At 42.1% G+C, this 72,089-nt stretch overlaps 4 protein-coding genes and 1 pseudogene across 7 annotated transcripts in view; 4 read left to right on the top strand and 1 right to left on the bottom strand.

Moving 5' to 3' along the window:
- aldh1l1 (aldehyde dehydrogenase 1 family, member L1) overlaps positions 1-203 on the top strand; it is a 19,868-nt gene extending 19,665 nt beyond the window's left edge. Inside the window, exon 23 of the mRNA XM_079266226.1 lies at positions 1-203. This exon is cut by the window's left edge and continues 200 nt beyond it. The gene's annotated coding sequence lies outside the window, so the exon portion shown is untranslated.
- Positions 204-9,614: 9,411 nt separating this feature from the next.
- On the top strand, positions 9,615-10,179 carry LOC306775077 (protein C19orf12 homolog; annotated as a pseudogene). Its single transcript has 2 exons — positions 9,615-9,816; positions 9,914-10,179. The product of its transcript is annotated as a protein C19orf12 homolog (transcript).
- A 1,281-nt stretch (positions 10,180-11,460) lies between these two features.
- Positions 11,461-14,947, top strand: LOC306797441 (uncharacterized protein; the record flags this gene model as incomplete). Its single annotated transcript, XM_079296807.1, has 4 exons — positions 11,461-11,627; positions 11,895-11,979; positions 13,139-13,206; positions 13,289-14,947. The coding sequence occupies 4 exons, from the start codon at positions 11,461-11,463 to the stop codon at positions 14,622-14,624; spliced, it is 1,656 nt and encodes a 551-aa protein (XP_079152933.1). The 3' UTR covers positions 14,625-14,947.
- An 822-nt stretch (positions 14,948-15,769) lies between these two features.
- Positions 15,770-17,745, top strand: pdrg1 (p53 and DNA-damage regulated 1). The gene is made up of 5 exons (XM_079265233.1): positions 15,770-15,899; positions 16,695-16,770; positions 16,931-17,005; positions 17,121-17,201; positions 17,447-17,745. Exons 1-5 carry the CDS (start codon positions 15,816-15,818, stop codon positions 17,527-17,529), a joined length of 399 nt encoding a protein of 132 aa, XP_079121359.1. The 5' UTR covers positions 15,770-15,815; the 3' UTR covers positions 17,530-17,745.
- A 17,735-nt stretch (positions 17,746-35,480) lies between these two features.
- Positions 35,481-70,832, bottom strand: LOC306797815 (endothelin-3). 3 transcript variants are annotated; one of them, XM_079297250.1, is made up of 4 exons: positions 70,650-70,832; positions 64,692-64,902; positions 43,000-43,152; positions 35,481-39,268 (listed from the first exon to the last, which is right to left on the bottom strand). In XM_079297250.1, exons 1-4 carry the CDS (start codon positions 70,717-70,719, stop codon positions 39,187-39,189), a joined length of 516 nt encoding a protein of 171 aa, XP_079153376.1. In that variant the 5' UTR covers positions 70,720-70,832; the 3' UTR covers positions 35,481-39,186. The 3 variants fall into 3 exon arrangements, with proteins under 3 accessions (XP_079153376.1, XP_079153377.1, XP_079153375.1); XM_079297251.1 differs by having other exon boundaries at positions 35,481-39,271; positions 64,692-64,899; XM_079297249.1 differs by having other exon boundaries at positions 35,482-39,271.
- Between the last annotated feature and the right edge of the window lie 1,257 nt (positions 70,833-72,089).

Below are 72,089 nucleotides of genomic sequence, written 5' to 3'. Positions count from 1 at the left end.
TTCTCATTAGTCACTACTGACCAATAATACTGTATGTGCCTGAACATGTTAAATGAGTCTAACACCGAGCCATGTTGTAGAAAGTGTTGTCCGGAACTATGCAAATGAGGACGTGACCTCTGAGACTGTTTTGTAATCAATGAGATTGAGTTACATGTTTCACAGATTGCATTCATTTCTAATATGGCTTACATTAGGTCAGAAAAGTCTAAAGAAATGTAACATTTCTAATAAGAATGTTTTTGGTTGTCAATAAAAACTGCTGAGCACCATCACTGCTGTGTCCCTCTTTATTCATCTCTGCTTAACTTCATGATGCAGTTGAATTTAGATAAAACCCCACCAGTGTTGCCCAGTAACATAAGCAGCATGTACGCATGTTCATACAAACCCAGGGTTCCCATGCATCCTGGAAAACCTGGAAAAGAGTTGACCAGTTTCCCAGTCATTGAAAACACGTACATGAAAACGGCCGATTCAGTGTCGGCCCTTACAAGCTTTAATACAGGAACAGACAGAAGTTATGAGGAGCTGCTGAGGAATCTTGTTCATTAACTCCAGAACGGTTCGACAACAAAACATCTGGTTCATGTGGATTGACATGAGAGACGGTAATAGAAAGAGGTTGGCTGACAGTGGCTTCTCTCTCAACTTAGGGTCCAGAAATCACCACCCGAGACTGAAGTGACCGGTCAAATCACAAATAGTCCGGTAGATCCAGATGGAAAACTTTATTGCTGAGCTTGTCTTGACAGGGTGTACAGAAATACCTTTGTAGTTTGTATTTGTAAGAAAGTGTGTACGTGGTTTAGGTCAATGGACGCATGCAATGGTCAAACAAAGGCAGCAACACCCGTTTTAGCTTCATTTGCCGAACTACTGGAATGACAAGCAAAAGAAAACAGGAAGATCATAATATTCATTAAGTCATAATATTCATTATGACAAATAAGCAAAGATAAAAACAATTAAAAAATGATGAATATGACGGTTGATGGGCAGATGGGAGTTTGTCAGTGTTGGGGAAGTTGTGGATGGTTGTTTACAAGTTTTTACTGTTAGTATTGGTAGTAATCATAACCGAGAAAACATGCAAAAGAAGAATATGAGTCCTGTGTTACACAGCGCATTATAACGACCTTAACTTTATTCAGTTATTCAGAGAGAGAGAGAACTGCTCCAACTGTCACAACAGATTATTATTTCTACGCTTCTGAAATGGAATAATGTGTTATAAACATCAATTGTACGTTATAGCATAACTTTATGAGTTTTAAGTAAAGTATAACATCCGTGCTGCATATGATCAAGTTTAAGAAATACGGCACAAAATGAGCAGGTCAGTTTTGCCCAGTGCCCGTCTTGAATCCTTTGACAACGCGAGCCAAACGCAGTAAACACAGTGCCATCTGACCACGATGACTCGCCAGAATGGAGAGCAAAGGGCCATTTATTACCAGCTGTCTTTTTTTTCCTTTGTCAGTTTAAACTGTGTGATTATGTAATATTCATTAATGGTCCACGTACCGACCTCTGATTGGTCAGTGTGTATTTGAAGAAAAGGAATTCAATCACACGTTGCTGAGGGAGCAGAGGGGCAGAAAACGGTCAGAAGGCAATTCATTGGTGATATTTTGTCTTCAACAAATAAATGTTGGAAAACAATCACTTGAGTCGTCTTGTTCCATGACCCACAACTGTTACATATGTACCAGATGGAAGTTAACTGAAGATAGGAGTAATGATATTCTATTTTATTAGTTTAAGGGCTTTTACCCACCAAGTCGCAGCGTAACCGGATGTTCCTCGTAGAACCTGTCTGAATGGACTTTTATCGGTTCACCTTTTTTCTGGATGTTTTTCCTCTGACTCATCTCCCGACTCAAAACCACACCCATGATGCATTGCTGGTGGAATCCAGGGAACTGCCATTACATGTGAGGAGAACTGAGTCAGCACTATCACACTGGATTAGTATTCAGGGTGGACTTAAGGGAAATACAGCATCGACTGTCCTGTACAATGTTGGGAGTACTCAACATTCTCTGGGAAAAGCTTTGGATGGGACGTTAACAGGAAAGTGAAACAGTTCAAATTAGATACCATACAACATAGTCCAGCATATTAGTAGCAACATTGCTATTCTAATTCTATAAATATTATTACAGATGGATCTAAACACTCAGACAATAATCATGTAGGAGTGGGCATATACATTCCAGAATTCAACAAAGGAATTGTTAAAAGCACTGAAAACAGGTTATCAGTGTACACAGCCGAACTGACAGCAGTCATCATCAGTCTTCAGTGGGTGGAGGAGGTCAAACCAATGAAAGTAGTTTTGTGTTCACATTCTGCAGCTGCAATACAAAGTATACAATCCGGTCAAACAGTACGAGTGGATCTTTTAACTGAAGTTTATACATCATTATTGAACTCACAACATTTAGGAATAGATGTACATCTCTGTTGGGCATCGGCTCACGTTGGAATAGAGGGAAATGAGGTTGCAGATAAACTTGAGAAAAGAGCGTCAAACAAAAATGATATTTTAGAAATTTGTTTTGGGAGGTCAGAAGCAAAATCAGTAATACAGCACGGAAGTATTACATATTGGCAGGAAATTTTGAATAATGACAATAAGGGTAGAAATTACAACAAAATGCAGACGTCAGTCAGAGTGAGAAGTGATGGAAGTAAAAGTAGAAAAGAAGATGTTACTTTCAGATTAAGGTTTGGACATACAGGACTCAATGACACGTTATACACATCATGAAAAAGACAGAGTGGGATAAATGTGAGATATGCAACAGTAAGGAAACTGCTGAACATGTGCTGATAGAGTGGAGGAAGTTCAGGGTGGAAAGAGAAAGACTGAAGAACAGAGTGGTTGATACAGGAAGGGAGTGGAGCATCAAAGGACCGTTAGAAATAGAGGATAAACAAGTTCAGCTTAAAAGGGCTTTATTTAATATTTTGAATGGAACGGGTTCAATATACAGAATATAACTTCTATATGAAGTTTATTATTTTATTTTATTTATAAATAACATTATTATTGTGTTTAAATGATAACTGTCATTAAGTCATGATGTTACACACTCCGGTCCAGTAGGTGGCGCCTTAAACGTTGGTTTGTAGTCCGCCATTAAAGTGAAAGAAGAAGAAGAAGAAGGAGAAGAAGAAGAAAGAGGAGAGGAAGACGAAGAGGACTCATCTCATGGTAGCCTATAAAGCTATTGAAGTTAGCTTATCATGCTACCTGGAAACAGACGGACTGGACCGGAAGTGACCAACACAACGCGAGTCAGAGCTTAATGAGAGTAAACGGTGTTTTTAACGGAGTTCGTCTGGAGGGAAACTTTCTGTGGTTTTGTGAAAATGTCTAAAGTAGAGATGCTGAGATCTCTCGTTAACCGGCGACTAACTGCGGCTGATGAAGAGATATTTGGTCTGTTTGAAAGAACGATAGCAGAGTACGAGGAGGAACTCTCGTTCAAAAGAGGAGAATAAGCGACAGCGGGAACTTCTGGACGCTGTTTTCAACCCGGAATTCCGGATACAAAGAGCACGTGGGTTCACTTTTTATTTATTCTCTCAGTTCTCAAACACTGTTCATGCTCCGGCTGATACATTTTAATGTAGTTTGGAGTCAGACTGTTGCAATAAATGTTTCTTCTCCTGATTTCATATTTGCAAATGTGTCGCTTTTTGGCGAAATAGGCCGTTTTGAATCAAAATATAGTGTGTATCCGTCGTTTTTCTTTTTTTGGGGGGGGGGGGGGGGTTAACTGGCCAACCAGCGTTTCTCAGATTGGAGTGAGACAAGGAGAACAGGTGATGTTGTGATCTTCGCAATAAAACATATTTGATGCTGCGTGTCGAGTCTTGGCCAATCGGCGTTAAGATGTCTACACAGTCTTCATTTCCCTCCGTTAAAGTTTAAGTTCAGACTTGCTGGGTTAAGTTAACGTCCACTGCATGCGGAAATTTGTCGCGATTTAGGAGGAAAAAGCGTAACTTGATGAAACATGAAGCCCCCTCCGTGTTCCGGTTCAGTCCACGCGGTCACGCATTAACGTTAAAACGAAACACCGGCGGTTCTGGTTGCAGTTTTTTTTTATTACTCAAAGTACAATGAGGCGATTTCGTGGTGATAATAACTTGAAACATGAGGCCCAGATACTGATGAGATGATGTGGTCAAAGAGCTTCACGAAGAGGATGTTGTGTGTGACGCAGGGCTGGGATGTGAGTGGAGCTGGGCTGGATAAAGGTGGAGGTCCAAACAGACGTGAAGAGAGAGAGCAGTACACCTTCCCGCTGTCGCAGTATTCTAAATACATTGATAAGGCAGGGTATGCTAACTGCGGCCTCTGCTCCAATGAGATGAAGTACAGCAACAAGGGCTCACGTGCCCTCTCATCACACTGCCAGACACTGTTTACTGCAGGGGTGTCCAAACTTTTTTCAAAGAGGGCCAAATTTGATAATGTGAAAATGCCGAAGGGCCAACAGTCCCTGCTGACATTATTTTAAACAATACAAGTAGCCTACACATACATTGTTCTTTTATCATTTTATTTTCAATGACAGCAAATAGCAATGTAACCAAATGTAAGCATTCATGTGTGAACACATCTCAACAACTATTCTGCCTTTCTTTCACATCTTGAAAGTCAGATAACAAAGAACAAGCCATCTAAAAGCTAATTACATAGGAACCGATCAATATTCTCACCTCAAGACAATCTTAAATATGACTTAGTGAGGGTGATGAAAAGTTGTCTAACATTTAAATTCAACACACATGAAACAGGCTCACGAAAAAAATCAAGTTGTGTCTTCGTATCTGATGATAGCTCTTCAGTGTTACGAGCCAGGCAAACATTAGCAAACTCTGTCTTCTTCTCGGGGCAAATGTTTTCTGCTATTTTCATAACACAGTCTTTGTAAACTCACATTCCGTAAAAGGTTTGTCATGTTTAGCAATTACCACGGCCACTCCGCAGCTTACTTTGATGATGTTTTCATGTGAAAGGGACCGCTGCTGTGTGGCCAAGTTATCGTGGAGTTGCTTCACTTTTCTACCACGGATGCTCTCTGATAGCTTGTTGTAGCATTAGCACGTTTGGTCTCGTAGTGTCTTTACATTATATTCCTTAAACAAGGCAACAGTCTCATGACAAATTAGGGAGACACAGTTGTTCCGGTTTGAAGTGAAAAAGATATTGCGATCTCCACCTCTCCTGGAAGCGGCGGCCCTCATTATCGACTTTCCTTTTTTTACTTGCCGTAGCCATGACAGTTCAAGGGTCAGAGCCAATTTCAAACAGCCAGACAGTTACAGAGTGGTGCTGCCACCATGAGGTAAAAATAGGAATTGCATGTTGAATTTGTATGATTTATTCATTCCGTTTTGACTGTGCTAGCGGACCATAAATAATGCATTCACATGAACCGTGATTGGCCCGCGGGCCGGACTTTGGACATGCCTGGTTTACTGTAATGACCACAGCAAGTGTACTTCCGGTCCCAATAGTCTCATGCAGTTGCTCCCAAAGGCCCTGAAGTAATGCGAGAGTGTGTTAAGGAGCCTGTACCGGCATAATTTAAAAAACATTAACTGAATTGAATGCATATTAATTGTAAATAGAAGATGGGCCACAATACTAACAGCTTTACAGTAGCAGTGGAAGTTAATAGTTAGCCATACAGTAACAGGGTACTATGGAAACTAATCACTTTATTTTGTATCGGCGATGGTTCTCGCTACTCTTGCTATCTTTGTTTTTATGACTAAAACTCAATGGATTTTGTCGAAATAAAGGTTAATAATATTGATGAAAAAATATAGCTAACTAGCCAGCTGTTCAACTAGAGCTGAAATACTGATTAATAACTGAATCATAAATTCATTTATTTTTTGCTCAAAGTAAATGTCTTATTTAATTTTCTTCTCAGAGTACACCAGAATGATACATTTTAAAGACCGTATTTAAAATAAAATTCTCCCGGGGAACACCCCCCCCCCCCTTTTTTTTGGGCTCTTATGAGTTTGCAGGTATGCTGATTTGTTCTCTCAGCCTCTAGATGACGGGAAATATTTCAACTTAAAGTACAAGTTTGTTCTCTTTGATAACACCACATGGATTTGGCAGCTTAAAATGGTTCATATGGTCATGGTCACTGTTGTGAATGAAACTCATGTTGAGGAGAAAACTCAGGTGAACAGACTTAGGTCGAGGCGTTTAGCTCAATTCAAGCAATAAGGTTTATTTGTGACAGAAGTATTATGTCCAGCAGTTAAACGTGCACGGACCTAAAAAGTTCACTCTGTAGGAGTGAATGAAAAGCTAAAAAGGCGCTTAGACAGAGTGCGCATGCGTTCATATATTAGGTCCTCCTTTTTGAGCCTATTGGTCAAAGCAAAGTAGGAGGTGGATCTGTTTTTAGCATTCAGATGACCTGATGGAGCTCTGGGCATCTCCGCCCACACTGGCTCACGTCCGGGATCCGCCTTCTCTGGAACGTCAGTGTGTGTGAAATGTTGATGTAACAGCATATTGTTATGTTCGGCCAACTAGATAAGCTAGGCGCTAGATATGCAAGGGCGCCTCTTTCTATCTCTAAGATGGAGCAGGCAGTTGAGACTGGTTCTCTGTAAGACTATGTGACATTTAACTGGGGCAAAAGCTATCCTTCAGAGTTCTAGTATTTTCCACTTTGTTCAGGCGAGTGCGAGAGTGCCCCACCTGGCGTTTTTGACCTTCGTGTACTAGAACTCACATATCCGCGTATAAGCTGTGTTTAACATTGAATGAATGTATATTTTATTTACATCACATAAGTTGATAACATTATTGTATTATCTGGTTCTATTGATACTCTGGAAGTGTATGTACATGATACTATTTGCTCAGTTCTAAAATGTCTTTGTAACACCTGTGTTTACTGGTTTCCTGCAGATGTCCAGCAGCTGTTGTTTGTTAAAGAAGAGGTTCCCTCTGAGCAGCAGGAGTGGAGCTCCAGTCTGGACCAGGAGGACCCAGAGCCCCTACACATTAAAGAAGAACAGGAGGAACTCTGCACCAGTCAGGAAGGAGAGCAGCTTCAAGGTCTGGAGGAGGCTGATGTCAAGTTCTCATTCACTCCTGTGAAGATGAAGAAGAGGAAGCTCAGTCCTCACAGCTTCATCAAAGACTAACTGAACAGATGGGAACAGAAGCTGATGGAGAAGACTGTGGAGGACCAGAACCAGACCGGAACTTGGATCCAGATAGACATCCAGAACCAGATACTGATGAGAAGACTGGAGACTCTTTGAACACTGATGGCAGTGGTGATTGGAAGAAGACCAGAGAACCTCAGTCAGGTTTAAACTATTTGAAACCTGATGAAGTCCGTGTCAGTGATTCAGGATGTAGCGCTGGTGAAAAACATTTTAGATGTTCTGAGTGTGAGAAAACATTTGGCAAGAGTCAAAATCTGAAGAGACACATGAGAACCCACACAGGAGAAACACCTTTCAGCTGCTCGGTCTGTAAGAAATCTTTTAACCGGAGTTCAGCTTTACAGAGACACATGAGAATCCACACAGGAGAAACACGTTTCAGCTGATCAGTTTGCGGTAATAGATTTGTGCGCAACGGAGAACTAAAGGCACACATGAGAACCCACACAGGAAACAATCCCCTTCAGCTGTTCTGGTTGCAGTAAAGTTTCGTTCGTGATTAAAGCTTTCAGCACGAGTCACCTCTGAAGTTACACATGATTAACCGCGGTTCAACTACACTGATTTCAATACAAAAAGTTATGCACTGAATGAGTGCCAACTGTACAGTTTGAAATCGTGTTGATGATTATATTGATTGATTTGATAATGTAAGTTTAAGATGATGGTTTTACCGGCATCTGTGCACAGTATATTGTATTTAAATGATTTCATCAATAAAAATATAAAGGTTTGTATTTCACTGGTTCATACCGTTTTACATCGCACACTTTGTTCCTCAGTGACTCTACACAGTCTTTGACCAACAACATCCTTATCTCTGCTCTAGTTGCTTCCAGTTGATTAACAGGCTGACACATTCCTGACTGTTCACAAGTTGTCGATACTTTTTTAGATTGCCGGTGGCTTTTCTTGATCATACCATCATCTTATCCTAATCATTGTGCTCCCCAGGCCTCTTGTTCATGTGTATGAGCACTTTTAACAGCTCCACTATAGGTAACCATGAAACAGGCCCCACCTTTGACTTTATCACACAGCTCCAACACAATATATCAGGATTGGTGCGGCAGCAAAGGGGTTGGACCTGATCACACCCGGCCCTCATTCCTTTGCTTCCATTTTCTGTGAAGCACTCTTTAACTTTTTGTCTGACATAATGCTGTTTGGAAAATGCTACAAATAGTGCGGAATGAAAGAAATCTATAGAGATTAAAACAATAAATAAAATGTCAGTGAATCAAGACATCAAGCTAAGTGATGCAGATCAATGAAAGAAAAACAACTCACTTTCCTTACGAGGGAAAGGACAATAGCTCAATCATAGAGTTGCAAATATGTCTTCAATAGTAAATACACACATTTTATGTCACTCTCACACGGAGCCATCTAAAAAATACATATTACAGGGAGGAACGGAGACTGCTCCACTATGACTACGTCCTCCTCTGTGAACTCATAGAAGGGAACCTCCAGCTTTAGAGGAGCAGGTCCCTTTCTTATCCTTCCTGAAGCATCGTAGTGGGAGCCATGGCACGGACAGTAGCCTCTGAAGTCTCCGGCGTTGGCGATGGGCACACAATCCAGATGGGTGCACACACCGAGGACGATGATCCAGCGGGGGTTAATCACTCTATCCTTGTCATGCTGGGGGTCACGGAGCTCCACCAGATTCACACCCTCCTCTGCTGCGATTTCCTTCTCTGTGTGGTGACGGACAAACAAGGGCTTTCCTCTCCACTTGAAGGTCATGTTATGATTGCATAAGAAAAACCACTGTGTCACACTATTCAATATATGCAGGACAACGTGTGTCAGTGTCTGATGTGATGTTATAGAATCAAAAAACACAGGACATGTCTGTCCTTTGTGCCAAGGTGGTGAGCACTTCCAGGAAATGAACCTTGTTTTGAGTGGTTGACGATCGACAAGTGGGGGTTTTCCAGCTTGTGTGGGGTGTATCTTGGTTTGGTTTAGGTTGTAGAATTTTGGAAGAGTTGGGCCCAGAACACATCATCAGTACTGTTCCCTTGTGTCATTGAGTGTTTCGGCCTTTCAACACTACACACCCTCCCCAAGGGCGGCCAGCTGCAGGATGACCAGCCCTCAGCTTGTGTGCCGTGCCCAACTGTCTCAAACTTGACAACATTGAGAATGGTAGACGTTGAAAGGTTAACAGGTGGGGATTCTCAAGTGGGTATAGTATAGTTATAGTATATTGTACATTGTTGATTTGTGAATTGCTGAGTTAATATTGTATTTGAACAAACTGACAGTATTTTCATATTCTATGCTTATTGATTGCTGAGTGTCTTTCAGTTATAATTTCTGTCATGTCTCCTTAAATGTATTTAAGGAGATCCTCAGATTTGATCCACAGTATGTGCCATCGACTTGATGATGTCATGAAGCTGTGTTGTGAGTTATCTGCCAATCAGCAAATCCAGACCACAGTGAAAGGCTCAGGGAAGGGAGCGGCGGCGGCGGCGGCGGCGGCGGCGGCGGCGGCGGCAGCGGCGGCTGCAGCGGGTGGTCTGGCCTTCGCTGGAGGGTTAGTCGGGGGACGTCTTGGTATCACAGTCGGTAAGTGGGAATAAATGCATGCAACAGTTTCTCCCACTCGTGTGTCTTTGTGTGTGCAATCATAACTCCACAAGTTTGAAACCCTCTTACCCTGTAGGCGGTGCTGTCTGAGGCTTTCTGGGCTGCTGGCTGACCAGTGGACAGTTCAAACTGCTGCCTCAGATCATAATGGAGCTCAGTCCTCAGCAGCAGCAGAAGCTTTATGGTGGTCTTCTGGCCGTGCTGGGAGACATTCAGTGGACAGATTTGGCTCAGCTAACTGCTCTAGTGATGGGCAACGCCACCCTGAAGCAGCAGCTGACGGCGACCCTTCTCGGGTACATCTCCAAGGAGCTCCAGGCGCAGGTGCACTACGCGGATTAGTGTCTGGCAGCACTGTATGAGGTTATTAACTGTTGTATGAAAGCTAGAACACACTTGTGATGACTTATGAACAGTATTTGATGGAAGTTTGAGACCAAAAATCCCCGCAAGTTCGGGGAAATCAAGACGGCACATTGGTGTTCAGCCTGGCATATTACATTTTGTGCCACAAACCTTCTCCTCACGCCTCTTGTCAGTGTCCTGCTTTTTGGGTTCTCACTCACTGATCATAACACCAATTCAAACATTCAAAAACAACATACCCTGACAGTTTTCAGAAGGCTTATTATTCAATCATAGTATTTCTGTTAAATACTGCACTATTTCTTATATTTATTAGCACTAGCATTTTTCTATAATTGTACTCATTTGCTTTTGTAATAAATTTGTTATAATGGCCGGTATGTGTCATGTGATTTACCTTTAAAGGTGCAACGTGTAGGAACTTTAGTTCCAAAACATTAACTGACATTATCCAGATTGTGAAGAAGTAAAATATTACTGGAAATAATGTATTGTGTTGCAGAGATACTGCCAACCAGCAAGGTCCGGTAAAACAACGTGTACATCCGGAGGCAATAGTGAGTCTCTGCAGCGTCCAGTCTGTCCTCAGTCCAACATGAGAGGACGAAGACGTAGAGCTGGCCGGAGGGATTGTCAATAATACATCCATGGTCCTCAGAGGTTTTTTATTGGATTAATTCCAAAGGTGAAAAAACAAGAAAACGCCAGGCACTCTTCCAAGTTTCAGCAGTTTGATTATTAGGTAGTTCAGAGTTTTTGCTTTTTTAACTGATTGCTTTACTTTTTAATTGTATGGAAGCAGTAGTGGAGGGGAAATGCAGAGCCTTATTTCGATAGACCAGGTGGCTCGGTATTTTGTGTTGCACCTTTAAGTTTACTGACCTCTTTTTATCTTTCTTTAAATTACCATTATTTTGGCAAAATTACATTTATGTGATGATCATCACTGGTATTGTTAGCTGATCGTTCAAAATGTTACCAAATATATCGGTAACATCGCAAATTAAAAAAGTTAGGTACCTTTAAACGTGTTTTAGTTGTAGAAAACACAGGTTGCAGTATGAAAAGTATATTACGATAAACGTTCTTCGAACTTAAACTACTTATTTAACTCGTCCCATCCATAGGACTGTATGGTCCCACCATCACACAGGATGGAGCTGTGCTGCCCTCTGCTGGACGGCAGCTGAATTGTCCATCATGCCGACATGTTTTTCATAAAAAAACACGGTGGGTGCTTTTGGCTCTTAGAGCACCATGAACAGCCCCCACTCGCCCTTTTCATTGGTGCCTTCTGAGAGCTTTGGGATGGGCACAATTCTGCTGGAGAGGGTGCCACAACAATGCCTGGAGAGGCTCTCCGTCAGGGACAGGGAGTGGAAGAAGAAGGTGCCGTGGAGCAGCAACAGGCCGAATGTGGCCAGGTAGCGCGAGCCTCAGATGTTATTTGTTATTATGCAGCGACAGCTGACGGTGACAGAGATGCTCTCGTGCCTCTCTCGAGCTGTCGCCTCCACGGCGACACGGGGATGCTCGCGTGTCCGCGCTTTGATCTCCAAACGCGGTGCATTAGTCCGTCGTCTGTGTGTACTGCAAATAGCTATATGCGTTTCTATATTTCATGTATGCCGCGTTATTCGGTTAATTGGTTGTGTTTAATGTTAAATGTTTTTTTCTTTTCTTTTTTCAAGCACCAACATGGGCAGGCGGCAGTCACAAAGGAAGTCACTGCAGTCAGAGTACACGCCGCCAAGTCAAGAAAATAACAACGAGAAGGTAAGCGTGAGGGAGAGCCGAAAGCACGGATCGGTTAGACAGTCACAGAAATTAATCGGCAACCATTTTGATTATCGATTATTCATTTTTCAAGCAGAAATGCCCAACATTTGCAGATAATAGCTTCTCGGATGTGTGTTTTTCTCTGCTTTAGCTGCTATCACTATACATTGAATATGTTTTGAACTTTTGGTCGAACAAAGCAAGTCGTTTGAAGACATCACCTCGAGCTCTGGGAAATTGCTGTGTTTAAAAAAAATACAATTTCCAAGTATTTAACCGATCTAAATTTTTTTTAAAGTTTCTGACTAATCAATAGTGAAAATGTTTCAGCATAACTGGGAAGTAATGATGTGTTTAAAGGTGCAATGTGTAACTTCTAGCATAGCCTCTTCACGTTCTGTTGGCAATGCTACTTCATTTTTTGAATGTGTTAAACATAGACATGTGCATAAGAAGTGGACGTAGTCATCGTGACGTCACCCATTGGTATGTGGATTGCTGTTTTGAAGCTTTAAGTTATGCGCTTTGGCCGTCGCCATCTTGGCTTTTTGCAACCAGTGAACGCAAGTGAATTTATTTCGACTGCAGAGGGAGTGACAGTAAGCATACTCTGCTTTATGGTCCATTTACCAAATGAACATCATGCTGTATTGAAGAAGACTTGAAACTAGAGACTGAGACCATAAACTCATGTTTACAATGTTTACTGAGGTAATAAATCAAGAGCGAAGTGGAGTCATTTTCTCATAGACTTCTATAGGCTACGACTGGCTAAATGGAGGATCGGCGGTTCCATCCCCGGCTCCGGCTCCGCTAGTCACATGTCGATGTGTCCTTGAGAAAGACACTTAACCCCAAAATTGCTTCCGTAGCTGTGCCTACGGTGTGATAGGATGTAAGTCGCTTTGGATAAAAGCGTCTGCTAAATTACTGTAATGTAATATACAATCTGACTTCTTTTTGCAATCAAAGGAGTCTCCCCCTGCTGGTCAGTAGAGAGAATGCAGGTTTTTAAGACACTTGATCATTGGCTTCACTCTTCAGAACCCGTGGTTGCCGCCTGGTTTTAAACTGAAATGATGGCCACATGTTATACATGTATTAGTGATAAGATGAAAATGTGTGCAGGCTTAACGGTGCATCTCTGTCATCACAGAAGCTGCAGCAGAGAAGAAAGCAGAAACCTAACACCCCCTCAACCAAACGCATTACTTCTCAACACAGGTGAGATTGCTGTTTTTTGCAAATTTCGTGCCATTCTGTGCTGCTTCGGAGCTAATATTTAACAATTTAATTTTCCCTTTAGTGCTCAGGGAACCTCAGAGCCAAATTCTCGCCCGCTGTGCCTCGCAGAGGACAGGATGGAACCGAAGGTGCGGCCGGCTGCTCAGCACTGCGGCCACAAGGAACACAAGCACACGGGTTTGAGAGGGAGCAGACACACACCGGCCTTTCCCTGCCACCGCCGACCTCCCATGAGACCTGATCCGCATGAGGAACCGTCCCCAAACCCAAAGGTAGGGAGCCCGAGCAGCCATGGAGAGGGGGACAGTGACACCGACTTGTCTGAGTCGGAGAGACTTCCTACGTCGCCCTGTGGTCGCGTTCCTCCACAGCTCCAGCTGAGGCCGGAGGTCATCGAGGCTGAGGACTGCTCCTCTTGCAGGCCCAGAGGACACAACCATGGTGGTTTGGATTTCCCAGACTTCCTCCCTCCGCCTTTCAACTCCTGGAGCCTCGGTCAGCTGGCCATCTTCTACAACACGGAGGGCCGGGGGGCCCCTCGGCCCAGGCCCGTGGGCCCTTTGGAAAGGTACATGGAGAGGATGCTGCAGCTGGAGTGGCGCCAGATTCAGACTGTCCAGGAGGAGGGCGGGACGCCGGCGGTGTCAGATGTCGTATCCAGCTGCCCCAGGTCGTCCGCCGCCGCCTCGTCGCGCCTCAGCTCTCCGAAGTGCATCCTCCAGTGTCAACGTTCCTTCCCCCTCAACTTCCTGTCCTCTCTGGCCAGTCACTGTGCCCTGCTCTCCGGCTGCGCCTGCACCCTCTGCCGCCTCCGCTACTCCGCCTGCAGCACGCCGTCGTCGTGCTGCCGCTCCGGCCGCCAGTCCAGACTGAGTCCCACGCCAGAGCGCAGCAGGGGCCCCGCATCGCTCCCCAAAAGGAGCTACAGCGAGTGCCGGGTGTACTCCGCGGTCAGGAGCTCTGCGTCCCGAGCTCAGAGGTTCGGCAGCCCCGCGAGGACCAACAGCTACCTGAGGAGAATGCAGGCCTCGGGCAACATCCGCAACCCCGTTCACGGTGCTAACGCCAACCCTCAGTCCACTGCCAGAGACTCAAGTGTCGGGGACCGTTTGGGAGCGCGGGGGGGCGTGTCGGACTACAGGCCCGGGGGGTTTCGGAGGAGGAGTGGCTCTGAGCAGAGAAGTGGTGGAGTCGAGAGACAACAAGGTGCATCGGAGAAAAGACGAAGCGGCTCCGAATGTAGAAGAGGAGGAGCCGAGTGGAGGAGAGAGGCTGAGCTCAGGGAACAGGAAATAAAACCAGATGCCCTCACTGCAATAATAGACAATTTACCTGGGTCCAAGAATTGTCCAATAAACCGACCAAACAGACCGAAACAGGTTGAATTTGTTACATAACAGCAAGTTGAGGGCTGTAAGTGTAATCACAGCTGCAGTCGGCACCTTTATTGTTTGATTATGAATGTATATTTTCAATATGTCTTCCTTATTTTAACAGACTGACAGAAAGTGCAGCAAGACTGTAAATGTATGGATGTTTTGCCAGTTTTTTAATGATTTATTGTTGCATTATTACGTTTAATCCAATGCTGTGATTGCAGTCAAATAAGCTAATGCGACTGTGTATGTTTACATGCATTATCGATGCATACAATAAATCCTTTGAGCATGTGGATATTTATTTCAATTTTTGATTGAAATCAACCCAGGGAGCCTTCGTCAGCACAATAACGATGTATATATTTGTATGCAGGAGTTTTCAACACACCACTCGTGATTCTGTTTTGGTCTGTCAAAAAAGTAACTGCATAATTAAAGTTTACCAAACAATTGTAATTGAAGTGTGTGATTCTTCAAAGTCATGGGTACACATGTGGAAAAAGCTCCGTGAAGGTAAAGGAGGAAGTACTGGGGGAAACCCTGCTGCATCCGGTAACACAACTTTTGTGTTACCGGATGTGTTACCGGATTTTCTGAGGTCAACTCAGTGTCTGGACCTCATTCCAATATACCTTCAATGGCTGGACCTGTATATTGCTGTTCACTTACGGTCTGTGGCTCTGAACAGAGGCTGAGCAGTTTGGAGAGAAGAATGGGGGAGATTGTGCAAAGCGGGACAAATAATCCCATTGAATCAATCACAGCCTATTTGTCAGGTGATAACGTCCCAGAGGAGATCTGAGGGGTGGAGGTGAGTCATTGTAGTAGGCTAATGTAGTTTAAGTGTTGAAAGATAAATGCCCATTGGGATACATACACTTAGAATGAACGTTTGTTTTCTTAATGCAGCCTTGAAAGTATCAAAGTACTTTGTGTATACCTTTGTATATTACAGATCGTGTAAGCATCTAAGAAAGAAATAGATGTTCACATCACAAAATGTTTGTGGCAGAGAAACTAAGCTGCTAAAATACAGGGCAAGCAAATATTGTCCTGGTGCTAAATGCTGGTGTATCTTAGATTAATGTTCATATCTATCATCTATATTCTATCTGTAAGGACTGTTTGAGGGGAATTGTCACCAAGCGGACCGATCTGTTTCCAGTCGTTGTTTCAGGCCGGACGTATTTTTGAGGCAGCACAGCCACCATGGACGCTGTACCTGTGCGTGTTTTGGAGTACTTGACAGAAGTTGAGGAGGCAGCTGAGGATGTTCTCACCACTAAGCAACAGGTCATTAAATACTTACTGGGTTGTTCATGATATGCAGCGCAGGGTCACCTGGGAGGACCGACACGTCAGCTGCCACTGACAATGTTAGCAGCTAGGCTAGCTAGCTCGCGCTTCACAGTCATCTTAAACTACATTTCCATTTCATAAACGTCAAAATGAAGAAACCCAACATGGCAACATGGCTCGGTATCTCTATGCCGATATTGGTAGGACAGAAAATAACGAAATACACTGAAAAAAACACAGTACAATACAAAGCAACACTGCACTGTAACAGTAGATATAAGTTAACAAGTAATACCAACTTGAATTAAAACCATTAACAGACGCTGATGAGTATTAGCCCTGCAGTCCAGTGATTATTAAATCTAGTATTCTTTGATCAAATGAACCAGTACAGTAGTAGATGCAGAATATGTGTGCTCTCTTCATGAAAGAAGACACCAATGACAAATGATATTACTTTGATAAATACAGAAGCTAGTCTGGAAATGTGACTTGGAAATGTATTGTACTGCATTATTTTGACAGTGTTTCATGAAGTCATTTAACATGGGGATGTATATTGCCCTGATATATAACGATAACACATTTAAATGAATGCCACTTTGCAAACTCCGTGTGCCAATATTATAACAATTTCCCCCTTTAAACACTGACATTACATATTTATACTGAAATAGTCAATGACTGTTGATATTCATGTATTTTTCCATTTTCTCACGTACCATAATGACAAAGCATCACCTGCTGTGTATACGTGTGGAGAACTCATGCTCTCTGTGCGTGTTTCAGATCGTGGACCTGGACACAAAGAGAAACGGGAACAGAGAGGCCTTGAACGCACTGAAAAATGAAATGTCAGATTCAGGTGAGCGACTGGTGACAGGAGGTTGTCAGAGAAGAGACAGTGATGTCAGGACACATTGGCTTCGTTTGAGAAAACAGTCATTCACATTACATTACAGTCATTCCCAGTGGAGAGGAGTCGGCTGTACGGTTGTAGTAACGCTCACTGCTGTCATCTGCAGAGAAAGTGAAGGTGTGCTTCGGAAACATGTTCATCAAATTTCCCAAATCGAAGACGAGAGAGATGATCCAGAAAGGTAAAACAAAAATACAATTTTAATTCATTTGAATATAAATAGATTTGTGTTTCGATGTTGGAGCCACATGTGAGATCACCCTGAACTCTTTTGATCTTTCCTTCTCACCCGTTAGACCAACAGCAGCTGGACAAGGAGATAAACGACCTCCGCTCAGCACTGAAAGCAAAAGTCAACCGTCTAAATGTGATGCAAGGTACTGAGGAGCGTCTCCGCTGTCCGGTTGGCCCACAGCGCCTGGCTGGTTAGAAGGAGCGGGTCGACATTTAGGGAAATGATAGTCTCATGTCTCATGTTAAAGGGATAGTTCAGATGTTTTATGAGGTACTTCTCCATGGTCAGTGTATGCAAGTGATGAGCAATTCATTAGCGGCCGCAATCTCATTGTGAATGTCCTGCCAGCAGTGTGAGCATGACGTGTGTCTTTGTCTTTGTTTGCAGGAAAACCTGAGCTGAGAGGCTACAATCTTTCTCCTCTGTCCACCGATGAAGTCCGAACAATTAACAGCCTTCTGAAGACATGACATCGCATCTGCTGACTGCGGAGAAGAGAACATGTTGACAAGATGCCGAAGAGCCTCTGATCAGTTCACGCTAGCCATGTTAGCCTATGGATGATTGACATCTCCATCACCTGCCTTTAGGACTTTTCTTTTTTAATTGTTGTCAAAACATTGTATTCTTCGTCTCAAATCTACAAAAAAAGAATCTAAATGAATACAGAAAGTGTATTTCAGCCACTCCCTCGTTCCTCTCACTTGTTGAAGTTCAACTCCGACATTGTTCAGCCGTCTTGATGAGTGCTTTAAAACCGCCTCGGCAGATAACCTGTATTTTGTAAAAAGAGATGTTCCGATACCATTTTTTCCTTCTTGATACTGATGCCTGAACTTGCGTTAAACCGGTCATAAAATCATACAAGATGAAAACATCTTCACACAACTGAATTTATTCAAGTTTCATTACAAAAAAACTACATTTTACAAGATTACATTTGAACGCATCATGATAATAATTTATCTTTGCCCGATACTCCTTTTACTGAATAGAGCCTGAACGCACCACGACATAACTTAATGCAACCTCCGTTAGCATTAGCTGTTAGCACACACAGGTGCTTAGACGACCACACAGGTCGTAACCAAACTAGCACTTTATTTGCTGGTAAAAATGGAAAGTCGGTTGACTGCTCCTGTTTCTTGTACCATTGGACCCGTTTTTAGGTCCAATGTAACTCAACTTCGGTGAGTACAGCATCCCCACCAATGTAACCTAGGAAGATAAGATCTAATAAACAATAGTTTTCCCCCCCTTACTTTACTGGATTAGTCCCGCTGTAGTCCTGGAGGTCGACAGCATCAGGATCTCACAGACACTCAGCAATTCAACCCAACATTGCTGTTTGACATAACTTGACTATGACCACGTGGTGGCGGTGTACAGCAGGAAGACAGAGCTTCTAACACGTGTTGTTGATGAAGCGCTGCTTTATGTAAGCTGCACCAAAATCTGTTCTTGGGGTTTACTTGTGTTTTCCTGTGCAAATGTTTTCTCATTGTTCAACTCTTTTTTGCAGGTTTCTGTCCTTTAATAAATAAATTAAATATGTTCATAATTTGGTGTTTTTTAGCCTGTGAGATTTGCTCTCACTCAGTATGTGGTTTTCTGACTCAGACATACTTACAATGTGACAACCGGCTCGGGAATAAACTGTAAGTAGGTGTATTGTGTGTAATTCCGTTGTGCATAGACACGGTCGATACAGGAGTGAGTGTGTGTTGCGGGGGTGGTGGAGGTGGTTTTGTTTTCACTCTCCTCAGACTTTGGTTGCGTGCCTCCGCTCTCAGACCTGCAAACCGGCTCTGAGTGATGACTTTATGAGTCAAAGGTTAGGAACCCGTTCATCTCGAAACGTTGCGCAATCGCGCCCGGAGAGGCACGCAAAGGCGCTATGTTAAGAAAAATGACGCGCTGCGTTCTACCTCCACCTGCGGGACTGCAAACCGATAATTGACTGTTCAATGTTCCTCTCCCCCACTGAACTACTAGAGCTAATTATTCACACCAACAGCAATACAAAACAAAGCTGTACATTGTGTAATTATAGTGGGTGGAGACTTGGCTGTATACAGTGATCGTGCTGCAACAGCTGGACTAACATCACTAGGTGTGTGATGAACACGTCCAACAGCTGTCACTCAATGGGTCACTTGAATTCTATCGGAGTTTATCGGCCTCCATTGAGAAGCAGTCTGATTGTATAGAAGTCTATGAGGAAATGACTCAGTAAACATGAGTTTACAATCTCTAGTTTCAAGTCTTCTTCCATACAGCATGATGTTCAATTCCATTATGGTCCATTTAGAGTCACATAGAGCTTTTTTATTTTGTGTGTGTGGCTTCTTCCTGCCAGACTGAGTTGCTTTCTGTAGGGGGAAATATCTCATTCTGCTGTCATCATCGCATTCTGCAGGAGCCGCGTACTGATTTACGGTGGGTTGTTTGGCTGCCCGGTGGGCGCGGGGACCTCTCACACTGTGTGCGGTCAGATGCTAATGCAAAAGCGAACCGTGACGAAATAAGTAAGGGAGATCGGTTTCACGTGCGGGTGCAGAGGTGCTTTATTTGAACAGACTCGGCCGAGGGTCGTGTCGGTGAACTTGAATGGAGGAGACTTTATCATGAATCAGTGAGAGGGTTATAGTCCGGGAGCCGTGGGGTCGAACCTTGTTTTGTCGGATAAAGTTTTTTTCTTTGCTGTTTCTTGTAGCTTAGGGATACGTATTCAAAATACAAGAGGGTGCTCGGTGATATCCCTTGAGCATTTTCAGATATTAACCCCTTCTTGCCCAAAATCATGCAAAAACTAGATTTATGATATTTCATGCAATATACTTGATTTAAATGCATATAATTTGTTGCCTACAGTGATTATTACAAGCTAAAAACACTCAGTTAATTCATATAGTGAGTGCATTGTGTCTGTGTATGCCTGTATTGTCACATTTTTGTTTTTTTCCAATTACAAGACAGCCATGTGCTTCGTTTAAGACCATTTTTTGTTTACAACTGGTCACTGCTTACAACAGCTGCCATCAAAAAACAAGGTAAAAACACTGTAAAAGCTGGCAGTGAGATTGGTTATGGATTCAGAAGTGTTCTGTTGGAGGTTCACCTGCGAAGAGAATAACAAGCTGTTCAATTGAGTAAGTCTGCTGATCGAGACAACATTTTAGTGAAAATCACACAGGGAAATGTATAAACCCTTTTTTATATATTAACAAATTTTAACATTTTATTTACAGAGTTGGTTATGGATCCAGTGCCTGAGGAGTGTTACTTCACTTGGAAGTTCAACTGCCAAGCGAAGACGGAACCATTGATATCTTCAGGACCAGTCAGAATAACAAACATTATCCAGTGTAGTAAGATATATGGGGATGAAAAACACTTTGAGCTTCAAGAAGCATTAGATAACAACAATGAAACCACATTGAAATGCCATAAAAGTTGTGTTTCAAGTTACACCTCAAAGACTTACATTGAACGGCACAAACGTCAGAGGCCCGGAGAAACTGAATCAAATGTTCCTTGCAAGGTGACCAGGCGCTCACGGTCAGGAGGGTCAGCTGAATGTTTTGATTTTCAAAAGCACTGTGTTTTCTGTGGTGAGTTTTGCAATCTTAATGTCGACAAGAAGAACCCCTCCAGATGGAGGGCTGCATACCTATTCAGAGAAGTGGAAACCAAAAAGTCTCTCTTAGAAGTTTGTGGAAAACGAAATGATGATGTTGCGGAAAGTGTCCAACACCGTCTTCAGGGGGCAATTAGTGACCTACATGCTGCAGATGCCCGGTACCATGCTGACTGTCGACAAAGATTTCTCTCTTTTCGGTCACTCAAAAGGCAAAAGGCAAGTCCACATTGAAGAAGTCACTCCAGGTGGAAGTCTCAAAGAGGAAAGCCGGTGATGCAGACATCACTGTCATTGATGGGTCAGCGCTTCTTTGGACCATTCACTGGCCAGCTGATGGCACTGTAGCTGATTTCATCAAGAATGTCAAGGCACGGCTAACTTCATACCTGCTAGAGAGTGATGTCTACCTTATCTTTGACAGATACTACGACTACAGCATCAAGTCCGTCACTAGAGATGTCAGGGAGACATTGGTCATCAAGAAACATCATCTTCTCCTAACAACCAAGCTACCGGCTCAGAAGGTTGTCCTGTCCTCCATTGAAAACAAGAAACAGCTGAACAGATTACTATGTGATGAACTGAGCAAAGACAGGCTATTCCATCTACAGAGCACAAAAAAACACAAGTTGGTGGTGACAGGTGAGGACCCATGTCCCATCGAGATCAGCATGGAAGAAAAGTTGACCCGATATGATCTAGAAAATCAACAAGAAGAAGCTGACACCATCATTGTCCAACAGGTCCTGAGGTGTGCTGGAGAAGCCCATCAAATCACTGTGGTTTCAGATGATACAGATGTGTTTGTCCTACTCCTTCACCATTACCATGAGGCAAGGCTGGATGTACCCCTCATCATGGAATCCCCACGAAAGGAAAGAGTAATAGTGGACATCAAGTCAACACTGGCCAAGCAGACACAAATTGTTGAACATCTTTTACCAGCCCATGCCATTTCGGGATGTGACACTGTAGCGTCTTACTACGGGGTGGGGAAAGGCTCTGTCATCAAAGCCCTGAAAGCTGGTTACGACCTATCGGCCATTGGCAATTTGGATGCACCATTCCAGCAAGTCCTTAATCAAGCCACTGCCTTTATCTCAGCCTGTTATGGCGTAACAGAGAGCACAGACATGTCGCACACAAGGCTACTTGTCTGGGGAAAAAAGAATGGGAAAGGCCACATGTCTGCACCTAATCTAGCTGCTCTACCTCCAACAAAGGAAGCATTCGTTGAAAATGTTAAGAGGGCCCACTTCCAAGCATACCTGTGGCGAAACCTCAATATGAATCAGTCAATAGTACAGAACCCGGAGGAATTTGGATGGAAGAAAGACAAATGCAACAGGTCACTAATTCCAACCCACCTACCAGAGGACACCAAACTTGTGCCAGACTATATTCTAAAGATGATCCGATGTGGCTGCAAGAGTAACACCCCTTGCAACTCCAAGAAATGCAGCTGTAAAGAGCATGGTTTGCCATGCACAATGTTCTGTGCATGTTTCATGGTAGGATGCTCAAGATCCTAATACCAGACTGCAAGATGTGTCCTAACCAGGAAGTTACTGCTGTTGTTTTTGAGTGTTATTCTGTTTGGTATTGGTATTGTATTTTGTCCTTATTGTCTTGTTATGTCTTAAATTTCTAAAATCAAAATAAACATTGTAAAAAAAAAAGGAAGTCACTAAAGTTTCATTCAAGTTGTGTAATGTTGAAAATAACTCCTGCTACCAAAACGGTTTTGCTGGCATGGCCTGAAAGGGTTAATATTCATAGATTTGTAGTGCAAGACATTTTTACATCACCCTTTGTATGAATAAACACTAGAAAAAGCTAATTTGATTTGTTACTTCAATATATTGCATGAAATGTCATGAATCTTGGTTTTTGTGTGATTTTAGTGATTTGGCCATGAAAGGGTTAATATCTCAAAATGCTCAAGGGATATCACCGAGCACCCTCCTGGATTTTGAAGAGGTACCCCTAAGCTACAAGAAACAGAAAAAAAAAAAACTTTATCCGACAAAACAAGGTTCATCAAAAAATCAGGCTTTGGCTCCCGGACTATTAAGCCTGACAGCGCATAAGGGCCAGTGTAGGCACACAGACAAATACATGCACGGAGGCAGGGAAGGTAATATAACGAGAAAAAACACACAAGGTTCCAAGATTAAAGTGTGGATTTTGTTTCTACTAAGGTGTTATTATAGAGTGCTGCAGGAATGCGTCCTAAAACCTGGAAATGACTCAGCATTTTTGAACTTCCCCTTCCCTCATCTTGAAGTCAACATGTTTTATAAATGTTTTTTTTTTTCTTTGGTTAGATGCAGGCGGCAACCACAGGTTTTGAAAATTGAAGCCAATGCGGAAGTGTTCTAAACCTGCATTCTCTCTAATGTCCATCAGGGGGCGACTCCTCCAGTTCTATAGAAGTCTATGAGAAAATGACTCTACTTCTCTCTTGATTTATTCCCTCAGTAAACATTGTAAACATGAGTTTATGGTCTCAATCTCTAGTTTCAAGTCTTCTTCAATACAGCATGATGTTCATTTAGAGTCAAACAGACCATAAAACAGGGTATGCTTTAGGGCGGGGCTACCCTGTGATTGACAGGTCGCTACCATTACTAGAACCATATATGGCGTCTTTACGTCACTCCCCGCAGACCAAATATGGTCACTTCTGTTTACTGGTTGACAGCTAAAATACCAAACTCAAGGCTTCAAAGGTCCACAAACTAATGGCTGATGTCATGATGACTACGTCCACTTCTTATATTTCATGTTATATCTATGTTTAGATGCCTAAAATAAGGTCAGTGGTTAATGCAAATTTAGGGGATTTTTACGTTTTGTTGTACAATAAATGAAATGCGTAGGGTGTTTGGAAGCTATTACAAGTCTTCATAACGAAGGCAGTTGATAACAAGTGGCTAAATAAGGCTGGGAAACGTCTTCACGCTGTTCTTTTGTGATGATTATCTTGTTGGACTAAACATGTAAGTGTCATGAATTTGTGTTTGCCACGGAGCGTAGTTTCTGCAATGATCCCAAATCCAACGGAACAATCCTGTTGGCTTTTTGTTGAGGAAACCAGTGTGATGCTAACTTCCTGGTTGGCCTGCAAATATACACCGTACGGTAAGGATGGCCTCTGAATAAGGCGAAGCTCCTGAAAAAAATTCTTTCATGTTCTTTCTGTGTTCTTTTATGAACAAAATGTGGACATCAGTATGCATTGTACCTTATTCTCATGTTGGACCAATGCGTTATCAGATTAGTCCTAAAGATTGCTGTTTCCAAATCAATATCCTCTCTGGTGAACGGCGTCTGAAGGAGGCGAAAGGTCCTTAAAGAGTTATTTCATGTTTGTTATTTTGTGAACATGAATTAATACTAATATTGTAGAAGTTACAGGAAAGTAGAGACAAACAACATGTATCTTTGACAACACAAGGGCATGTCTTTTATTTGCAACCGTTGAGAAGATGTTACTCCAAACACACTGCGTTACTGTGTGAAGGGAAGAGAACACGACAAGGCACATCATAACTGCTCATAATGTGTTGTTTTCCTTTCACGCTAACACAGTGACAATAAGAGATGAGAATGGATGGCGGTTCAGCTACAAGATAATGTATTTTGCAGTGTTAAACCATGGCATCCGTGGTCTGATGAGGTTGAGCCAACCTTACAAAATGAGGCGATGTGTTTCCTTAACAATAAACCCTCAATATCTTTCACACAGCACTCCAGTTATTCCGATTTTTTTGGTGTTCTTTTTCTTTAGTTAAATGAAGCATCTCATTAGTTCATGCAGGACACGGAAGCCATACGCCCCCAGCTGTGACCAGCTGACAGCCAGCCACACACCAATCACACCTCAAGGAGGTTCATTTAAATATGACGCCCCCTCACTGATCCTTTCTACACCAATGATTTATTTATATGCTAATTAAGAACACTTGATTGACACATATCATTTGTTATAATAAACGATTATCTTTCCTTCATTCACTCGGTATCTCCTGATTGAAAAATGTGCCGAGTTGTGCAGTGTCGAAAGGTGCCATCTGCTCGGCCAGATGAATTTACTCCTCTTCACATTATCCTGTAATAAATGATTCTTTATTTTTGGCCACTTGGGGGCAGCAGAAGCACATTTTGATATATTTACATATAAAAACCTTTTAAGTTGATGCAGCAATGTTAGCAAACAGTTGCACAGTTGCACATCCAGCAGACACAGAGCAACATTCGTGTTCACTTGTGTTTCTGGCCAGCTGCTGAATTTAAGTCCAATATTCACTCTCTTCTGGCTGTGCTTTTGGTCTCCACTAACTCCTGAGGGAGTTTTCCGAGATTGAAGTCGTAAATTTACAAGAAAAAAACTTGGATATTCTCTGAGATTGAGGTGGAAAATTTACAAGGAAAAACTCAAATCAAACCACAGATGCTACAGTTAAACACTGCAGTAATGAGAGCCGCTGGAGGCAAAAGTTGTCTGTCTCTATTTCCTCTAACTTTTACAATGTTGGTATTTATTTATATTCATAAAAGGAAACGTGTATATGTGTCTTTCAGGACCTTCGCCTCGTTCAGACGTCATTCTTGCCATAACAACAACATAGACTTGTTTTATAATTTAACAATGATTTATTATACATGCATCAAATATGAAAAGTGCAAAGTCTTTGGCGATTGGACTCCATCCTGAAGTACTATCACCGAGGGTAGGGATACAGAGGTCCAATAGGCCTAATCCCCCCTGGAGTCCAGACACTGGTGGTGCTGATGAAAGGAGTTGCTGCCATCTGATGATGAATCAGGAGCCTGACTGTGCTGCTGACTGGAGGTCACTGGGGTGGAGGCGGGTAATTACAAGGAGAGGAGAGACAGAGATTATGAATGAGTGTCTTCCTGACTGAACTTGAGCTACATTACTTTTGGAGCAAAAACAATCACATTTATTTCTTCCAAATTTAGGACTTTATAATCTAAGAGAATATTTGAGGGGCTTTTTTCTTGTACATTTTTGAGTTTTGACAGACCAAGCACCAGGCACCAGGCTTCCTGGCAGGGCTGTGGAGTCCAAACGGAAGTAACTAGTCCAGTGGCTCTTGTTCTTTCTCTATGTTGTGCATCCACGTCTCCTCTTTCCTCCTGCTTGTTACCTGGAAATCGATCTCAGCGCTCCATCATGAGGGATGTCGCAATTCCTGAAATGCATGTCGAGGAGGGAGGAAGCTTGCCTGAGGAGCTAGGAGTGAGGATACACGGGAGGAATATACAAACCATGGCGGGAGCGGGACTCTTGTGTTCATAAGTTGTAGTTGATGAAGATAATCAAACTATCTTCCCTGCGTGTCATGGCTCTGGTTTAAGCGCATTCCAGTTTCTCCGTGGTATCATTTCTTACGTTTGGATCGTTGAGTGTGGGCTACATCCAGTTCCAACTGCTGTAATTGTGACATGATGCTTACAAGTGCCAACAGCTGCTTGTTATTATTCTGTCAACAAGAACATTCTGTTGCATTCATCGTTAATTTGCTGAAAGCTCTCTCATGGGGGCAAACAGCAGTCAGCTGCCCTTTATGTAATCCCCAAATGATATTAAAAAATGTGTAGTCGTCTGGGGAAAGTTGCAGTTGAATCCAATAAAGAGTGCTTTAAATGACCACCTGTTAACAGGCCTGGGAGTGAGTTATGCTATTTGTGTGTTGTGCACTCCATTACTGTTGCTCTCAACATATGGTGTCAATGTACATCGCAACCTCGAGATGTTTCTCCATCATAAATAATGTTGACATGAGACATTTTTCTGGATTGTGAAGACATTGTTTACCAAACTCCACAACTTCGTCACAACTATGTTGATGCATGTTACTGAAAACATGTACATGTTAAATACTTAATACATGGGACCAAATAAATGCATTGAGCCAGAGTTAACAGGCCATCTCATCAGTAAGTAGGGAAAGAAACTGGAAACTGTGGCGACTGTGTCTCAGTGGTAGAGCAGGGTCGTCCTTCAATTGGAGGATCGGTGGTTCGAATCCCGGCTCAGCTATTCCACGTCAATGTGTGTTTGGGTATGAATGATTAGTCCTGATGGGCATGTATGAATGGGTGTGAATGATGACATGTGATAAAGCACTTTGAGTGGTCGGAGGACTAGAAAAGCGCTGTACAAGTACAGTCCATTTACCATTGAAGAGCATGGTAGCTATATGTATTTAGTTTCTCTTTCTATCTTCCCTTGGTTAACACCGTTTTATTCTTTTGCTAAAAAATGCTGCAGACTTTGCCGTCATCGTGTAATTTGATGACTGTATTCGAGTGAGGCATTTTTATGTGTGTTTTAATGATCTAACAAATATATCTCCCTTTCTCTCTCTCTGGTTTTTCCTCTTGGATCCAAGCCACACACCTGCAAAACATGAACCTGTCAGTACTGTGTCTGTATATCAGTGTCCTGAGTTCACATACTGATCATCTCTGTTCTGAATTGTCCTTGCACATTCTTTTTACCATGAAGAATTCGATAGCGGTGCCATATATTATTTGCTTTAGCAACAAAACTGCCGTGAACTCAGCGAGCGTACGGCCATTTAATCCAGCACTCTGTGTCCACTTTTCTCCTTCTGGACGAAGACATTTTCCCAGGTCTTAATATTGTTCCCCTCACACACATCGCTGAACACACACATTTTATTGTTTTAACTCTTGTATTGTGTAGAAAGAAGTTATAAACACTTGACATTGTGCATAGCAAGTGATTTATTTCAATGGTGTAAGTGCCAAAGAATCTTCTGTGAATGTTGACAAAACCTTTAAAATCACAATAATTTGTAAATTAGTAGAAAATCACAAGTTGTTGCCAAAGCCAAAATGTTTCAAACTAACGAAAATAAATAGATTGTGCTATTAAACGATGTGGAAATGGTGATTGGCCTATTGGTCGAGCGTTTTTAGTAGTTTGTTTTGTAAAGGGACTTAATAGATTCAGTTATGTGGGAGTTCATAGCATGCATACAGAGTTTGGCTGCCTCCGTTGGTCTTACAGTATATGCCTACAGTATTAGCCAGGTTGAATTTGATAGTACCAGCCACCTTTTTTTTAGCATGCTTTTTAAATGACAGATTTGAATCTCAGATGATTCGAAGATATTTGAAGTCGGACACCACCTTGAGCTTTCTTCGTGAACAAATACATCAGGTCATGAACTAAATTCATCGACAACAGTTGAACAGTTTACAGGCTGTGTGAGTGTTGAGGAAGTAAAGGTGCACACGCACACCGCTATGCCAGCAGAGTTGCAGAAGTTGCATAGCTTGATTGACCTGCTGTGTGTGTTGTTAGAATAAAACTGAACATCATTAAACATCACAACTTAATTTGACTGTCATTTAACATTTTTTTAAAAGGGTTAGCTGCAGCAGAACGTTTAACATTTGCCAGCAGTCGGTTCTTAAACAGTTTTGTAAAGGCAGCAAGCAAGGAATAAAAACCTGCAGCAGGCCTGTGCCGGACAAAAACTGGAACAATTAAGAAGCAATTAATAAGAGAACTAGAATGGCTCTTGGTGAGCGCAGACAATGGTGCATTCAAGTGTTCCTCGGATGGTCCCATTTCCCGAGTTGTAATATGGAAACAATGTACTGGCACAGGATATTATAGTGGTAATTATCGGACCGTACTAGCCTACTCCAACTCTTACATGAAGAGTAGTCTATGCTTAACACTGTTGTGTCACAGAGCCTGTACGTAAGCATGTGATGTCTGTCTCTGCCATTTTTGCAAAATGCAAAGTCATCCTGTGGCCTGGATTGGACCTGATGGCGGGCCGTTTCTGGCCCTCAGGCCGTTTGTTTGAAACCCCTGGTCTAGTCAACACATTCTCACTCCCAACTCATCAAATACAGACACGTGTAGAGCTCAGCTGTGACGCTCTGGATTCTTCTCTATAATCAGTTTTGGACGCGTCAGTTGTTCAATACATAGTCTTTTTTTTTACTTTCGTGTTCATAGGAAGTTAGGGTTTAGCTAACAAAAGCATGACTCATGTGACTAATGACATTAACGATAGTAGCAACTCACATGACTAACGAGACCAGGGGTGTCCAAACTTTTTTCAAAGAGGGCCAGATTTGATAATGTGAAAATGCCCAAGGGCCAACAGTCCCTGCTGACATTATTTTAAACAATACAAGTAGCCTATACATATGTAACGGACTTGGAATGGCATTGAAGGGGACAACTCAGAGGATAGTTTTCCAGCATTTATTTGCTGCAGAAGACAACCATTCATGTGACGTAATTACACCAACGACTACTTGACAAAGTGTCAATGTTTACTTTTAAATGTCGCTCGGAACATGAACAGCGGTCTCCTGGACAAAAGTCCTGTGTTAGTTTGACTTACCCTCCCTCCCTGTGTGTATTATCTTGCTCTTTATACGATGCAGTTGCTCTGACCGTTGAATAATGAGGCCTCAGCTCTATAATTCCACTGGAATGTCTGATGTAGGGGCGGCTAATGCTCGCTGATCAAGTTTGTAGTCCATGTAAAGTAACCATGTTATTCCTCCAGACTGGAAATAAGTCCGGTCTTAGTGAGCTAAAGTTACCGCTCCCTGTTTTTCATTTCCTTCCTTCAGGAATGGGGCTTGAATTCTCCCGTGAGATTACACCATATATAGTGTTAAGGAACGAGGAGTCGGATAAACAGCCTGATAAAAAAAAGTGATATCTGAAGAGACATTTTGCTGTGTTTTTTTATGTAATTGTTGCTTGTATTAAGACGACATTGTGTTGGTTCGGATATCACAAACCATCAAAACATAAAACTGAACGACACAAAAGCATAGTACAACTGGACACCCTTATGTTAGAGGTGTATAAAGTTAAGCATACAATGTCCATAAAATGCTGCAGGAATGAGTCCTCAAACCTAAATAAGGTGTTGTTATCGCAAACTTAAAGGAATTTGACATTTTGTTCCGCGACATAAAATACATCAGTAAATATTTTGAGTGAAATTTGAAGCTTCTGCTAAGAAATGGCTAAATGTTAGCTTTTTATTTCTGCCGATTGCATTTATGCTTCAATAAACATTGTTGTTTGCAACAAAGCTAATTTTCTGCAATAATCCTACAATATACTGTAATAGGAAAAAATGTTTTTATTCTGCTCTCTGCTTAGTTCTCCTTAGACGGACAGCGCCTGCTGTAACATAAACCTCCCCATTAACATAAACATTCACATAGGTCTAACGTAAACCTCCTAATTAACATAAACATTCACATAGGTCTAACATAAACCTCCCCATTAACATAAACATTCACATAGGTCTAACATAAACCTCCCCATTAACATAAACATTCACATTGGTCTAACATAAAACTCCACATAAACATAAACATTCACATAGGTCTAACGTAAAACTCCACATAAACATAAACATTCACATAGGTCTAACATAAACCTCCCATTAACATAAACATTCACATAGGTCTAACGTAAAACTCCACATAAACATAAACATTCACATAGGTCTAACATAAACCTCCCCATTAACATAAACATTCACATAGGTCTAACATAAACCTCCCCATTAACATAAACATTCACATTGGTCTAACATAAAACTCCACATAAACATAAACATTCACATAGGTCTAACGTAAAACTCCACATAAACATAAACATTCACATAGGTCTAACATAAACCTCCCATTAACATAAACATTCACATAGGTCTAACGTAAAACTCCACATAAACATAAACATTCACATAGGTCTAACATAAACCTCGCCATTAACATAAACATTCACATAGGTCTAACATAAAACTCCACATAAACATAAACATTCACATCAAACGTCAAAGAGCACAGGAGGAGACATTTGCAGGCCATATATGGCCTCGACATAGAACCAGGCCTATTCATGCTGTTGCAGAGAATATACCAGACATTGCACACAAATGTCAGTCTCCCATCATTCTTCCCTTGCCTGTTTCAGCTGTTTTCTCTTGTCTGTGGGTATAAAGGTAGCATGCATGAAGATGATTTTAGGGTACTCCTCACAAGACTCTGCGATACGTGTCTGTTGAGAACTGCTCTCTCTTTTGCTTGCAAGCAAATAAATTGACTATTACAACTTTGATCCTTCATCAAGACTCTGTTTCATTTGACATTGATTTGAAAACACTTTACACTTTTCTCCCGACTATTCATAGAAATATTCCACAACAATACGTCATCCCTGTAGCACTCTATTGGCAAAACAACCCAATCACAAGACAAGAACATCAGTGTTGTACAATTCTGTAAAACCCCAGAATATGTTTTATCATAACTATTTCCTGTTTTCAAATTTCACTAGGCCTACCATCCTCGACCGAACCGGTAACGTAGTTATGCAAAGAAGGCAACACATCAGAGACAAAGTAGGACAGGTATTCAGGACTTCATCCAGTTGCGATGCGCTTCTCTGACCAGTTGAAGTGAAAGCCAGCTCACTGGATGTGCTTTGCTAGATGCACAGCGTTGCTCCAGCAAGCATCAAGCCAACATGTCTTCAGCAACAGCCACACATTTTCCATCATGCTGTGCAGGACTAAGTATGCTGTTAAGTTTGATGTTTTATGTTCCAAATTGCAAATGTCTGGTCAGAACATGGTGGTTTATGTTGGTAATTGTCATTTTTTGTGTTGGTTTATGTTTCATCCATTGGGGAAGGAGCCGTTACATTTGAGACGAACTGAATCGAGAGCGAACATTTAACTAAAATGACTGATCAGCTGCTTCTGTTGATGGTGTCTTCTCTGATATTGCTGTATTGTGTGAATGCTAGTCTTCGTCTCCTGACAGCATGAATCATGGCCAATATTAGCTGACATGAAAGAACAATTAAAACTTTCCCAGTTGAAAGACATTACTGAAGACCTCGCTCCATTTTTCTACCGTACATGAGTTAGATAGACAAGACTTGTTTCGTTTCCGGTTTACAACTTCTGCTTCTTCTCCTCTGTTTACTGTTGAATTACAACTATGTGTAGCCTATGGCGCCAACTTCTGACCAAACTGTAATAGTGTGTATTGGCCCCAAACCAGTTGATGGAAATTTCAAAAGTTTGTTTGACAATTGAATGCCAACAGGGCTACTGTTACATGAGTGTGAGGCTAAATCTGACGAGTACTCTTTTAATGCCCATGGTTTTGAAATCCCACGTTCAACGGTCACATATGTATGTATTTTTTTGGGTATCCACATACTTTTAGGCCACAAGGTATTTCTGCACAGCTCCATAGGTACCAGTAAAAGTAAGGGAGGAAAATGGATTTATTGACCCTTCAAACCAATATCCATGTAAATCAAATAATACGTTTTCAAAGTGTGATTATTTACCCAGGGATTAACTTGAGCTGCACTTTCAAATGTACAACACGGAGAATACAAATCTAAAAACCAGCAGACGTGTCTGTGGTAAGTTAAGAATAATTCTGGTTTTACCTCCTCCCACAGGCATGTCACAACCTGAAGATCAACCCTCGCCAAATACTCCCAAACTCTCTGCAAAGCTGTCAAATCCACTTCCAGCTGCAGTGGTTTAGCTCATGCTCACATCAAAGTTGTGTTTTCTCTGCAATAAGAAACAGGCTTTAACAGTTTTACATTAGACAAGCAACTTCTGGTCTATCTTTGACAGTGCTGTGATGAAAAAGACCACCTACAACATGAAGACCAGAAGAAATGACGACAAAAGCAGAGAGTGTGTTCATATTGATCTAAATTAAGCTATCAAACACATATTGATATTACCAGAAAACTATGCTAAATTACATGATTTTATCTCTAGAACGAACAGTGACCGACACTCTCATGACAGGATGAAATAGCTCATCATTTTTAACTGTGCTGAAAGCCAAATTCCTGTCCACCAGTAGTTGAAGGAATGAAAGCATGTGAGGCAGAGGACACGCACTGGGCTCCAGGCTCTTTTCCACACACTAACGCCAAAAAGCTGTCCATTTGGCTGACTGAGACGCTCTGGAAGACGCTCAACATCCTGAGAGAGGCTGGGCCTCTTTAAGCGCTCCTTATTCAGGGGCCAAACGCACAGACGATGACCTATAACCGAGTAATTCCTGATCACTACCTCTGCAAGGGAGAGAGGGTCCCCGCGCCACGAGGGTTCAAACGGGCGACCTGATGGCAACTGCTGCAGGCACAGAGACCTTGACGCGTCCAGGCATCTCAGTGCTTTCAGGACCAACGCTGACAGCCGCCCTTCCAGCACTCGGTCCGAAAACCGAGGGATTAACGGGACTGTTGGGACTGTCGGGAAAGCGTATCCTGGGCTACGGCCAATGCGGAAACGCATCCACTTCCAGTGGATGATTATCCCACACACTTAGAGAGAGCCAGAGAGCGCAAACAGATACAGCTCTGCCTAATTGAATCTTTCCCAAAGCTGCGTGATCATGGATGGAGGCTGCAATCGGACCTCGTCTCTACAAATGTCCGCTCCTCTGTTCAGTTTGCTGGCAGTATACACTGCTCTGATGGAGAGTAGGTTTGTGTACCTTAAGCACAGCAGCCGTCTGGCTATGCTCAGCAGCTGTGACCAACGCACTCCTGGCAATGTATGTAAGCTGCTGTCGCTTTGTTGTAGACAGATGTCTGAATGAGCGCTGAGTAGGCTAGAGTAAATCGCACCATGTGGTCGTATCTCTTGGTAAGTATAATAACCAGTTATTGGGCCAAGTTTCTAGCTCGTTCCAGCATGAGGTACGCTTCACCATCACAAAGTGTTGGGGCAGGATTATAAAACCTCCTCAAGGCAAAAGGTAAAACGCTGCAGCTTTCATATGTCAACTTGGACACATTTGTGGTGAGATTTTATCATGTTGTGGCGTTACTTGGACGACTCTGCCCTGTACCCAAAATCTCATAACAATGTGGTCAGCCTCCCAACGAAATAAACAGCACACTTTTTAACAGTATTGAACCCAAAGCCACAATCAGCAGGCACTACAGGGAAATGGACGTGGGAAATAAGAGAACGCATTCTCAAATATCCTTTCGACTAGAAGGAATTCTTTGCTGCTTTATGATGCAATATAGCGTGTTGTCATGTTATGTTCCCAATGCTCACACAGTGCATTGAGAGGCTCTTCAGTTCTCTTTGGGGAATTTTTCAAACAAGCATGTCTTCGATGTCAATGTAAGGTTCCGGTTAGTGAGGACAAAGCTTTGATGTATTTTTTTTCTCAGCTTTGCGGTCTTGGTAGTCCAGCAGGTTTGGGTCGTTTGGTTTGAGGTTTTTGACTGGAGAAAGAGGCCCTTGTACCGGTGCACCCCCACCGCAACTGCCTCTGCTCTCTGAAAGCATCAAGTCATCTGCCTTCAAGTCAGCCATCCTTATTCCAGAATAGTGGAGATGTTCATAACAAATATTGTATGTCTTGAAAATAAAAAGTTTTTTAATTGAATTTAATTTCAATCAGGAGCGACAAGTCAGATGAATAAAAGATGATTGTTTATTATTAACAGATGACATGTGATGATAAAGTCTTGACAGAGTCTTAGGAGCTTGGACTCTACGGGGAGGTTTGTAATGGAGGGGCGTCTGCCCTGAGCAGCAGCACGATAACCCCCACGTGGAGCCCAGACACTGGTGGTGGTGGTGGTGGCTGATAGAAAGCTGATGAAGCTGATGAAGACTGGGAGGAGATGAGGAGGTGGAGGGGTGCGTACACTGGCCCTGGACCTGAAAATTAGAATTTGAACATCTGTACTAACATGTCTTTTACGCGCATCAGAAATGTGATCTGAATGTTGTGTAATTTACAAAGACATCACAGATCAACAACAGCAGACACTTGCACTGCTTTGGTCTGGCGTTACTTTTTCAGCCATATTAATCTTTTCCGCATGATTTAACCATGCTGTGTCTTCACTTGTCAACTAACCTCCCCTGTCAATCTCGGATGGCTCTGCTGCTGCCTCTGACATCCCGTCCTGGACCCGGTTCTGTGACGTACTCTGCGGTCCTGTCTCCTGTGTCCTCCGCCCCATGTTACTGTTAGTCTCTCCCTCGGGTTAACGAAGGGGTCGAGGAAAGACAGGACTGCAGAGTACTTCCTCTTCTTAGCTGGCACTGCTCCTGAACCACTCCTTTTCTTTGTCTCCTTTCTCCTCTCCTTCAAATAAGTGTCCCTCAGTCCCTCCCATTTCCTTTGTAATTGCTCCTCTGACAAGAAACACGTATTTAGTGCGAAAGCCGGCAGTTGGGCTAACTTTACATGCTAACATGGTTCATAGTAAAGTACAACCGACAGCTAGAATCAAGTAAGAAACACATATAATCAGAACTTACAGGTATGACTCGTATGAGGAGGTGTCGTAGAGCTCGGGGTGCCCACAAACTGCTACTATCAATTTAACCTCAATAGTTTCTGATTCAGCAACGGCAGGACGTCAGTGATGACAGAAGGAGCATCTCGACGCTGATAGGCTTTCGCGACACAGCGTAATGCGAATTTCTCGCCCGAGTTGAAAAATTTTAACTCGCGAGAATGAGGCAAATTTTGCTTTTTCGCATTGCGCCATTCGCATATGCAGACGCAGCTGAGTTCTGATCTGGTGCATCCAATCACAAAGTCGCATTGAAAATACAAGTGTAACTACGGCCTACGTTGTTTAAACTTTGTGTATGTTTAAGAAGAGCCAGTGGACTGAGTTCTTCCAGGTGAGGCATTTTGTGTGGACGGCTAAAACCCCTCAACAGCTGTTGTTAGCTGTCAGACATCGATGATAGAAATTGATCCTGCAGCCAAAACAACGGCGTTATCGAAGACGATGGTGAGGACTTGTCGTACTGCAAACAGAAGTTTGTTCAGCATTAGTTAGGGCTGAGTGAATGAGATATTTTTCGATGATTTACTTTGCTGAGTATTAACACGTTTTTCTGCAAATATCTGAGACCATAAAACCATTAAAATGATGATTACATTCAGGCAATATCCTATCAAACAATAAATAGCATCACAGAACCAGACTGAGCATTAGGTACCAGCTTTTAGTGATTTACAGATTTTAACATAACAATGATTGCAAACACATTCAGTCCATTCTGAAAAATGATTGAAGTTCATTTCCCAGTCGAGCATCTGTTTGTATCATGTTTTTTGTCTCCTTGGGACAAACAGCCCCCCTTTCACTACACCCACAAAAGCAACAGTTGAAAAGATAATGAAAGCAACTCAGGAATGCTTAACTTAATTAAAATAAATTTGATCCAAGACCAACTCTGGCGCGTGTCCTAACATGTTGTTTACCAAACAATAAGACGGTCCTCAGTGAACATCAGGTACAACCACAATAAAAACAGGATGTTTCTCTCATTTCATTCACATAATGATTCATTTTGACGTCGTTACTTCAATATTTCTGCTGTGCCATTACAACTGTCTGCGGCCAAAAGTGGCCACATGAGAATTTCAGTGGAACATTCTTGAATGGATTTCATAAGCAACAGTCCCAGGATGGTCACCAACAGAGAAATAGACTGAACTGCCTCTGCCACGGTGAACATACCAGCAAACCAGAACATTGATGTTGAACAATTATGAAAAGTCATTCTGTTTAATATGTCATTTTTCGTAATAGAGAATTTAACATCTACGCATGGCAACAATGGCAAGATTGTGGTTGTGATGAAGGTCAGGTCAACAAACACTTGGTTCGGGTTTGGGAAAGGTGGGAACTCGAACAAAGCAAACATTTACTGTTGATCTTGGGGCGAGACCGTGGGGCAAATTGGATCAATATGAAGCAACCGGGTTGGTAACACTAAGCCTACACTGTTATTGGTTAATATAGTGATACAAATCCGACTTGTGGATTGATCTAATGCTGGGATCTACAAAAGGCTGCTGGCTGATTCAAACTCTATGTATGTGTGTCCACTGTACACTTTTAATATGCAAACTATTCCAGAAATACACACTTCCAAGTCAAGTCTCAAGTCTTTGAGGGGCAAGTCCAAGTCAAATCTCAAGCATCTGAGCTAGAGTCCGATTCAAGTCTCAAGTCTTCTATCTGGAAGAGGTGGTGGAGAGGACACTGAAGAAACTATGATCCATATTGGATAACCCGGACCACCCTCTCCATCACCTCCTGCAGGGACAGCGGAGCACTTTCCCCAACAGACTGATCCAGCTCCGCTGTCACAAGGAAAGGTACAGGAGAACATTCCTGCCCTCTGCCATTAGACTGTACAATATATCACCTCTGGCCAAATCAAACACAAGACTATAACACTGCTAACTGTTGTTTGCTGTTGGTGATCCTTGCACTAATGGTTTTTACCTAGTTGGTTAACTTATACCATTCTATTTTATTGTATATACTGTGCATTTTTTATTTTCTTTAAATTTTATGATATTCTGCTCTGTTATCTTATTGTATTGTATATATTGAGCATCTTTCAGCTTTCATATTTTTATGTTTACTCTGTAACTTTGCTTGCTGCTACAAACTAATTTCCCCCTGGGGATGAATGTATACATCTATCTATCTATCTGTCTAAAAGTCTTTGAGCTAGAGTCCAAGTTGAGTCTCAAGTCTTCCAGCCGAGTCCAAATCTAGTCTAAAGTATTTAAGATAGCATCCAAGTCAAATCTCAAAGTCTTTGAGTTAAGTCTAAGATCTCTTAGGGTTGTAATGAAAGCGCTATCATCTGCTATCTATGAGTACACGGTATCTGCATAGTTGTTTGGTATTATAGTCACTTAAAACAAGTTATGGCAATATGAAATTTGAAAAAACGAACTGTATTTTGACCTTTAAAATTGATATAGACTCAGGGTAAAGGGGAGATATTGCTAACAAAACTAGGCATGCAATAATAACCGTAATCTATTTTCAATACCAGTTATTGTACAACCGTATCATATTGTACATTGAGTCCAAGTCAAGCCTCAATACACTGTGTGTGACTTAAGTGTGATTTGAGTCCAAGACCCAAGTCTAAGTCCCCATCTCTGTGCTATACTGTGGTAATGTTAACTTGTCAGGGAGTCACCAAAATATTCAAAGCATGCATATTCTGTAGTTTCAATAGTTTGATCCTGCAATCAACGAGCAGATACAATATATGAACCACAAATCATTAGTGTTACTACTATAGATAGTTATCATTATCAGCCTGAAGTGAAATTAGTGTGGTATTTAAGAATTTGGGTAAGTTCTTTTCATTAATGTAAACTGTACTATTAACTATTAGGTAGCTTTCAGTTCATGGTTTGTGTTTAGCTAACATTAGCACTCACCTAGCAACAATAAAAAATCAGATATAAAAATGGCAGTGCTGTGTGCCTCATGTTTTCCGCCTGCAAAGTCTGGTCAGGGCCTTAAGGCCTTTACACACCGGGGGGGTTGTGTTATTTATTTGCACATCAATATTTTTTTTTCGAACAGTTGTTTTTGTCAAAGGGAATACTTTTACACAAAATATGAATATTATGCAGCAAAAAGACGGTCAGGTTTTTTTCTTGCCTTTGCACAACGAATAAAGGCATGAACCAATCACTTTGGGTGGAACAGGTTGAGTTGCTCCTATATAAAACAAGAACACAAAATTTCGAACTTTGTTACTCCTTTCAACCTTGACAAATGCAGAGCATACCAGATCTTACCTTTCACAATAAAAGCTTGAGTCATATAATGTTTGCAGTCGAGTATTTTGCATTTTTGTGTCGTGTATTCGTCACGCCCCCGGTGTGTAAAGGTCCTTAGTGTGCAGATGGTCGGTTGATTGGGGGAAATAGTTAGAGGCTCAAACATTACAAGAATAAACAGACAATATCGTGCCCCATACATTTCCTGTGTGGTACATGGTAAGTTTTTTTACTTGACTGGGTTCTTTACCACAGAGGAATGTTGATTAGCATGATCACATATATAATTCTACATACAACACCTTATTATACACCTTTATTGTACATATACGTATTGTACGAAAATATAATTTAGAGCCTATATATATTGAAACACATTTCATATTCACAACACTTGGATACAGCTTAATAAAGGTCCCTTTACCTCCAAAAATTATATATTGGACGTTTCAGTGACTGCGACAAGTTGTGAATTCTTAAAACATTACATTCTTCAACAGCATGCGAGGTGGTGGAGTCGGATGGCAGACGCTCTTAAAGTGGCCTCCACATCACGCGGCATGGACACGTGTGAGCTCTACCAAAGTCTTTCATGGTGGACACAAGTGGGCCATGTGAACCATTCCTCAGCTGTGACCGAAGAATGAAAAACACTGTCCACACCTGCTGAGCAGACACAGGCTGTTTTTGTGCAAGCCGTCGGTCTGGTGACCAGGCACTAAGCAATAAAGGGATGCCTTTTGTAAAAGACAAGTCATGTCCATTTTCTAGATCAAGAGCACGTCACTTATGCGTCCATTTCAGGCCCACTGCGCAGAGATGCTGTCCTCTGGTCTGTCTTCGGCGCTGCTAGGGCGGGCCTCTTCTGCCTGCTGGGAAAAAAACACAGACACTTCAGGCCATGCCTGATCAGGTGCTGCTGGTTTAGTCATAGTTTAAAGAACAACATAAACCAAAGGAACAACCTTTATCCAATTTTGAAAGTATTTCAATGTAGTTAAACTAATGGTTGGGGTTAGTTTTGTAGCATTGTTGCTGGTAGCAGATTTAATAAATAATAATAAAACAATATCTAGATATGTAACAATTATAATTAATTAAATTATGATTAATTAACCATTCATTAGTACAAAAGAATGCCTGCAGTCAGCTTATGCTGTAAGCCACCATTACCATCATTTAATAGAAGATTCAACCAATTCAATCAGGGCTGCTAGAGTACAGGACTCAAGGTGTACAAGGTCTATTATTTCATATACATACAAATCAAATGATTACAGTCTTTATCAATGAAATATTTATTTGACTAACTACATAACTAAACTACTAAACAGAAAATAAATGAATAAACAATACAAATAAACAAAATTAATGGAATGAATGAAGAATATGATAAACAGTACAATGAATAACAATGAACTACAACTAAAAGAAAAGGATTGCATGTGAGCAGGTAGACTCTGTGACTCAAATCAGTAATTGATGTCTATTAATTAAATCTGACGTTTATACCTGACATTTTACCAAACATGTACCGGTATGCACCGTTCAGCAGCTGAGAGTTTGAGAAGCACCAGCAAAGATTGTGAAGCGCCTTCATATCGGTTTCATTTAAATTGAATTTAGATCATTAGGCCTAAGATACTTCTATCTCACATTATTTTATTTGGTGTCGGAACATCAAACTCATTTACATCTGGGATGGTATTGGAGACCACCCTTCAGCTTCCACATCGACAGTCCAAGAGGTGTAGACGAGAGAAAGAAGAGCTTTCTTGAGAAAGGGGGTGCAGCTTTATGCAAAACACTCTCATCTGGATTATTTTATTCAACCTCATACTTTACAGATTAATACGAGTTACTTACAGATTCCTTTTAATTCTTCTTTATTTGAACTCGGTGCTAGCTCAGCTGCAACATGATGTCAAATAGTTTGATACGAATCGCTGAATTAAACCTGATCAAATAAAGATTGAATGAATCAAAAAATGATACGACAAGACCGCCCCGCTTCTGTTGGTCTGAGATGTGGATTATATCACAGTTGCAGGCAGACAGCTTGTTATCCCTAACTATGACTAACCTTTATAGACTCAGATGTTTTAATCCATATACAGCGGATAAAATAAGTATTGAAGATGTCACCATTTTTCTCAGTAAATATATTTCTAAAGGTGCTATTGACATGACATTTTCACCAGATGTCGGTAACAACCCAAGTAATCATACATACAAAGAAATCCTGACAAATATGTTCAGAAAAATAGAAAGAACTAAAGATCAGAGTTCATAGAAGAGGCCCACGAAACCTTGAAGATTTGAAGACTGTTTGTGTGGAAGAATGGACCAAAATCACACCTGAGCAATGCATGCGACTAGTTTCTCCAAACAGGAGGCGTCTTGAAGCCATCATTACCAGCGAAGGCTCTTGTACGAAGTATTAAATCAATTTCAGTAAGCGTGTTCAATACTATTCAATTCAATGGATTACTTGGGTTGTTACCGACATCTGGTGAATTTCATGTCAATAGCACCTTTAGAAATATATTTACTGAGAAGAATGGTGACGTGTTCAATACTTATTTTACCCGCTGTATATAGATATAATACAGGGACCTACTAAGACTAGGACTAACATATCAAGGAAACGTTTGCTTGAGTTGTGTATGATAATTGGATGTGTCCTCAGGAATGTGGTTGATCTTAAGCGCACAGATGGGGTCACATAACATGGTAGACTCAGTCTTAACAGTCTAAGTGTTAAACGTGACCCCAACTCCATCCAGGCACAGAGACACATAGAGAGTCTCACCACTTAGTGACCTATGGAGGGCGAGAGACCAGTTCCTGCCAGAAGTGCATGCGTTCAGATTGTGTCATAGACATTTCAGTTTGATAAACTCTCTTTGGATGTCCGCTACACTTTTAACATAAAATAAAAGGATAGGGTCAGATTTGTTCATATCCGTCTTTATATAACACTGTCATGCCCATTATACACTGAGAGTCATTGGCTGAGGACTGTCCCCATCTCTTATATTGGAGCTGGATTAGTCGGGGAACACAGGAGACAGGAGAGATGATTAGTGTCCAGCAACTATCCGTATTGTTTAAAGATGGACTTGAAAAACTTGGAACCCATCCTCTCACTGCTATTGGAGGATAAACATTACCAGCAGGTAAATATATATGATTTACGCCCGGGGCCACACTGCCTACACGGGCAGCACGTGTGCATTGCCGAATCTTTTGACAGTAGACTGGCCATCACACCAGCGACATTACTACAGTTCCAATGTGTACATAATATGTCCTAGACATGAAAGATTATTTCTTTTTCAAAATAAAAAAGCACTGTAACGTTTGTTTTCAATGGACAGAACCCCTTCATTTGATTACACAAGGTTTTTATTCTGAAATAGTTGCAGGACACTGTAGTGGAAAATGCAGTGACTTGCACGACATTAATAGAGTACCGGCTTTTAATTGTGGATTATTATTATTATTTATGATGTATTTTATATACACTGCCATTCAAAAGTTTGGGGTCACTTAGAAATGTCGTTGTTTCCCCTGAAAACATACATGAAATGAGTTTAAATAGGAAGAAATGTCATTGACAAAGTTATAATACAAAGTTATAATACTTTCAAACTTTTCTTTCATCAAAGAATCCTCCATTTGCAGCAATTACAGCCTTGCAGACCTGTGGCTTTCTAGCTGTCAATTTGTTAAAGTAATGTGAAGAGATTTCTCCCCATGCTTCCTGAAGCACCTTCCATAAGTGGGATTGGCTTGATGGGCACCTCTTGCTGCTCCCACAACAACTCAACAGGGCTGAGATCCGGTGACTGCGGCGCTCCATGACAGACAGAATACTAGCCGACTGCTTCTTTGCTAAATAGTTCTTACACAGTTTGGAGCTGTGCTTTGGGTCATTGTCCTGTTGTAGAAGGAAATTGGTTCTTTGTTTCTGGCTATTTTCAGCCTGTAATGGAACACACAACTGCTGATGCTCCAAATACTCAACTCGTCCAAAGAAGGCCAGATGTGTTGCTTCTTTAATCAGCGCAACAGTTTCAAGGGTTTTCTGATGATCGGTTATTTTGTTGAAATGATCAACTTGCATTAGCAAACACAGCTTGTCATTGGAAGACAGGATGGGCCTCTGTACGCCTATGTAGATATTTCATCAAAGAGCAGCTGTTTACGGCTACAGTAGTCATTTACAACATTAACAATGTCTACACAATATTTCTGATCAATTTGATGTTATTTTAATGGACAAAACATGTGCTTTTCTTTCAAAAACAAGGGAATTTCTAAGTGACCCCAAACTTTTGAACGGCAGTGTATATATAATGTATCATAGCAATGTGGACACCACACGCGGGCACGCTACAGCAGTTCAGCCAGGGAGCCGCTGTACGCTGCTCACGCATGCGGTGTGGCCCGGGCACCAGCATGCCAATTCCATGTGTGTTTTCAACAAGTGTTAACTGGTTGAGGACACATGTCCCCTGTTGGTATTGCCTATAAAGAACAAACACTTGTGAACATTGCATGTTTTTTTTCTCCCCCCCCCCCGTGGTAGACTTACCTGTCCAAGCAGAAGTGGCTGCAGTGAGAGTCGGTCTGCTGTGTGCACACACAGCGCTGGGCCACCTCCCCCCTCCGCCGCTGCTCAGCCTCAGTGGAGCGTCTCCCACGCAGGGAGCCCTGGTAACTGGACATACCGTATGGTACAGTGTGCCTACAAAAAGACACACAGTGCGCTGAGTGACCAGACAGATAGGGAACCCTGTACATTAGACTGACTACAGACTCCAGTTTCTAACAGGCTTATAATGTTTCACACAGCGTCAGAGAAGCAAATGGAACTCTATGATGATTTTAGAGGCTTCTGTCAGTGGCAGACAGTTTTATACTGGACTCATTATATTGACAGTTGTTTCTAATAGTTTGTCTTCCACCATTGGGACAGAATATAGGAAACACCATTCAGAATAATGCAGTCCAGTACAACAAAACAACCGACTGCAACATCCAACTTAACTACCAAAATATTAAAATAGTTTCTATAACTATTTAGCATAAGTTTTGCAATGATGATTTAATTGTTGGATCGTATAGAGTGTAAAGGTGTACCTACTAAACTAAAGTCAGTGTGTTCTGAATTCAATACATGTTTGAAAGTAATCGCTAGTAAAAGAAAAGTTAAAGTACAAGTTCAAAGTTTGAAAACTATTTGAACTCATAATTCATGTAATATGATGCCGGTAAAGTAATACGTGTCTATGTCAAAAACCCCACAACAACACCGACTAACATCTGGCTTTTGTCTTGGTTGTAAAACACACTTCATTCAAACGACAGAAACAATACAACTCATCAAAACCGTCTCCGTCTCCACCACAACAGTTTTACTGTTTACTAACCCGGTTTCCGGTGCATCCATGACATAAAATGTGACACACCAGGGGAGAAAACAGCAAGGCCAGTTCAGCAGGCCCCGGGAGAGAGTCTAACCTGTGAGCCTGTTGTTAGAGGGTTTACATGCGTTTAAAAATAAAACACGTATACATGCTGCTTTCGGTGGGAAAGTGGAATATCAGCCCCACTGTGATTTAGGCTGATTTGAACAAAAAGTAAGGCATGAGCAAGGCTCTGTTCTACTGTATATGAGCATTATGGTACAGGATATTGGAGGATTGCTTGGCATGTGTAAAATCGAGATTACTGCCTATACTTTGAGGCCACTTATGGGTAGTGTAACATATGCATCTCAGGTCTATATATATATTTGTATCTATCTGCCTTGGGACAATAATGTCATACATACAACTTTCTTCAGAGGTGAAACTGAATTTAAGTGCAGCCAAATGTTGGTAATAATTCCTCATTGTGCAATAAAAGTGTTAACATGCACAACTAGGGCAGGTAGAGTAGGTCAAAGCTGGACAGACCATGAGCTATTCTAGTCTGGGTAATAATGGTACCATTCCTTTTTTTCTCTTCAAAATAAGTATCTTGACAACTACCTACTGGGTTGGCTGGAATACTTTTCCTCTGCGTCTTTTCCCCCATTGGACTTGTGGATGCTGCCACGTTTCCAGGTCTCAGCAGGTAGCTTGGTGAGCACAGGGAGGAGTGATGCTTTGCTGCTCTCACAGCATGCATGTGGTGAGCTGCTCACATTGACTCTGCCCTTAAGTCTTGTTATTTTCTCTCCACATGGCTGTAAATTGTTATGAAGAACAAGCTAACCAAAATGAAAAAAGTGAACATCACAGTCAACTAAAACCACATGGCACCACCTGCTACCTTTGGAGTGCAGCAGTGGTTCTCTTGAACAACCTGGGCAATCAAACCCTGATGGTGTTGGAGGATCTTCAGGCGAACCCAGAACACCTCGTCAGTGGCGAAGGCAGAAATCACAGCGAGGGTGGGCACAGAGAACATCCGGTAAATGGACTTTATAGCGCCTTTCTAGTCCTCCGCTTTGATGCTACATGTCATTCTACCATTCATACACTGATGGCAGGGGCTACCATGCAAGGTACCACCTGCACATCAGGACTAACTAACCCATTCATACACCGCGCGCACAGCCTACGGGAGCAATTTGGGGTTAAGTGTCTTCCACGGATCGAAGCGCCGATCTACCTCTGAGCCACAGTGGCCCGACCAGTTGGATCCAGCCCATCCAAGACCAACACATATGACATATGACAGAGAAACGCATATGTTGACCAAAAAACGACTATATTACGACTATACTTGCCTGAATGCACCACAGTTTAATCATACAAGCCTGACACGTCATCATCAGAGGTAACGTTAGGCAACAACATGAACATCAACAACGTCTCACAGCCTGGCACAGCGGCCACATATTCACACACACAGCTGACAGACGCAACAGCATCATTAGTCAAGTGTATGGACAGAGGTTCACCGGCACCAACATGCCCAGTAACGTTAAAAATCACTCTTTAACACAGTGGCCACATAAATCACATAGATGGGAGCATACATCAGCATAACACATCAGCATAAAACATCAGCATCCATCCATTATCCGTAACCTCTTATCATATTCAGGGTTGCAGAGGGGCTGGAGGCGATCCCAGCTGTCATTGGGTGAAGACTACTCCCTGGACAGGTCGCCAGACTATCGCAAGGCACCCATTAAACAATGTATTGAAATAGGCCACTACAGTCCTTACATTATAGATTGGCTTATTTTTAATGATTACAGCAGAAGACAAGGGGGCTTGACGTTGAACACGGATATGATTTCATCATAGTTTCCTTCAAAGGAGAGCAGGGTCAAAGAGTTCAGTCCGTATGATGACCTGATGACAGTTTTTATCCGACTGACAGTTGGAAAGAGTCTTTCAACAGTACAGCAGCTTGTTATGGGGAACGTTTGGGTGACCAGGGGCCACATGTCTTTATTATTTGTTGAGGAGAAACCAGCGCAGGAGTCGATCTTGGTAGAGACTGATGAATGAACTTGAGCAAAAAACATGTTACGAATTGCATTTGGGATTTCAGGCCACTATCAAATAACCTTGTTGTAATTACTGTTAACATATGACATTGGTAGTGGCAAACCCCTGACAAGTGAAATGTTATTTGTACTATCCCTCTAATTGCCTTCACTTATTACTCTGAAAAGGAATAAGCTCATACAGAGAAAGGATGGATCAGATTATATTACCATGTGTGCCTGCGGACCAAATGGTATTGAGCAAAAGAATGCAATGTGCTCTTCTCACAGTTTGTAGTCTCTTTTGAAGGCACTGCAAAAAGTGCTCCCCTTTCATGAGATTGAAGGATTTTGAGGCAGGTTCTAAAAGGATCTGGCTTTGTTTAGCCAGTAGCTGTTTAAGCATGACCGTTTATCCTGGAGTCCTCCCGTTGGAGGACAACATTGTGCACACTGATATAGAGATATCTGACTTTGTACTTGGCTTGCATATATCAATCATATATTTTTTTTTCCTGATCAAAATTGTTGTAACTTAACTCCACAGATTTTACACATGAAGGTTGGTTTACTCAGTCAGCACTACTCAGCCTGGGGCTCTGGAGGAGCTTTCTAAAGAGAAAATAACCCTGCTGATGATATCAAAGTGTTGTAGAAACTACTCATCTTGGACAGACAGTACCATTTTTCAACCTCAACTTAACAGTAAATGGTTTCTAGCAATCATTTGCCAAAGGGAAACTGCAAACGAGGTAAATGAGAAACGGCACAACCTTTTCTGACACTCTGTCTTTCTGTCCGGAGGGCAAACCCGACACCACCTTGCTGTGATTTATTTAGTGAAGCTGCACCAAGAGCAGCATCAATCACATTTAATGATTTGTGATCACCAGCTGCTGATAAGCTACACATCTGAAGGCATTTCTGCATCGGACTCTGACGTCTGATCTTTACTTTTCAACTTGAGGTGGAGGTCAAAGGCCAGACACACCCAACCAACATCAAAGAACTGGCGACGCTAAAGGCAGACTGTTAAACAACGGCCAAACAGCACGTACGTTCTGCATCTACCTGAGAACAAAGAACTCTCCATACCAGGTGGAGGTAGTCTGTTCTCGGCATTCAAACCGGTCTACTGGGAAACAGGAAGACCTATGCGGATACACAAGGCGCTGTGAGGATACATCCATGAAACGAAGTAGCGTTTGCTGACCTTTTTTTACAGCCCTCTCACTTATTTCTAGATAGCCTTGTCGTTGTGAAAATGTCTGCGTATCGGAATGATCAGAGGAGATGAACAATGAGAGGAGCCTTCTCTGTGTGCCCTCTTGTCTTTACTTGTTTGCTTGCTTTCCTCACTTCCCTTTCTCTTCTCGGGCACTGATTCGCTGAAGCTCAGCAGCCGATCGGAGTGATTTCTCTCACTACCGGTCTCCGGCACCCATTCAACATGATGAATCAGCCAAAAAAGCCTCCGACAAGGGCAGACTAGTGTCAATGGTGCAAGACACACCGCAACAATTAGGGCGCCAGACGCTCACCAAAAGCCCGACATGTCACGTGGCCCTAACACTACAACCCTAACCTTATACCGGCCTCGAAATAATGTGGAGATAATGAAACTTCCTTCTGTGAGCTTGCATAGTTTTCATGAATTTAGAAGCTTTTACTGGTCTTAAAAAAGTCGCTTGTTAACAAATGTCTAAATAAGACGATTAAACGTCCTCACTAGAACACTAGAATCCTTAAGCTTAGTGGTGGTGACGATAAGTCATGTGACCGTGGCGTTGTTCGTTTATAGCCTCACTCTAGCTTTTTACTTTGCTGATTGCGACGAGTTTATTTGTGAAGATTATCTTGCTGAACAAAACGTGTAAGTATCATAAACGTTTGTTTGCCACAGAGTTTATTCTCTGCAATAATTCAAAATCCAATGGAGAAATTGAATTGGCTTTTTGTGGAGGGAACCAGTGTGACACTAACAGAGATACCTACAACAATACCTCATTCCTGCAGATCTTTATTGTGCAGTTTTTCCTCTAGCAGTAATGAAAATAGATATAAGAGTGTAATCGGAAAAAATGTTTTTATTCTGCTCTCTGCTTAGTTCTCCTTAGACGGACAGCGCCTGCTGTATCATAAACCTCCACCTTAACATAAACATCCACATAGCTGTATCATAAACCTCTACCTTAACATAAACATCCACATAGCTGTATCATAAACCTCCACCTTAACATAAACATCCACATAGCTGTATCATAAACCTCCACCTTAACATAAACATCCACATAGCTGTATCATAAACCTCCACCTTAAGATAAACATCCACATAGCTGTATCATAAACCTCCACCTTAACATAAACATCCACATAGCTGTATCATAAACCTCCACCTTAAGATAAACATCCACATAGCTGTATCATAAACCTCCACCTTAACATAAACATCCACATAGCTGTATCATAAACCTCCACCTTAACATAAACATCCACATAGCTGTATCATAAACCTCTACCTTAAGATAAACATCCACATAGCTGTATCATAAACCTCTACCTTAACATAAACATCCACATAGCTGTATCATAAACCTCCACCTTAACATAAACATCCACATAGCTGTATCATAAACCTCTACCTTAAGATAAACATCCACATAGCTGTATCATAAACCTCCACCTTAACATAAACATCCACATAGCTGTATCATAAACCTCCACCTTAACATAAACATCCACATAGCTGTATCATAAACCTCCACCTTAACATAAACATCCACATAGCTGTATCATAAACCTCTACCTTAACATAAACATCCACATAGCTGTATCATAAACCTCCACCTTAACATAAACATCCACATAGCTGTATCATAAACCTCCACCTTAACATAAACATCCACATAGCTGTATCATAAACCTCTACCTTAAGATAAACATCCACATAGCTGTATCATAAACCTCCACCTTAACATAAACATCCACATAGCTGTATCATAAACCTCCACCTTAACATAAACATCCACATAGCTGTATCATAAACCTCCACCTTAACATAAACATCCTGATAGGTCAAAGAGCACAGGAGAAGACAATTGCAGGCCATATATAACCTCGACATAGAACCAGGCCTACTTTTATTGTTGCAGGGAATACACCAGACATTGCCTGTTTCAGCTGGTTTCTCTTGTCTGTGGGTATAAAGGTAGCATGCATGAAGATGATTTTAGGGTACTCCTCACAAGACGCTGCGATACGTGTCTGTTGAGAACTGCTCTCTCTTTTGCTTGCAAGCAAATAAATTGACTATTACAACTTTGATCCTTCATCAAGACTCTGTTTCATTTGACATTGATTTGAAAACACTTTACACTTTTCTCCCGAATAGTTTAAGAAATATTCCACAACAGACTTGGCGTTGTCGGCAGGATCGCTGACTGTCTATCAGAGCTCCAGAGAGACTGACCGGAGGAGAAGGCCTCTCCCAGGAATCCACAACTGAAGTTTCCTGTCTTATACCTCATTCGACGAGAGAGAGAGAACCGGCGGACCCGAGGGAGTTTCTCATTGACGGCACGCGAATCCAACGAAAAATAATTCATTTCTACAATATCGGGTAAGAAAGTTAAAATTCCAATTATAAAAGTAATGGTAAAATTATACTAAGGTCATATGATTTAACAGACACAGATGAATGGTCAAGTAGTCATTATTATTTGGGTAACTGAATTGGTTTTGATGGTCGTGGTTTCGTGTTACGAATGGTTCATGAAACTCCCTTTTTCGTTTTCTGACGTATCACTGTTACACGCTTTTACGTAGAAGACAGGATTGTGTTATACGGTGATGATTTAACTCAGAATAAAAACATTTTGAGATCGTAACACAGATCGCTTGACTACAATTGGTTTGTTGTAAGACCGTGGTTAAAATTATCAAATACGTGAATTCTATACTGATAGAATAAGAATCGTGATAAATAACTTAACGTGAACTTCAAATAACTTTGAAAGAAGAATCGTGGTTTTTCAACATAACGTGAATTTCAAACGAGGTTTTTTGCAAAAAGTTTTTCCTTCGATAAAATAAACATATTGTTAAGGTAACGTTAACGTGTCCACGCCTGAAAAGATGGGTGGAAAAAATAGTAAAAGCACAGAGCCCTCGGGCCCAATAATTGATATGATGCGACAGAAATATGGAGACGGGTGTTTGGAATGCCTCACGTACTGGTCAAAAGAGTTTGGTTTTCCTGAAAACGGCTCACTGAGCGCCGCTAAGCTCAAAATGTTAAAAGAAAGAATTAGAAGAAATAAAAGTGAAACATTTGGGAATGATAAAAGTCATAGAATGAGTCTGAGCAGATGCCAAGGTCTTACCTCCGATAATGAATAAATGTGAGACAAGGACAATCAAATAATTGGAAGAATGAACAAAATTGGGATTCCCTGAAAGAGGCAGTTTTAGCCTACGATTAAAATTTGATCAAACTCAAAACGTGCTTGGAGCAGAGAAAGAGGTGAAGCAGATACAAATAAGTTGATGTCCAAGAGGAAACGAAAATGTAACTGTGTAACTGTTTAAAATAGACAGAGAGGCATATGAGCAGAGAGAGAGAGGAATGCAGGGGTGAGACACACACTCACACACACACCATGCTCGCTTGCAGCAGCTGAAAGAGGGGTCACACAGGTCACACACACACACACGCACACACACAGAGGCACGCACACACAGAAACACAGAGATCTAAGAATTGTATCTCTACATGAGACGTTGTCTAACATTTGCTGCTGAACTTTCGGCAGCTGTTTTGTTTTGTTTGTTTTGTTCATTTTTAGTCCTTGGTCCTGGTCTGGGGATTCCGCTTCCTGCTGTATGCTCCCCAGCCACAAACAACTTGAACGACACCCACCACTCAACACGTCGAGGATGAAGAAGACGAACGAGACTCGTCAAAATCTACAGGTACCATGTCAATGCTCACAACTACAGAAAATATCTGCGGCATTCAAACCTGCAGTGAGTGCATACGACAATGGTGAAAACTGGCCGTAGCGTATAAACATGCGGTGACAGCCCTGACTGAACTTTGTGAGAAGGCTTTCCGCCATCCATAAGCCTGGAGAACATCACACTAGAGAGTTGTGTGACATGCAGCATGCTGAACATGAGGATCAGTTCAACAACGGACAACAGAGAAGTTTCGTCAGCACAGATGCAAGCATGCCCAGCTGATAATGTATCAGGGCATGAGAGGAAGCTGAAAGACACTTTGACACACACCAACTGAAGACTTTGTGTGCCATACATGTGGCAGCTTGAACATTGAGGAACAGATGCTCACGCTCCATGAACAAGGAGTGGTGGGAGGGCTCGACAATCAGCCATCAGGGGGGGTGCAGCAAGTGGCGGAGTGAAACCAGAGCTGGACCAACGACGCGCACACAAATACAACACAGAGGGTGAGTTAACTTTAGATTCTTTGGATGACAAACTTGTACATTTAATACACACATTAGAAACTAGACAAAACCACTCACACCCACATAGCAGAGGTATTCAAATGAAATTGAAGGATTTAGAAAGTTACAGCAAGTCACGTTAACTAGTGGTGTCACGGATCACCCCTCACGGTTCGGATCACTCGTGAACCGCGGATCAATCGAGTATTTCTTTTTTTTTACAGTGTAATCATCATAGTGTGTAATAAAGTTCTACTGCTGCTGTTCAAGTAACAAGTCCCCGAATATCAATAAAGAATGTCAGTGAACAGATATAAAGCAGTAGTGTGTTCACGTGAACGGAGCAGGTTAGAAGCATTTAACGGTGAAGTCATGGTGAGCGGAGGAACGTCAGAAGTCGCGGCGTCATTTAAATCGCAAGTTTGGGAACATTTTGTCTTCCCTGTAACGTATAATGATGGATGAGGGTGGTGGACAAAGCGTTACGGTATGTAGGCGTTATTTAAAGAGAAAGACACACGACAACGGCAAAACATCAGCATGTCCACACATATGAAGAGACACCATCCCGTCTGTCAGCGACGGGGACACTCCGGTGTAGAAAACAAAGGATTTCTAAATCTGGTTGAAATGCTTGAGCCACGCTACGAAATCCACTCACGCACCCACTTCAGTGTGAAGCTGTTCCAGACCTCTATGAGAAGGAAAAGACTGTAGAGACTGCTTTCACCACGGCGGAGTGATTCTTAGTCCGGTGCTGTACACGCCCCCTCTGTGAGAGTCACACAGACACACACCTGGTTCAGGTGCTGACAGAAGTATCAGAGTGAAGCTAGACAGGCCCAATAATATTCCAGTCACCACAGAAAGGTCGACTTTCTCCCCAGACAATGGAGATGTTCTCATCTTTTTGAAAATAATGTCACAGTAATGGCAAACATTATTGTGTATTTGAATGATCTGACAGGAAGTAAACATAGACCCAAGTTGTTGCCGATGTGAGGGTTTTAAGTTTTATTTCATGCATTCAGTGTCTGTGAGATGGGGTTTGAGGAATGTGCAGGAGTGAGGGTGGTGTGAAAGTGGCAGGGAGAGGTGTGAAGTTTAGGACAATGGGGCATAGGCCCAGGTGGGGCTTGTTGGACTTCAGCCAATCAGTGAGCTGATCGATGAGCTGAGGAATGCAACTTTGAGGGGACAAAGGGTTTGAAGCACTGGGGGTTTTCAGATCTTCTGCTGGCCACCGAGGAGGCAGACCAGCCTTCTGGGTGGCTCGGATTGGATCTCACATTTGATTTTATATATAGGTTTGTTTTGTTAATAATTGTGTGATTCGGTTTGTAACTGTTTGTATCTGTTTTTATGCTTCTTGGATAATAAATCCATTTCATTTTTACTTTAACCTGCTGTTGTGTTTTGGAGGCGATTGAGACAGCATGGCTGCAAGGGGGGGGGGGGGATTTCTCCCTGTGTCCAGAAGTTGTGGCCTTAACACCGAGCAGTTCAGTTCAGTGTAAACGGTGGAAGCTAGCTCACTGGCTGTTTCTTTCTTTCAGTATTGATCAAAGGACGAGGATATCAACATAACTCTTGTTGCACTTAAACTTAACAGAATTCTTGAATGTATTATTTTTATTTATTTATTTAATTTTGTTTCAAATTGGACATCTTCAATATTTTTGTTTTCATGTAAGACTATGGCCCAAAGTTCTTTGCTTTAAGTGTTCTTGAGGTTCTTTAATTAATAAATGGAAAGCAAAGTTATATTTGTCTCCTCCCCTTTTCTTTGTTGATCCGAAAAATGATCCGAACCGTGACTCCTGAACCGTGATCCGAACCGAACCGTGAGGTTTGTGATCCGTGACACCCCTAACGTTAACTATTAAGAAAGAAATGTTTAGACTGTCACATGCAGGCTGATTCACTTCACTGCACAGCACATGGGTTACGTGAACTCGATGAAAGGTTAGAGGAAGTATGATTTAGAGAAGTGGAAATGATATAATGGTATAGTTAGAGTTTATTGGGGAAAAAAAGTACTGCTGCTGTCTGTTTCTCTGTGTCGCACACAATCTGAGTTTGTAAAGGGGAAGGATTCCACATGTTTCCACATGTTTCCACATGGTACGAAGCCCAGGAATGGTGTGAAGGACATGTCTGACTGGCAGCAAGTCAGACTCAATTCACTGACTTCAGCAATATAGAGGATCCTGGTAATGTACAGTAACAAAGGTGACTTACACAAATCAATTTTATCAGTAAAAAGAGTCATTCAACTTATGTTTGATAAAACACACACACACATCTGTCAACATGGCTGAGCTGTCTCAAATGAGAGGCTATTGAAAGTATTACACCTGTTTTTGAGTTTTTATTGAAGGCTGTATTAATAATGGAGTGTGATGATTCACCAGTGTGCACACTAAAATTTACCGGTAAAGACAATTCATGATATGAGGGAACCAATTGAGTGACGATTTGGCTCACATTTGTAAGCAGGTTTGGTGCAGCCGCGAGCATCTCAAATTTCTAACCCACACACCATTATGTCACTCATCCCTCCAGACTTATTCCGTCGTCGACTTGGCCAATGCATATTTTATTTTTCCTGTACCTGTGCACAAGGACAGTCAATTTTTCAACCTCCACCTTAACATAAACATCCACATAGCTGTGTTATAAACCTCCACCTTAACATAAACATCCACATAGCTGTATCATAAACCTCCACCTTAACATAAACATCCACATAGCTGTATCATAAACCTCTACCTTAACATAAACATCCACATAGCTGTATCATAAACCTCCACCTTAACCTAAACATCCACATAGCTGTATCATAAACCTCCACCTTAACATAAACATCCACATAGCTGTATCATAAACCTCCACCTTAACATAAACATCCACATAGCTGTATCATAAACCTCTACCTTAACATAAACATCCACATAGCTGTATCATAAACCTCCACCTTAACATAAACATCCACATAGCTGTATCATAAACCTCCACCTTAACATAAACATCCACATAGCTGTATCATAAACCTCCACCTTAACATCCACATAGCTGTATCATAAACCTCTACCTTAACATAAACATCCACATAGCTGTGTCATAAACCTCCACCTTAACATAAACATCCACATAGCTGTGTCATAAACCTCCACCTTAACATAAACATCCACATAGCTGTATCATAAACCTCCACCTTAACATAAACATCCACATAGCTGTATCATAAACCTCCACCTTAACATAAACATCCACATAGCTGTATCATAAACCTCCACCTTAACATAAACATCCACATAGCTGTATCATAAACCTCTACCTTAAGATAAACATCCACATAGCTGTATCATAAACCTCCACCTTAACATAAACATCCACATAGCTGTATCATAAACCTCCACCTTAACATAAACATCCACATAGCTGTATCATAAACCTCCACCTTAACATAAACATCCACATAGCTGTATCATAAACCTCCACCTTAACCTAAACATCCACATAGCTGTATCATAAACCTCCACCTTAACATAAACATCCACATAGCTGTATCATAAACCTCCACCTTAACATAAACATCCACATAGCTGTATCATAAACCTCCACCTTAACATCCACATAGCTGTATCATAAACCTCTACCTTAACATAAACATCCACATAGCTGTGTCATAAACCTCCACCTTAACATAAACATCCACATAGCTGTATCATAAACCTCTACCTTAACATAAACATCCACATAGCTGTGTCATAAACCTCCACCTTAACATAAACATCCACATAGCTGTGTCATAAACCTCCACCTTAACATAAACATCCACATAGCTGTATCATAAACCTCCACCTTAACATAAACATCCACATAGCTGTATCATAAACCTCCACCTTAACATAAACATCCACATAGCTGTATCATAAACCTCCACCTTAACATAAACATCCACATAGCTGTATCATAAACCTCCACCTTAACATAAACATCCACATAGCTGTATCATAAACCTCCACCTTAACCTAAACATCCACATAGCTGTATCATAAACCTCCACCTTAACATAAACATCCACATAGCTGTATCATAAACCTCCACCTTAACATAAACATCCACATAGCTGTATCATAAACCTCCACCTTAACATAAACATCCACATAGCTGTATCATAAACCTCCACCTTAACATAAACATCCACATAGCTGTATCATAAACCTCCACCTTAACATAAACATCCACATAGCTGTATCATAAACCTCCACCTTAACATAAACATCCACATAGCTGTATCATAAACCTCCACCTTAACATAAACATCCACATAGCTGTATCATAAACCTCCACCTTAACATAAACATCCTGATAGGTCAAAGAGCACAGGAGAAGACAGTTGCAGGCCATATATAACCTCGACATAGAACCAGGCCTACTTTTATTGTTGCAGGGAATACACCAGACATTGCCTGTTTCAGCTGTTTCTCTTGTCTGTGGGTATAAAGGTAGCATGCATGAAGATGATTTTAGGGTACTCCTCACAAGACTCTGCGATACGTGTCTGTTGAGAACTGCTCTCTCTTTTGCTTGCAAGCAAATAAATTGACTATTACAACTTTGATCCTTCATCAAGACTCTGTTTCATTTGACATTGATTTGAAAACACTTTACACTTTTCTCCCGAATAGTTCAAGAAATATTCCACAACAAGAGACATTAGGAACAATCTAAATCAGTGATTGTAATACACACGATTTATATGTTGCAAAAGAATACTGAAAACTGATGATGTTTGAGCATACTGTCCTAGTACCGAGCGATGGGAAATCCAAAACTGTTGAATAAGAAAACTTGACCGGAGAAAAGTCTAAAGGTCAACTTACTGTAACAACTGCAGGTACTTTAGAAGCTGAACCCAAGATGCATATGTAAGAAATTTGAGCAAAAACTGTAGTTAGTAGATATAATAAAAGTGTTTAATAATTAATAATTCATAATTAGTCATAATCATAAGGGTTTTGGGAATGCATAATTAAGATAAACATAAAGTGATATAGGATTATGTAGCTAAAAGTGCATAGGGGAATTTGGCCAATAGAAATTGAGATAGACGGAAGGGGAGGAGTCGTGAATTAATATGTGGGGGGGTTAGAAGTGTTTTTCTGCCTCTTTAGCTTGTGGATCTGCAGGACGGCTGTGTCCTGGGACCAGAGGTAGTTTTTTCCAAAGAGGGTTGATATTGTAATATTTCATAGGAGTATGTACTCCATGTATAACTGTGATCGTGCTTGCATCAGTGGAATTAAATTCCTTATAATTGTAAATCAGTTTCGGTAATGTTTTTAGCGCCGTGTGTCTGGAAAGCTATCATTCCACGTGTGCTAGCCGGCTCCATTTTCATTGTGAGGAGATTTAGCCTTAACAAATTTGGCAAACACACGAAGGGACAGTCTTACCGGCCTCGCTGTGTGTGCTGAAGGCAGCGTTGGTCAAGCAGACATCCTGGGCCCATAATATCGGTAGGCAGAGCCGTTTCATGAAATCTGTGAGGTAGCTACTAGGACGTTAGAGGTATTTCTGCTTGGCTAAGCGCTGCTAACGGCTAACGCTGCGTTGCCGGTGGGTACGTTCCATGGAGGAGGCCACGTTCCACTGAGGTAAGCTACGATTTACTTTCTGAAGTATGATGAACTAAGGGATTAGTCCAGAGTATAAGGATCCTAAGAATCAATTAAAGGCAGACAGCGCTGTAATTAAATCACCACATTGGAATCAAACAAGCTATGGAACGGGCGAACTGCTTTGCTCATGCTGGGAGCCTCCTTCGGCCCAACATAAGTATTGTTAGGCCTGCAGATAGCTAGTTTAAAGCAGGTATGTAGCTTGGCGGACTGAAATATTGTGACATTCCGGCTTTGGCGTGCAACCCTTAGCGGGTCTAGTTCATGACTTTTCAGGTCTCGACGCATACGCTGCTTAGAGAAGCTAGGCTAGCGGGAGTTAGCTTCTGAAGCTGCGGCTGCGGGAAAGACACTCTCGCTTGTTTTGGCCGTGAATGGATAAATAGAGGGTCGTGTGGGTGATTCGGAAGAGGTAGAATGGTAGGCTTTTGGGGAAACTAGACTGACTGAGGAGAGTGTTGTGACGTTGGTAGTTTGTAACTCGCGATCGTAAGTAACGATGAACTCAGGTCTGGAGGAGCTAATAGCCTGTTAACCGGAGGTTTAAGGTGTAATAAAACCGGACAATAAGTCCAATAATACGTGTGACTAGTCTGTGTTTTAGCAGCGTGGAAATACGTTTAAACTGATGAATAAATAAGTCCAATAATACGTGTGACTAGTCTGTGTTTTAGCAGCGTGGAAATACGTTTAAAATGATGAATAACATTGCATGATCTGTAACCGCGCTGTGGGGAGCTAACGCTAGCTACGTGTAGCTCCGGTGTTGCGGTACTCTGTATGTAAAATAAGTGCTTATAAAATAAAATAACCAGTAGAGGGTGAGAGGAGACAGAGGGCGTACCAGTGGAATTAAAGTGTGGGATTTTGGTGATACTTGTGTGTGCGTATGCTTTATTAGAAGCTCCGTTTTTTGTCGTTAGCATAGCGGTTAGCATATCCGTTACCACAGCCAGTTTCAGGACAACTTCCGGTTCGGTTTCAGGGTAACCTCCGGTTCGGCGAAGTGTTTAGAATCTGTAAATTTTTCAGAGATTCATTGTCTAAGAGCTGTGAGCTTATATCCTGACCTTAGTTTTAATTAAGCATTATAACTTTAGTCGTTGACTTTGGTTTTAATTCAGCATTTTAACAAAGATTAATGGTTTCAGTTGTGCTCCAATTCTTGAACTTAATTGTGATTCATTATTGTGCAGACCAGAGTGCAAGTGCAGTTCAACAGTTTGACTTGCATTGGTATTTCTGATTGAATATCTTTGAACACAGTTATTGATTTTAAAGTTGAATTTAATATTTAATTGATGAATTATTCATTGTTTTTTAGTTTCATTTTACTTCCAATTTTAAACCTTTCGAATTCTGATTTGGAACTGGATTGTGATTGTGATTCTGATTTAGATGTTGAGTTTGATTTCGGAATTCTAGCTTCAATTTTGGATTCGAGATTCCTTCACATATCCAGTATTGACTAATTTTGGTACATTTACTATTTTACATCGTTCCTAAGAATCAATTTTGACACGGACGGCGCAAACATATTTGAGAGATCGTTGACCTCTCTTACACTACAGACGTATGCTAACATTTACTGCTGAACTTTTGGCAGTTTTGTGTTTGTTTTAGTCAAGGTGCGTGGTTGAGTGGGTCCAGATCTGGGAAGTGGAGCAGCGGATCCCAGTTTTGGAGTCAGCGGCCACACACCATACAGCACAGAGGGTGAGTTGACTTTGATTCATGTGATGACAAGCGTGCACATTTAATACACACATTTGAATACTCCTAGGCTGCATAATGTTCACATTAAAGAAGCAGAGGAAGGAAGTAGGAGAACTGGTAAGAAAACTAAGATGTGGAGTAAGGGAAGTAGGAGAACTGGTGGGAAGACTAAAATGTGAAGTAAGAGAAGTAGAATGCATCAGAAAAGATTTGCAACAGCAGATAGAGGAAAGACGAGCAGAAAGTAAAGAAGACGAGGATATAAAGAGAATGCAGCGGCGACTGCTGAAACTGCAAGTAGCAGAGGTCGACAGAGAATTAAATAGAAAAGTTCAGGCCAAGAAACAGATGATAGCAGCAGAAGCCCAGCAGCAACAAAATCCAGCAGTACCAGCCCCCACGGTGGTGTACAATCAGCCCCCACCACGATGCAGAAGTGGTGCATCCAACAGAGGGAGAGGTAACGATAAAGGGGGGCATGGGGGTCTTGTAAGTAAAGGAGAATGCTATGTATGCGGGAGAGAAGGTCATTGGCAGAGAGATTGCCCACATAAAAGAAGAGGAAGACAGCCCAATGCACCACCACAACATGCTCCGTTCCCACCACAACATCAGCAGCACCTACGACCAGGTCCAGCTGGACCTCCTCCCATGAGACATCAACAGATGCCCATGCTGTCACCAGGACCATGGGGAGGTTCAGTGTATAGCCAAGATACATAGATGGTTGCCATGTGATCCCTTACAGCAGAGATATCGAGGTGAAGGGGGATATGGTAAGGTGTCAAACATTTATGGTAAGGTGTCAAACATTTTTTGTAGATCCACATTTAGAATAGTTTTCAGTAAAGGTGCTACTCACAATTTTTGAGATTTAATAACGTCATGATAAACCACAACTAGACTTGCTAACTCTAGAAATTGAGAAATATACGGGAGCTCTAACTAACATGAGCCGAGTGTTGTTTTCTCAGGTGACAAACGCAGAAGCAGCAGCTGACGAAAGGAAGCAGGCTGACGTGTCACCAGGCAGTCTGGTGTGGATAAGAGTCCACTAACGCAGGTGGAGTGAACCAAGGTGGACCGGTCCATGGGAGGTAGTATTGGCAACCTCACATGCAGTAAAGGTGAAAGGTAAAACTGGAGCTACTTGGCACCACCTCACTCACTGTGCAGCAGCGAAGGTAACGAGTAAGACACTCGCAGAGACAGGATTGAACATCAAACAGGAAAATTTGAAGCCAAAGACACCTCAAAAGAGGGGTTTAGACAGTACTGAAGATGACGTTTCCCCCACAGTTTAAGCGAGGGCGTCCAGTAGGAGACTCTAGGTTCAGTGGGTTATGGAAGTCTGTAATTATTTTATTCCTGAGTTCAGTAGTTTACCTCTTAGTATGTGGAATTAACCACAGACAGGAACCAGAACACATGCATGACTACATCAAGATTCGACATCTAGCCTCAGTAGCTAATCAAACCGATCTTAGACCACGTAGAGAGGCTTCTCTGACGACACTCACCTATGAAAATGTAACTCTCACTCTTATGTTCAAAGAAGGTACAACATCAACGGTCCAGTTCGACTTCTGTGAAGTAGTTTCCTGTCCCAAGTATGAACACACCTACGGGTGGATGTCCAAAACCTTGTGCATCATAACTGACGAGTGTGGGCCTGCCACACATAAGTATGGGAAGCTGTTATCATATTATGCCTGTGATGTGTACAAAGGGGGTGGGTAGATGTAATCCTTTAAGAGTCAGTAGTACAGATTGTATTGTGTGTTCAGGACCTAGCAACCCCTAGCAACACCAGTTCCTTCAAGATTCAGACTCATAAGTCCTGAATTTAGTTGTATTTTAACTCTGTTTACTGATGACACTTTGCCCCTCCATCACACTTGTCAGAGGCTACACTGAGATTACCCACCTGTATAATATAATACCCCACCTCTGTTCAAGGTTACAGAGGGTCCATTTGATTGTATAGTCTCAGATACAGCTAAGGGGCCCAATGTAGGTAGTATTATTGCAAATTATTGCAAATTGTAGCAACAGTCACAACGCTAGCGACTATCTATATAACAGTGTGTTAAGACAGACAGCACCTAGAGCTGATTTATGGTGATGGTGTGGAGGAAGAACCATACATCCAATCCTGCCTAAAGATTGGACAGGTAGATGTGCGTTGGTGCAACTTATATTGTCATTCTATATCTTGCCTGTCACTGATGCAACTTATAGAGAACTCATCTCTCCACGCCCACATGCTAACAGAAGATCCAAAAGAGATGCCGGTGGCCCGAAGGGAGCCTTTGATGACCAAGTGTACATAAGATGTCATAAGACTGCCAAGGGGGGTGTCTAATGACTTTCAAGCCAGAAATCAAATAGCAGCAGATTTAGAATCTGTTTTCTCTCAGAGGGTGATGATTAATAAAAATGTCGATTGGATCAACTACATTTACTATAACCAACAGCGTTTTGTAATATTCACCAGTGACGCCATATCAGGACTGCATGCACAGCTGGCGAAGACTAGTTTAATGACCTTGCAGAACAGAATGGCATTAGATATGATTTAGCAGAGAAAAGTGGCGTGTGCCAGATGTTTGGGTCTGCGTGCTGTACTTTCATTCCAAATAACACAGCTCCTGATGGATCGGTGACCAGGGCTCTGGAGGGACTGACAGCACTCAGCCAAGAGCTAGCAGACAACTCTGGTGTCACGAATCCGTTCACCGACTGGTTGGGAAGTATGCTTGGCCAGTGAAAACATACATTTTTGGCAATCGTAATTATTCTGTGTGCTGTCGTCATAGACCGCCGAGTTGTCTGTGGATGGGGGTTCCCTTGCATCCGTGGACCTCTACAGGGGTTTATTGCTTCACCGATGAGCCAGACACCAGTCCAGGCAACCAGTTATGTGACAAGGATGAGGACGAATTGGAGCTTCTGATGGCCACAGTCTAGATGAGGCCACCAGCGGTGCCATAGCAGAACTTCACAAGCGGTTCCTGACCATCCTCTCGGAGATCCTGAAGGACCTGATAAAGGCCCAGATGGACTTCTAAAACATCCAGTGAGATGTTGGAAGTTTGGGAAATAGATGGATTGTTTTGGATGAGTATCTCGAGATTTTATTTTTTGTTTAATTGGGTTATAAGGGGATTTTAGGGTGTAAAGATTAAGAAATGTAATTTTGTCACGTGTAAAAGAACAGTCAAGGCTTCTCAGTATGTGTTCTCTAGCCTACAGGCTGTATCCTGATCCTGCCAGCCCCAAGACATGGAAGGCAGTGATTTTCAACGCACTCTATCTTGAAACGAACTGAACAGAAATACTTGAAATGATATCTGTGTGCATGAATTGTTTGCCTCTGTTTAGATAGATAGGGAGCCTCTCCCTGGATTGAGTAGGGGGGAGGTCTCCAGGGACATTGAGTAAATAACTACATTTGAGTAAATAACTACATTTGAATAACTAACTACATTTGAGTAGCTAACTCACAGTGAACTGTGAGTTAGGGGGGAATTGTAAGAAATTTGAGCAAAAACTGTAGTTAGTAGATATAATAAAAGTGTTTAATAATTAATAATTCATAATTAGTCATAATCATAAGGGTTTTGGGAATGCATAATTAAGATAAACATAAAGTGATATAGGATTATGTAGCTAAAAGTGCATAGGGGAATTTGGCCAATAGAAATTGAGATAGACGGAAGGGGAGGAGTCGTGAATTAATATGTGGGGGGGTTAGAAGTGTTTTTCTGCCTCTTTAGCTTGTGGATCTGCAGGACGGCTGTGTCCTGGGACCAGAGGTAGTTTTTTCCAAAGAGGGTTGATATTGTAATATTTCATAGGAGTATGTACTCCATGTATAACTGTGATCGTGCTTGCATCAGTGGAATTAAATTCCTTATAATTGTAAATCAGTTTCGGTAATGTTTTTAGCGCCGTGTGTCTGGAAAGCTATCATTCCACGTGTGCTAGCCGGCTCCATTTTCATTGTGAGGAGATTTAGCCTTAACACATACAACTCAGAACAAATATTCACCTTTTCACAAACAGGCTCCCATGTGAACACAGCTGCTCCATAAGATCCAGGGTAAACAAACCCTGATGTCAAAGGATGATTACTGAGCACACATGGTAAAAAAAAACAATCTTCAATTCAAGTAAATTGAAAAAAACATGGTCAATTGGGAGATTTCTGGTAAATTCACAAAAAACATTTGTATATTTAAACTTAAAATCTCAGAAAACTTGTAATATAAAAAATATTTGTCTTAATGAAAGTGATGAACTGGGGAAGTTTCAAGCTAATGTCTGTAGTTACATTGTTTTACCCTATTCACTTGTATTCATCTTCAACATATATTACTAAACATATCTATAAAGGCCGTTTTCTCTAAATGAGTTGTTTCTCAGACTCTGATCCACAAATCTCCACTTCAGCTCTTACATACTCCAAACTTTACACTTCCATTCCTCTCTATGTCCTGAAGGTTTCTACTGAGGGGTTTGTTAACATATTATTCAGAGCCTGATTTATACAACATTTTATGAGTAAAAACATGCCGATTTTTTTAATGGCTGTTCACGGTATTTTCTGATTTATGGACTGAAACAAAGCGATATCTAAAATTCCCTCTCCGACTCCAATAAGACATCAAAAAGAAACAAGAACGTTGAACCCGGCTTCATGCAATGTTCAGATTTCTGTTCGGGAAATCAGCACATATTTAATAGAATAAATGGTTGATTTGCCAAGTCAAAACAGGAGCTCCTGATCTTCTTTGAGACGTTAGCAAACATACCTAACCCAAGTAACTGAGGACAGACCTTTTGCCTGCAGCTTGATTCACTCCACATAGTAGAACTCCCGGGCAACAAAGGAAGACAAATCAACAAGATTGCGCACAGCTCAACGTGTTACTGTGGAAAACGCACAGCCTTAACACTGTAGGGCACAATGTCTCCGATTTCATCCAGGTATGTTTCTGTTGGTCTGACGTTAGGAGGTGTACGGGTTTGAATTTGCTTCCTGCACCATAAACATGTCTGAAATAGCTTCAGAAAGCGAGAGCCGCTAACCCTTCACTTAAAATCGAGATCTTCCCAATGGGAGTTCTGCATGTGCTTGTAGCCGCAGAGAAACTGTTGCTGCACTGCTCTCTGTCAGGCAGGCATCACCGGGCATCACCCAATGCAGGTGAGCTCAAAGGCACTTGAGTTTGCAAAATGAAGTGCAATATTTTGAGGTTTCATGTTTGAGGATTGTGAAGCTGATCTACAATAAAAACATGACAGGAACGCAAAAACGAATGCTGAATGAGTGAAATAAATGCTGATATATGAGGGGAAAACTGGCTTCCAGCAAATCATTTCATGGCTTAAAGGGACAGTTCAACCCAAGATCAAAAATACATAATTTCCCCCTGACCAGCAGTGCTATTTATCAATCTAGATTGTTTTGGTGTGACTTGCGGAGTGTTGAGGATATCAGCCGTAGAGACCATTAACCATGAAACTGCTCTGTGGATTATCTTGAGGAACCGGCTCATGATTTTTCATAGTTTTTCAAACACCAGCCGATAAAATTCCCATTATATTGGCGAGAAGGCAGACATCCCTACAGCCGATATCTCCAACACTGCAACTAACACCAGAACAATCTAGATTGATAACTGAACGGTTAACAGAAACAAAATATGTATTTTTGATTTTGGGGTGAACTGTCCCTTTAAAAATAAATCAAGAGTGTTCCTTTAATAGAGATCATGACATGACACCATATAGCCTAAGCTGCAGTAAAGCAACGCACAGCCGCACTATAAAGCCCTATAGATGGTCACGGTAACATGATCGTGCAGCAGCAACACTGGATCTATGATGTGTGAGGCGCACTGAGGAGGACTCTTACTCTGGCGTGTTGATCCAGATGATGTCCAGGTGGCAGTAATACACACACTCCTTGTCCTTGTAAGAGTAACACGTGCACCTCTTGGAACGCCTCCTGGCGACCGGCGGGTCGCAGGCGGAGCAGGGCTTCGCTCCACCGGCGAGGAGCAGTTTGACCGCGGCCGCCTCCACCTCCTTCCTCTGGCTCACATCTTTGCTAGATGAGGATCCTGCTGGATCATGGCAATTCGAGAAGAAATGTTAATAATAAATCAATTTATTTATTTATTTGATGTATAATTTAAGATTATAAATCAGACCTCAGTACAAAGCTACAATCCTTGCGACCAATAAAGTGCTGATCCGATTGGTCGACAGGTCATATAGCATTGGGCATCTGATAACAGTTTCTACTGAGGATTAACTGAGGTAGGGCTGGGCGATATGGGCAAAATCAAATATCACAATATTTTTGTATCAAATACCTCGATATCGCTATTGTATAGCTGATCGATAAGTGCAGTAATGTGGATATCATGACTAAGAGGGTAAAGGCAAATAAAAGAACAGCTCGAACGTAGTCAACAGACTCAATTCAGAAGGTCATTTTATAGTAATGCAGCCTTATAACGTCATTACGGTATCCAAAATCAAAGACGATATCTGGTCTCTTATCACGATACTGATACTGATATGTTGCCCAGCCCTTAATGTAGGTAATTTAAACAGTAAATATATCAAACAGGTCGCTGTGGGTAACTAGTCTGTGTTACACTTCGTTAAATGAGTTGAAAAGGAGAAAACCTCTCGGGCTCTTGTTACCTGACATGTGCATCTGTCATTATCTTAACAAGCTCTAGACTCAGTGATTAATCAGTTATTTGAAAATTGCGAAAATGGCAACACCTAATAGAAGTATTGTTGTGCTGGTTTTATGATATTTTGTAAAATGCACACGCGAACTGTATCATACAGTGGCTTCTTACTCTAGCGTAATGATGGCCTGCCTCGGTCGGCGCTAGCTGCTATTGGCCTGTCTCGAACGATTCCGTCGTGGCGCGCTTTCCGGTCATTACGCTGTCATTTTGTTCGGCGATCGCCAACCAAACGTAAATAATATTAATTCATACATATCAAATAATCTATGTGCCAAATTTCATGAATATATATGGACGTTTATATGTCTAAATACTATAGGAAAGTGACTTTGATGAGAGGAAGCAGAAAGAACGCTCGGGCGACGCTCTTTACTCTGAGAAGTGTCTCTGTATTTTCTCCGTATTGCTAATATGAGTTAGCATACGAGTGTAGTTTGTAGCTAGCTTTACACTACTTTGTCTAGCCAATGAAACTATAGCATTGATGTGTGACATAATCTGTAGTCGAGGGGAGGGAGGCAGAAATGTTGTGTCTGAAAAAAAACAGTTGTGGCCACGGGAAAAACGATCAAAGAATCATAGCGCGAGTTAAAGGTAGGCTGCTGTTTGTTTGGTCTTAGCTCTGAAACATAACAGCAGACATGTAAAATAAAATGCTTTTCTTGTTTATCATAAGCCAGGCTACATCAAGTATAATAATGCACAATGATCTGATCAATTATGCAAATAATGTTGGTGTGTGTGTGTGTGTGTGTGTGTGTGTGTGTGTGTGTGTGTGTTTGAGAGTGAGAGAGACCGTACATTTATTGAAAGCCAGCAGTGGCTCTTATGATTAGAACTATTTATGTAGATAAGCCTCCAATATAACACAGTGCTGTTATACAGTATATAAGGTTAACCAAAATGTAATGTTTTTGACTTAAATGTCTCTCTTGTGGTTTATGTTCCTGCCTGAAAAGAACAGAGACAGAGAACAGCGACAGAGAGAAGGAAGAGAAGAGAGGCAAAGGGAGACCGCAATAAGCAGAAGAACAGTAGAAAGCAGACTCAAAGAAGCAGAAAAGACCAGAAAGCAGACTCAAAGAAGCAGAAAAGAACAGAAAGCAGACTCAAAGAAGCAGAAAAGACCAGAAAGCAGACTCAAAGAAGCAGAAAAGAACAGAAAGAAGACTCAAAGAAGCAGAAAAGAACAGAAAGCAGACTCAAAGAAGCAGAAAAGAACAGAAAGAAGACTCAAAGAAGCAGAAAAGAACAGAAAGAAGACTCAAAGAAGCAGAAAAGAACAGAAAGCAGACTCAAAGAAGCAGAAAAGACCAGAAAGCAGACTCAAAGAAGCAGAAAAGAACAGAAAGAAGACTCAAAGAAGCAGAAAAGAACAGAAAGCAGACTCAAAGAAGCAGAAAAGAACAGAAAGAAGACTCAAAGAAGCAGAAAAGAACAGAAAGCAGACTCAAAGAAGCAGAAAAGAACAGAAAGAAGACAGCAATAAGCAGAAAAGAACAGAAAGCAGACTCAAAGAAGCAGAAAAGAACAGAAAGAAGACAGCAATAAGCAGAAAAAGAGTAGAAAAGACAGGAAGAACCTTTAAAGTAAGAAAGGTAGGTAATGTGTGTCTGTGTTAAGAGTTTTTTTCCTTTACAGGAGGATCAAGAAAATAAGAGATGGATATAGAAATTGTAAATCTACAATGGTTTAAGGTAAATATATTTATGTCTATGCATGTGTTAAATATGCATGAGTCTATACATGGTAATCTGGCAATTTATAGAACTATTCAATTCATTGAGACATGTACTGTGGCTTTAAAACAAATTTTGTATTTCATTTCTTACTGTAAATGTGTATTTGCAGATGCCAAACATGCGGCATGTCAGGAAGAGGGAGAGGAAGACGAGGAAGTGGACCCAGGAGGCCATGGCACAGGCCCTACTGGAGGTGAAAGCAGGCAGGCTTTCTCTACGGCAGGCAGCCCAGCAGTTTGGGGTCCCTAAGTCCAGCCTGAGTGACCGAGTCAGTGGAAGGGTGTCCTCTGACTGTGTCTATGGTCAGAGGACACTCCTCACCCCTGAAGATGAGGATTCCCTGGTGGAATACTGTTTGTATTCTGCCAGTCACGGGTTTCCACTGACGAAGCCTCAGGTCCTGGCCCACGCTCTGGCCATCTATAACCTCCGCCACCGGGACGCACAAAGAACCGTGCTTGGCCAGACATGGTGGATAAACTTCCGGGAGCGGCAACACCATCGCCTTACTGCCCGGACCCCAGACATCATTGACCGTGGGAGGGCATCCTGCGCCAAGAGGGGGCCAATTGAGGAGTATTTGGGGCTCCTCACCACCACCCTGGAGGAGCACGGGTTGAGGGAGAAACCTCGTCAGATATACAACTGCGACGAGACGGGGTTTCAGCTGGACTCTACAAGAAGGAAGGTCATCGTGCCCCGGGGGACTAAACATGCTTACAGGCAGGCCCAGGGAACCAGAGACCACATCACTGTCCTGGCCTGCCTCAACGCGGCTGGGGAGGATGTCCCCCCATTCATCATCTACAAGGGGGTATATCCTGGGGGCCCCTATAACAAGGAAGGGGTTCCCGATGCCCTCTACGGGAAGTCGCCAGCAGGGTACATTGACAGTGAGCTGTTTAGGAAGTGGTTTGTCGGGCATTTCCTGAAGTTTGCCGTGCAGGAGCGCCCGCTGCTGCTCATCATGGACGGACATCAATCCCACCTGGATCCAGAGCTGGTCCGGGCGGCACAGAGGGAGGGGGTCATTCTCTTGTGCCTGCCACCATATACGTCTCACATCCTTCAACCTCTGGATATGAGTTTCTTCGGACCCTTGAAGGCAGAGTTCTCTGGTGTTACAGGAGATCTGTCGGCAGTGAGCCACTCCTTCTTGGTTTCTAAGAAGGAGTTTTCAAGGGTCCTAAGAGACTCCTACCAGAGGGTGAAGGATCGGAGACTGGTGGTGGCTGGGTTCAGGAGGTGTGGCCTCGACCCTCTGGACCCAATGGCTATCGACTGGTCACGGGTCATGCCGTCCGGGCCGCGGCATGGGGCCTCCTCACCACCTCCGCCAACCTCATCGGCATCTTCCTGGGCTGCGCCTGATGTTGCCCTCCCCTCCCAGCATCCCCTTTCTCCAGCCCCTATCCCCAATCCCCAGAACCAACCCCCACCTGCCCCTCCTCCCAATCCCTACATGACCCATCCCCTGGTAACATCAGGCCGGATAACAGTAGACCTGGCCCACCTCCTGGCCGAAATAAACTACAACCGCAACACCGGCAAGGTCAGGAGGAACATCACCAAGGCCAGGTTACTGACAGCTCAGGAGATGTCTGACGTCATCGTGGAGGCAGAGGACCGTGCTGCAAGACGGGAGGCCCAAGCTCTGACCAGAAGAGACAGAGAGCAGCAGCGGGCCGGAGACACCGGCCCGGCAGCCACTTCCTCTACCCTGTCTGACGGCTCTCGCCCCAGCAGCAGAACACCAGTGTCCCTCGGGGCTACTACAGCCACCAGCTCCGGACTTTCCATCGCCGGTCCCTCATCCCGCTCTGCCCCCTCTCGTGCCTCCCACGGTCCCCGGCTGCCTGCCAGCAGCACATCACCACTGGGCCTGCCTGCTGAGGAACACCGTCACCTTCCCCCGTCTCCTGGTCAGCGCATCCCTATTTTTCATTTGAATTCACGTATAAATCAGAATTTATTAACTATTGTTACGCATAAACATTATTATAAGTATGTATTTTAGAGTTGTAATAATAAAATATGATTATTATTTCAGAGTCTTCAACATCGGCTGCGGGACGTGGCCTCTATGGGTCCCAAACTCCTTCCTCTCCCTCCCACTGTAAATCCTTTAAATAATCTGAAAAAAACCACAATATTATAACACGATGGTGACATTAGCCATGATGAAGAGTAAACAAAGCATGGTTATGCTTTTTCTGTTATTTATACAGCCTCCCAACCTGCAGAGACCCGACCTTCATCCAGCTCCTCGTCTGCTGGACCTACGACATCCACCGGTACTTCATGTTAACTTGCATTGTATGCCAACCCATGAAAATCTGATCATTGTCTTTAATTCAAAGTCATTTTTTATTTATTTTAATAGGTCACACTCCTGAAGAGATGGAGCAGACAGTTTGGGAGTGTGGCCGGTGCCAGGAACCTGACCCTCCAGAGAGCTCGGAGGGATTGGTGTCGTGGGTCCAGTGTGACAGCTGCCACACATGGTATCACACCATGTGTGTGGGCTGGGACGAGGAGCTGGATGATGAAGATGATTATTTCAAATGCCATGTGTGTCCTGATTTTTTATTTAATTTTTGATTGGTTTGTTTTTCAATAAATGTTTGCAAAGAACTTTTCAATCATTTGCACAAGTTATTTGTCTTTCACTTTAACAATGTAGCTTTTTAATCATGAATACTCATGTTTTTAGTTGTAATATAACTCTTACTCTGCACTGTGTGTTATGATAATAATTGTCATATACAATATGTGTACATAATTGTTAAATTCCAGACATCAGCTGGTGTTTTGCCAGTGATTGACATGAGAAGAGTTTAAGTAACAAAACATCCAGCAGGTGGTGGTATACGCTCAAACAGAAATTAAGGAGCTTTTATTGCATCATTTGGAGTTGTTGAAGCGTGATATGTTATTGTGTAGGACAGAACTACGGTCCTGGATGTGTTGACAGCATTGATGGTCATTTTTGCGACCCTGGAACAAGCGAATATCCCCGAAAAACCAGCAGCAGCCAGTGTTTACAACAAGGATAGAAGTCCGTACGGATTAGGCCAAGAGCAGTGCACGGCTAATTCACCCGTGTTAGCATCGTTTTAACGACTCTGGTAAAGGCAAAGCTAACTGTAATAATTACAACAATATTTCGTTTGAAAGGTACGAAGTTTAACTTCAGTTTAACACCATTAAATCAACTGAAAACATTACACGATCATTTTTATCAACATTGTAAGTGAATTGTATTGAAACATTAGCTAAAAACTGTCCGGTTTGGGGTACAACTCCGTTATGTGAATAAACATAACAATAAAAATACTACAGTCTCATACAACTACTCACCGTTTGCCAAAGACGCTGTCACCACGATGAGAAACAAAACTCCCACATCAACCGACGCCACATTAGCCATCACACATGAAACATCAGAAAATGAAAATGTCAAAAAGTCCAAAGCGTCTCCCGTGAGCTCCTCAGGTCTCCTCAGAAAACATCCCGCATCAGCCGCTGACCGCCTGTATAGAGCTGCACTGCCGCTCCGCGTGTCTGGCGCTCAACCCACCCACACTCCGGGTTATCAGGAGCGCACAGCTCAGCGACAAGTCACCTGCAGTAGTCACGCGAGCTTCCTGTAGTGAGTTTTCAGAATAAAAGCGTCCCAGTCAAACGCTAAAGAAAAGGTTTGAGACTGGTGAGAAGGAGCTGTCCAGTTTTGCTGCAGGTGACTGCTCACTTCCGGTCCAACAAAAGAAATTAGCTGAAACGCAACAGACCGACAACCGGCACACCCATAAGAACTGCAGGTAGACCAGGGTAACAAGCCTCCCTTAAGAACAATGGGCCTCATGCAAGAACCACTGATACAAACGGATTTGTTCCTAAGAGGCGTATTTTGAATTTTCCCAAACACAATGTAGTGGTCCAGACCTGTCATAGTAGTCATGTTCAATTAGTCCAGTGGTTCTCAAACGTTTTCTGTAGCGCCCCACTGTGGAGGAAGAAAAATGTTCATGCCCCACCGCCCCATCAAAATTGTAACAAAATGGTCTATGTTGACTTGTTATTGAAATAGCATTTTGTGACTCCTCCATCTGTGCTTTTTCAAATAATAGAATAAAGAAAATTGCAATCACTTTTAAGTAAACCAGATTGCTCCATCAGAGAAAAACAAATAAAATGTGCAATCACTTTGTTGGAACAATGCAAATAAAGTTATATCTGTGCAAAAAATAACTACAATTTGGCAAAAAATGGCTTCAGACATAAGACACAGACTGGTCTCGCCTCATCTCCTACCACGTTCACTGTGAAACCCAGAGCAAGAGAGGCGTCATCATATTTTCTTCTTGGCTGCTTGCTGTTCATCTTGGATGCATCGCTTGCGGTTGCTTTTCTGTTCCCGCCTGCCAAATGTCTCTTCATTTGGAACACTAAGCCACACATGTGAGTTGCCAAGGATCATGGCCGTCGCGCATGCGCAAGCGTAAGCGTAAGCGTAACCTGTTAACGGCGTAACGTAAACATTTACACGAAAGTACAGGCATTTCACCATGTATTTATTAATGAATTACTTTTTTTTTTTAAAGAAAAAAAAATCTGCATTTCCCCCTGCACTCTGCATTTCCACCTGTAATACCACCGCGCCCCACTAGAGGGGCGCGCCCCACAGTTTGAGAACCACTTCGTCTATTGTAACTTTTTCACTAATGGTTACAAATTGCATTACGTTGAAGCAATTTTGTGAAAAATCCAAAATAAATTACACTTCATAATTATGTTGAC

Source organism: Melanostigma gelatinosum (assembly GCF_949748355.1).
Source record: "Melanostigma gelatinosum genome assembly, chromosome: 3".
NCBI classification, from domain to species: domain Eukaryota; kingdom Metazoa; phylum Chordata; class Actinopteri; order Perciformes; family Zoarcidae; genus Melanostigma; species Melanostigma gelatinosum.
Note: the sequence above shows the minus strand (reverse complement) of the source record. Positions and strands in the feature narration are given on the sequence as shown.

Bases quoted from the DNA above. Each gene is read 5' to 3' on its own strand.
- pdrg1 (XM_079265233.1), top strand. From the start codon at position 15,816: ATGGACGCTGTACCTGTGCGTGTTTTGGAGTACTTGACAGAAGTTGAG. The intron at 15,900-16,694 runs GTCATTAAATAC...TGCGTGTTTCAG, and splicing joins TTCTCACCACTAAGCAACAG to ATCGTGGACCTGGACACAAA. The intron at 17,202-17,446 runs GTACTGAGGAGC...CTTTGTTTGCAG, and splicing joins CCGTCTAAATGTGATGCAAG to GAAAACCTGAGCTGAGAGGC.
- LOC306797815 (XM_079297249.1), bottom strand. From the start codon at position 70,719: ATGGCTAATGTGGCGTCGGTTGATGTGGGAGTTTTGTTTCTCATCGTG. The intron at 43,153-64,691 runs GTAAGAGTCCTC...GTCTTTTTGTAG, and splicing joins ATCTGGATCAACACGCCAGA to GCACACTGTACCATACGGTA. The intron at 39,272-42,999 runs GTAAGTCTACCA...TTTTTTTCCCAG, and splicing joins AGCCACTTCTGCTTGGACAG to CAGGCAGAAGAGGCCCGCCC.